This window comes from Dendrobates tinctorius, unplaced genomic scaffold, assembly GCF_039654945.1.
Source record: "Dendrobates tinctorius isolate UK_male_01 unplaced genomic scaffold, ASM3965494v1 ptg000178l, whole genome shotgun sequence".
In the NCBI taxonomy this organism is placed as follows: Eukaryota; Metazoa; Chordata; class Amphibia; order Anura; family Dendrobatidae; genus Dendrobates; species Dendrobates tinctorius.
The window spans coordinates 2097608-2169696 of NW_027361845.1; the positions used below are offsets into that span (position 1 = coordinate 2097608).

Below are 72089 nucleotides of genomic sequence, written 5' to 3' on the forward strand. Positions count from 1 at the left end.
CAGCTCTGCAGGGGAAACTTCAGATGACACTAACCCAGAGCAGGAGGAAAGCGAGGGAGTTGTGTCCGTCTTCCCGGAGGAAAATAAAAAATACCTTTTTTTTCTTGGGAGGATACGGACGCTCTATTGTCCGCCTTCAGAAATACCATGGGAGTGGGGGATACCTGTCAACCCCCTTCCTCAGTGCAGGATAAAATGTTCGGCAGGTTAAGACGTCGTATAGACAAAGTATTCCCGGTCAATAAGCATATTAAAGCCATGATTTTAGAGGATTTGGAAGATGTGGAGAAAAAACTTACTATCCCAAGAAGTTTTAGATCACATCTCCCATTTGAAAGTGAGGACATAAAACTCTGGGAAGAAACCCCAAAAGTAGATGTCCCAATAGCAAGGGTAGCAAAGAAAACAGCTATCCCCTTTGAGGACTCCTCGTGCCTGAAAGACCCTATGGACAGGAAGGCAGAGGGTCTTCTAAAAAAAAATCTTGGGAGTCCTCGGCTGCTATAATTAAAGCAAATATAGCTTCAACCTCAGTGGCTCGGTCCATGGTTAGAGGAATTGGAAGACCATTTAAGAAATAAGACCCCTAGAGAAGAGATCTTGGAATCTATGCCGTTCCTCAAAATGGCGACAACCTTTATGGCGGATGCCTCTGCGGAATCCATTACATTGACCTCTAGGAAAAAAGCCCTGACAAATACGGCAAGGCGAGCGATCTGGCTGAAAACTTGGTCAGCGGACTATAACTCAAAAAAAAAAATCTGTGCTCCATTCCGTTTTCAGGCCTTCGAGTTTTTGGTCCAGTACTGGACGACATGCTGGAGAGGGCATCAGACGACAAAAAAGGTTTCCCAGAAGAGAATCCTAAAATTTTTCCCTTTCGAAAACCTTATTCCCATCAGAAACCTGAGTACAAAGGGAAGGGGAAGTCCGGTAGATACAGCTACCCGAAAGGCGGTAAGGGGAGAAGTACCCTTTTGGGTTCAACGAGTGGCTCTCGAAGATAAGGACGCCAGAAGACTTCAACATTTTCTCCCAGCTTGGTCAGAAGTATCCAGGAATCCGTGGCTACTACAGACTGTAGCGGAAGGCTACAAAATTCAATTCACACAGATACCCCCAAGGAAGATTCCACCTGACAGCTGTCCAGTCTCCACAGGTTACCAAGAGACTGCAATCGGACATAAAGAAATTGATTAGTTCAGGAGTAGCGGTGTCGGTGCAGGAAGCAGAGAAAGGTCTCGGATACTATTCGGGACTCTTCTCAATCAAAAAACCAGGGGGAGATTATCGCACGATAATAAATCTAAAATCTCTAAACAAGTGGGTTGCATACAAAATATTCAAAATGGAATCTAAAATCTACAACCCAGCTTATCAGACAGAATGATAATGTGCACGCTAGACTTAGCGAATGATCACGTGCCTAGTCATCCCCACAGTCAGCGATACCTAAGGCTTGCGGTGATGGAAGGGAAGGAAGTTCAACACTGCCAGTTCAGATGCCTCCCCTTTGGTCTTTCCTCGGCGCAACACATATTTTCCACGCTGATGGCAGTAGCGATGGCCTTTCTCAGAGAACAGGGAATAATGATTGTCCAGCATCTGGACGACTTCCTTTTGATGGCGGAATCCCCCCAACAACTGAAAGCCAGTTTAACATCGACCATCTTGATATTAAAAAACCTAGGTTGGATAATAAACTGGGAAAAGTTGGACCTAGTACCAGGGAAACAAAAGGTCTTCCTAGGAATCCTCCTGGACTCTGAGAGGCAGATGTCCTTCCTTCTGAGAAAAAAGCAGGAAGAACAGAGACAAAGTCTTAACCTTCAAAAGGAAATATCAGGGGACCATCGAGAGGTTATGAGAATACTGGGACTGATGACCGCTTCTTTTCCAGGAGTCCGGTGGTGTCAATTCTACTCAAGGCAATTGCAACATCAAATCTTGTCAACTTGGAACAGGAGGACGGACGGGCTAGACAAGAAGTTAAGACTTTCGGTATCAACAAAAAAGTCTTTAACCTGGTGGACATCCACAAACTTGAAGAAGGGAGTTATGTGGAGACAGTCTCCATTCATACTAATCACCACAGATGCAAGCGGCAGAGGTTGGGGGGCACAGGTGCAGGCTCAATACAGGGCACTTGGAGTTCAGATCCGCCTGGATCATCCAACCTTCGAGAAACGAAACAAAGCGGACCAAGTCCAAAAAACAATCACATCCGCATTTTATCAGACAATGCCACTACAGTGGCCTTTCTCAAGCATCAATGAGGTCCAAGACACCATCTTCTACAATCAGTCGCACAAAAGGTTTTCCTTTGGGCAGAAAAGATGGTGCTTTCAGAAACCACAATACACTTAAAAGGGCCCCAGAATATAGTGGTGGATTTCCTCAGCCGGGAGACAATTCATCAGTCAAGAGTGGGAGCTGAACTGGGAAGAATACGATCGGATAATAAGCCGGTGGGGTAGCCCAAGTATAGATCTGTTCGCCACTAGGAAAAGGGCGAAGGCGAAAAAATTTTTTTTCCCTCAATCAGGGAGACAAGGCCACTGGGAGTGGATGCCCTATCTCAAAAGTGGGACATGGACCTGGCATATAGAATCATAGAATCGTAGAGTTGGAAGGGACCTCCTGGGCCATCTGGTCCAACCCCCTGCTCAAAGCAGGATTCGCTAAATCATCCCAGTCAGATGTCTGTCCAGCCTCTGTTTGAAGACTTCCATTGAAGGAGAACTCACCACTTCTTGTGGCAGCCTGTTCCACTCATTGATCACTCTGTTAAAAAGTTTTTTCTTATATCTAATCTGTGTCTCCTCCCATTCAGTTCCATCCCATTGCTTCTAGTCTTTCCTTGTGCAAATGAGAATAAAGTTGATCCTTCTTGTTACGCTGCGGACGCAGGTGACGAGAGTGGACCCACTGGGCCGTGACGCCGAGCCCTCCCCGAGCGAGCGCACCAAGTGGACCGACCCCTATACAGGGACCGTTAGGGAACAGACTCGGGAAGTTCTAGCGCCACGGCAGCCAGGACCAGGGGTCGGCTCAGGAGGGTGAACAGATGATGAGGAACAGAGGAAGATCCGGAGAGGAACCAGGATGACCAGGGTCCAGAGGCTGAGGGAGAAGGACAAGCACGGAGGAGGATGGCGGGGGTCCAGGAAGAGGCAAACTGAAAAGGGAAGGAGACCCAGGGGTTAGCAGGAGGCACAGACCGGAGACTCAGAGGAACACTGGGGACACAGGCGGAAGACACAGGGGTTAGCAGGAGGCACAAGACACAAGGGGTTAACTAGCGCACAGCTTGCAAGGGACTAGCAGCAGGGAGCGCGGCCTAGACAACCGAGAGGTAACTCAATAGTCAGGCGCCTCCACTAAGGGAGGGCGGCCTGAAATACCTGGTGGTGGCCTCTGATAGGTCGGGAGGCCGGTCCAGGTCAGGTCACGCCAGGCAGGTGGCTGACGGCAGAGGCGTGCGGCTTATCCCTTCGGCGCGTGCGCAGAGGCGCAGTGCGCGCGGCCGAGGGAAGTGGAGGAGAGTGTCGGGACGCTGGCCGCCGGAAAGCGAGGGGAGCGGAGGCGCGCTTCCAGGATGCGTCAGAGGAGTGAGTCGGGCCAGAAGCAGGAGCGGTGAGTATGGCAGCGGGAACGGCGAAACGGAGAGCGGTGCTAACAGTACCCCCTCTCTTACACTCCCCTCCACTGCGTCTGGCTAAAAACCTCTTAAGAATGCGTGGGGCATTGAGATTCTCCTGCGGCTCCCAAGATCTCTCCTCGGGACCAAAACCTTTCCAGTCGACCAAAAAAAAGGTTTTACCCCTAACTTTTTTCGAGGCCAGAATGTCTTTTACTTCAAAGACGTCATCAGACGTGACAGGAAGAGGAGAAAGGTTCGGGGCCGGGTGAAACCGATTCAGGACAACCGGTTTAAGGAGAGAGACGTGGAAGGAGTTGGGAACCCAAAGCGACGCAGGCAACTCCAGTTTGTAAGATACGTTGTTAAGACGTTTGAGAATCTTGAAAGGCCCAATGTAGCACGGTCCCAGCTTGTAAGAAGGGAGCTTTAGCCTAATGTACTTGGCCGACAGTCAAACTTGTTGACCTGGGAGGTAGGTTGGAGCATCCAAGCGTCTTTTGTCAGCGTGCCTCTTCATGCGCTCCCCAGACTTCCGGAGGGCCTCCTTAGTTTCGGACCAGATCCTAGAGAACTCTTGGGTCAGGGAATCGGCTGCAGGCACACCGGAGGAACCGGACAAAGGTAGAGGGACACCAGTGTGCATGCCAAAGACCACGAAAAATGGAGACTTGGCTGATGACTCGCTGGGATGGTTTTTGTAGAATTCTGCCCAGGGAAGTAGATGGACCCAGTTGTCTTGATGAGCGTTAGAGAACTGCTGTAAGTAAGACGCTAGTACCTGATTAACGCGTTCAACCTGACCATGGGACTGGGGATGGTACGCAGATGAAAAGTCCAGTCTTATCTCCAGAAGTTTACACAAGGTCCTCCAAAATCGAGAGGTGAACTGTACACCTCGATCGGAAACAATATGCTGTGGAAAGCCGTGGATGCGGAAGATGTGCTGGATAAAAATCTTCGCCAACTCTGGAGCGGAGGGCAGCGCAGGTAGAGGAACAAAATGGGCCATCTTGGAGAAGCGGTCGACCGCTACCAGGATAGTCGTAGATCCGGAAGATTTAGGCAGATCCGTGATGAAATCCAAACCTATATGTTGCCATGGAACCGAGGGAATCGGGAGAGGAAGCAGAAGGCCGGCGGGTGGTCGCCTAGGAATCTTGACCTTGGCGCAAGAGGGACAGGAGGCCGTGAAGTCTGTCACATCCTGGCGGAGTGAGGGCCACCAATAAAAACGAGTGATGAGCTCAAATGTCTTCTTGACTCCGACATGTCCGGAAATTTTAGAGGAATGTCCCCAATGCAGTACCCTTTTTCTTCCTGAGTCAGGGACGTAGGTCTTGCCGGGAGGAGGAGTAATCAGTCTCACCGGGGCCACGGGGATGATCTTAGCGGGATCGATAATGTGAGTTGGTTCCTCCATCAGATCAGGGGACTGCAGAGACCGGGACAATGCGTCCGCCTTGATGTTCTTTGGCCCGGGACGGAAACGCAATTCAAAATCGAACCGACCAAAGAAGAGGGACCATCTGGCCTGCCGAGGGTTAAGTCTCTGGGCTGACTGGAGATATGCAAGGTTTTTGTGGTCGGTAAAGATGGTAAACGGATGGACCGACCCTTCAAGAAGGTAACGCCACTCCTCCAGTGCCAACTTTATGGCCAACAGCTCGCGATCCCCGATGGCGTAGTTACACTCAGCCGGCGAGAAGGCCTTTGAAAAGAACCCGCAGGTAATCAGTCGGCCGGACGAGGACCTCTGTGAGAGCACTGCACCTGCTCCGATGGAAGAGGCGTCTACCTCCAGGATGAATGGCTTATTAGCCTCGGGTCGTTGTAGGACAGGCGCAGTCGCGAAGGCTTGCTTCAGGCAGGAAAAGGCCTCTTCAGCCTCCGGGGGCCAGGACGAGGAGTTGACGCTCTTGCGAGTGAGGCTGGAGATGGGTTTGATGATGGACGAAAAATGTGGCACAAATTGAAGGTAATAGTTGGCGAAGCCGAGGAACCTTTGAATCGCCTTGACCCCCACTGGGCGGGGCCATTGAAGAATAGCCGACAGTTTCTCAGGATCCATCTTCAGCCCAGAATCTGAAACGATGTAGCCCAAGAAAGGCAAGGAAGACTGCTCACAGAGACACTTCTCAAGCTTCGCGTAGAGGCGATTCTCCCGCAGACGTTGTAGGACCAGACGAACACTCCTCCTATGGGACGCCAGATCCAGGGAAAAAATAAGGATGTCGTCCAGATACACCACCACGCAGGAGTATAACAAGTCTTGGAAGATATCATTGACGAACTCCTGAAAGACCGCGGGAGCGTTGCAGAGACCGAAGGGCATAACCAGGTATTCGTAATGCCCGTCCCGGGTGTTAAAGGTGGTCTTCCATTCGTCACCAGGGCGAATGCGGATGAGGTTGTAAGCCCCACGTAGATCCAACTTCGAGAAGATGCGGGCTCCCCGCAACCGGTCAAAGAGTTCAGGAATGAGAGGCAACGGATACTTGTTCTTCACAGTAATGTCGTTCAGGCCCCGGAAATCAATACAAGGATGGAGAGAACCGTCCTTCTTCTTTACAAAGAAAAACCCGGCTCCGGCCGGGGAGGAAGATTTCCGTATGAACCCTCGAGCTAAATTCTCACGAATATACTCGGACATGGCCGTAGTCTCTGCAGGGGACAAGGGATAAATTCGCCCTCGGGGCGGAGTGGTCCCGGGTCGCAGGTCAATAGGGCAGTCATACGGGCGATGCGGGGGAAGAACCTCTGCCTCCTTCTTATCAAATACGTCAGAGAATGCCCAGTATGCGGCTGGTAGAGCCTCGGGACCCGAGGAGGCTGGTGGGGGTTTGGCCGGGCGGATAGACCCCAGGCACTTCTCTTGGCAGGGATGCCCCCAGCGGAGGACCTCACCGGAACGCCAATCCAAGACAGGTTCATGTGTCCTAAGCCAAGGAAGACCTAGCAGCACAGCATGGGAAAGGTTGGGAAGGACGTAGAAAGCGATCCGCTCCTGTGCAAGGCCCCAATTTGCAGACACACCTCCTCCGTTACCAGGAACACAGATTCTCGTAGGGGTCTTCCATCTACTGAGGCGATGACACGTGGAGTCTTCAGGGAGATCACGGGAATCTGATACTTCTTCAGCTCCTTCAACCTAATGAAGTTCCCTGCCGCGCCCGAGTCCTCATAGGCCACCTCTGAACCACGTCTCTGACCCAAAACCAACTGAACCGAAAGGGTAAGGGGGTGAGAGGAGTGAGACACACCTAGATCGGCCTCTCTTACCTGCTCTAGGTGGAGGAGTTTCCCGGTCTCTCAGGACAGGAGCGTAGGAAGTGAGATGCGCTGCCGCAATACAGGCACAAACCCTCCATCAGTCTCTCCTTACGGCGCTGTTCTGCCAACTTGACCTGATCCACCTGCATTGGCTCTGGCGCCGGACTGGAGGATGCCCCAGGGGGACGTGGGCTGGACGGCCTGTGAAAAGAAGCAGATGGTCTAAGTGGTCTCCTATCCCTAGCAGTCTCCCTAGCGCGTTCCTGGAACCGAAGGTCGATGCGTGTGGCCAACGAAATTAAATCCTCCAAGGAGGTTGGGGTGTCTCGCCCTGCCAGCTCATCTTTAATTTTGCCAGAGAGACCACGCCAGAAGGCCCCAACCAAAGCCTCGTTATTCCACCCCACCTCAGAGGCCAAGGTATGGAACCGGATGGCGTATTGTCCGACCGTAAGAGTGCCCTGGGTGAGGCAAAAAAGAGACTCCGTGGTGGAAGCCAACCGTCCGGTCTCGTCAAAGACCCTACGGAAAGTGTCAGTGAAGGTCTGGAGACTGGAGACTACGGGATCGTCCCGCTCCCACAGGGGATTTACCCAGGAGCGTGCCTCTCCCTCCAAATGGGAGACAATGAAGGCAACTTTGGCCCGGTCGGTGGGGTACTGTTGGGGCAAGAGTTCGAAGTGCAACCTGCACTGATTCAAGAAGCCTCTGCACAACTTGGGGTCGCCGCCATACCGAGGCGGTCTACCAAGCCTGGGAAGCGGAGAGGGTCCGGGATCAGAACTGCGGGACGAATCGCGTCCGGCAGCCGACTGAAGGGAAAGCAGCCGATAAGCGACCGAAGCCATGTACGAAAGAATATGGGATTGGGTGTCCCGTTATTGAACCAGCTCCTGCTGGAGGCTGGCCAGTTGGGAGGCGTTACCAGGGTCAGCGGCCTGCAAGGCCGACAAGCGGGAATCCATGGTCTTCATGAAAGACATAATACGGGTCTGGTTCTCCCTTAGGAACACCAACTCCTTTTGGGCAGCGGCCCCGGCGGGGTCCATGGCCTGACTATACTGTTACGCTGCGGACGCAGGTGACGAGAGTGGACCCACTGGGCCGTGACGCCGAGCCCTCCCCGAGCGAGCGCACCAAGTGGACCGACCCCTCTACAGGGACCATTAGGGAACAGACTCGGGAAGTTCTAGCGCCACGGCAGCCAGGACCAGGGGTCGGCTCAGGAGGGTGAACAGATGATGAGGAACAGAGGAAGATCCGGAGAGGAACCAGGATGACCAGGGTCCAGAGGCTGAGGGAGAAGGACGGAGGAGGATGGCGGGGGTCCAGGAAGAGGCAAACTGAAAAGGGAAGGAGACCCAGGGGTTAGCAGGAGGCACGGACCGGAGAGTCAGAGGAACACTGGGGACACAGGCGGAAGACACAGGGGTTAGCAGGAGGCACAAGACACAAGGGGTTAACTAGCGCGCAGCTTGCAAGGGACTAGCAGCAGGGAGCGCGGCCTAGACAACCGAGAGGTAACTCAATAGTCAGGCGCCTCCACTAAGGGAGGGCGGCCTGAAATACCTGGTGGTGGCCTCTGATAGGTCGGGAGGCCGGTCCGGGTCAGGTCACGCCAGACAGGTGGCTGACGGCAGAGGCGTGCGGCTTATCCCTCCGGCGCGTGCGCAGAGGCACAGTGCGCGCGGCTGAGGGAAGTGGAGGAGAGCGTTGGGACGCCGGACGCCGGAAAGCAAGGGGAGCGGAGGCGCGCGTCCAGGACGCGTCAGAGGAGCGAGTCGGTCCTGAAGCGGGAACGGTGAGTATGGCAGCGGGAGCGGCGAAACGGGGAGCGGTGCTAACACTTCTACAATGTGACAGCCCTTTAGATATTTGTAGACAGCTATTAAGTCTCCTCTCAGTCTTCTCTTTTGCAAGATAAACATTCCCAAATCCTGCAACCTTTCCTCATAAGACAGGGTTTGCAGACCGGTCACCATTCTGGTCGCTCTTTTCTGAACTTGCTCCAGTTTGTTGATGGCTTTTCCTCTAAACCCAGCAGTTCTGAGGAAGATACCAGAAGATCAGGCCACAGTCATCATCATACTACCATTTTGACCCAAAAGGAGCTGGTTTCCCCTCCTCAAGAGGATGCCATAGACGACCCTATCCTCCTCACGGAAAGACACGATCTATTGTCTCAGGGACCAGTATACCATCCCAGAGTGAAACTCCTACAACTGTCTGCCTGGATCCTGAGCGGATTCTGAGGGCGAGAGGTCTCTCAGATGCAGTCATAACAACTATTCGGAGTAGTAGGAAACCAGTGACTTCGGCCATATATACAAAAATTTGGAAGAGATTTTGTTCCCAATATCCCAAAGCAATGCTTCCGAATCCTGACATTCCCAGAATCTTAGAATTTCTACAAGCAGGCTTTGAAAAGGGCCTAAGGCCTAGGACTCTTAAAGTGCAGATCTCGGCTTTGAGTGTCTTCACGGACTGTTCACTGGCATCCCATCCTTGGATTGAATGATTTATAAAAGCCACAGGCAGATAAAGGCCCACTGTTAGAGCCTATGTTCCACCATGGGATCTGAACATTGTCCTGAACGGCCTATGTAAACCGCCTGCTGAACTGTTTGAAACCACAGACAAAATCTTTCTCCCTTAAGACGACATTCCTAGTGGCCATAACTACAGCCAGACGGATTGGGGAGATACAGGCGTTCTCCATAAAAAGTCCATACCTGAAAATTCTAGAGGACTGCATTATTCTTAGATTGGACCCAGCTTTTCTTTCAAAGGTAGTGACCCCTTTTCACATGAATCGGGAAGTAGTTTTGCCTTTTTGTCAAAATCATAAAAATGACTGAGCGGTCCTTTCACTCCCTAGACTTCAGAAGGATAGTCCTCCGGTACTTGGAGGCCACAAAAGACTGACAATTAGATTCTAATCTGTTCGTGCAATTTTGGGGAAGAATAAGGGAAAAAAGGTGTCAAAAGCTACATTGGCGCGATGGGTCAGATCAGTAATAAGCCTGACCTGTGCATCTGAAGGCAAGTATTCCCCGGTGAGTGTTAGAGCCCACTCCACAAGAGCGGTAGCTACATCGTGGGAAGAGCAAGCAGGGGCTTCAATAGATCAGATCTGCAAGGCCGAAACCTGGACAAATCTGAGGACCTTTTGCAGACACTATAAATTGGATGTGTTAGCAGGCCAAAAGCTGGCCTTCGGGAGTAAGATCCTCCAGGCAGTAGTCCCACCCTAAATGTATTCTCTGGCATTCTCCTGATGGTGCTGTCAGGAGGGACGTCCTGGAAAGTAGGCATTACACCTACCGGTAATAGGTTTTCCAGGAGTCCATCATGACAGCACCAATTACATTCCCTCCATTAAAAATTCCTGTCTGATATGTGATAACGTATGTAGAAGGAATGTGAAATAAAATCAAGTTACATCCATCCTGGTGTGATACTTGGAAAATCACTGAGAGGGTGGTGGAGAAGGGGACTTTTAACCTCTTGTGTGTTAATGTCCCTATCAAGGATAAGAAGGAGAACCTCCTGATGGTGCTGTCATGATGGACTCCTGGAGAACCTATTACCGGTAGGTCTAATGCCTACTTTATTCTATAAACTACTGACATGTCTCCGAATTTCCAAGCAATACATTTTGTATTTATTTTCAGAAAATGAGAAATGGTCAATAACAAAAAAATGCAGAGTGCTTGGAGACCTCAAATAATGCTAAGAAAACAAGGTCATAATCATTTAGAAACAACAATACTAATGTTTTAACTCAGGAAGAGTTCAGAAATCAATGTTTTGTGGAATAACCATGATTGTTAATCACAGCTTTCATGCGTCTTGACTGGTGGAAAGCAGCCATCACACTGCTTTTAGGTGACCTTATGCCGTTCCTGGTACAAAAATGTAAGCAGTTCTTCGTTTGATGGCTTGTTACTATCCATCTTCCTCTTGATTACATTTCAGAGGTTTTCAATAGAGTTCATTTCTGGAAATTGGGCTGGCCATGACAGGGATTTGATTGACCGAGCTGTGTGGCATGGTGCATTGTCCTGCTGGAAAAACCAGTCCTCATAGTTGGGGAACATTGCCTGAGCAGAAGGAATCAACTGTTTTTCCAGGATAACCTTGTATGCGACTTGATTCATACGTCGTTCGCAAAGATTAACCTGCCCAATTCCAGCCTTGCTGAAGCATCCCCAGATCATCACCGATCCTCCACCAAATTTCACAGTGGGTACAAGACACTGTGGCTTGTACGCCTCTCCAGGTCTCTGTCTAACCATTAGATGACCAGGTGTTGGGCAAAGCTGAAAATTACACTCATCAGAGAAGACTACCTTACTCCAGTCCTCTATGGTCCAATCCTTATGGTTTTTAGCAAACTTCAGCCTGGCTCTCCTTCGCTTCTCATTGATGAAAGGCTTTTTTCTACCTTTACATGAGTTGAGCCCTGCCTCTAGGAGCCTGTTACGAACTGGTCTTGCTGTGCACTTCACCCCAGCTGCCATTCCTTTTGTAGGTCACTTGATGTCATCCTGCGGTTGCTGAGTGACATTCGAATAAGATGACAGTCATCCCAGTCAGTGAAGAGTCGTTTTCTCTCTCTGCCGGTCTGTAGCTTTGTCCCCAATGTCTGCAGCTTGACCTTGTTGTAATGGACTACCGTGTTAGAAATTTTAAGGATGGAGGCAACATGACGCTCACTGTATCCCTCTGCTAGTGAAGCCAGAATTGAGCCCTTCTTTTCCTCACTCAAGACTTTTCTTTTCAACTCCTTTGGCATGGTTAAAAGTTATTTTTTCATTCCTATTACTTTTGGGATATTACTAGCACTTAGAATCATAGAATGGTAGAGTTGGAAGGGACCTCCTGGTCCAACCCCCTGCTCAAAGCAGGATTTGTTTTGCCATCCAGCTTGTCCTATTGTAAGAGGATTGTGAACTCCACAGCAGGGTTTTATACTTTCCTTCGTTATATAAGATTTGGTTCAGGTGATCACCTAATCAGAAGCACAGTAAGTAGAATGAGGTGTCCTCTGGTTGGAATTCAGCTGACACTGGGATGGAATGGCTGTCAGACACGGAGACAAGATGATCTTTTAAAACTGTGCAGTGGTCTCTTATTTTTTGCCACAGCTGTATGTAGACATCAAGATAGAAATGTTTTTGTTTTTTTTAAAAATCCAAAATAAATTGAATAACATATCATTTTTCGCACAATTTTTGCTGTTTTTTTTTAAGACACGAAAAAAATGAAATCTGCAGCTACAGTGTAAATCAGCATAAGAAAAATATAATTAACGTAAGGATCCGACTATTACTAAGGTGTCAGCTGTTAATAACGGCATTGGTGACAATGCCCCGTACAGACCCCGCTCCCCCCCCCTACAGACCGCTCTCCCCCCCCGTACAGACCCCGCTCCCCCCCCCTACAGACCGCTCTCCCCCCCCCCCTACAGACCCCGCTCCCCCCCCCCACAGACCCCGCTCCCCCCCCCCCACAGACCCCGCTCCCCCCCCCCTACAGACCGCTCTCCCCTACAGACCGCTCTCCCCCCCCCGTACAGACCCCGCTCCCCCCCCCCTACAGACCGCTCTCCCCCCCCCTACAGACCCCGCTCCCCCCCCCCACAGACCCCGCTCCCCCCCCCCTACAGACCGCTCTCCCCTACAGACCGCTCTCCCCCCCCGTACAGACCCCGCTCCCCCCCCTACAGACCGCTCTCCCCCCCCCGTACAGACCCCGCTCCCCCCCCCCTACAGACCGCTCTCCCCCCCCCACAGACCCCGCTCCCCCCCCCCACAGACCCCGCTCCCCTACAGACCGCTCTCCCCCCCCCCGTACAGACCCCGCTCCCCCCCCCCTACAGACCGCTCTCCCCCCCCGTACAGACCACTCTCCCCCCCCCTACAGACCCCGCTCCCCCCCCCGTACAGACCCCGCTCCCCCCCCCCCCACGGACCCCGCTCCCCCCCCCCACAGACCCCGATCCCCCCCGTACAGACCCCGTACTGACCCCGCTCCCCCCCCCCCCGTACTGACCCCGCTCCCCCCCCCCGTACTGACCCCGCTCCCCCCCCCCCCCGTACTGACCCCGCTCCCCCCCCCGTACAGACCCCGCTCCTCCCCGTACTGACCCCGCTCCCCCCCGTACAGACCCCGCTCCCCCCGTACAGACCCCGCTCCCCCCCCCCCCCCGTACTGACCCCGCTCCCCCCCCCCGTACAGACCCCGCTCCCCCCCCCCCGTACAGACCCCGCTCCCCCCCCCCGTACAGACCCCGCTCCCCCCCCCCGTACAGACCCCGCTCCTCCCCGTACTGACCCCGCTCCCCCCCGTACAGACCCCGCTCCCCCCCGTACAGACCCCGCTCCCCCCCCGTACAGACCCCGCTCCCCCCCGTACAGACCCCGCTCCCCCCCGTACAGACCCCGCTCCCCCCCCGTACAGACCCCGCTCCCCCCCCGTACAGACCCCGCTCCCCCCCCGTACAGACCCCGCTCCCCCCCCGTACAGACCCCGCTCCCCCCCCGTACAGACCCCGCTCCTCCCCCGTACAGACCCCGCTCCTCCCCCGTACAGACCCCGCTCCTCCCCCGTACAGACCCCGCTCCTCCCCGTACAGACCCCGCTCCCCCCCGTACAGACCCCGCTCCCCCCCGTACAGACCCCGCTCCTCCCCGTACAGACCCCGCTCCTCCCCGCTCCTGGCTGTGTGACTCCCTCCCACCATCACTCCGCGGATCCGCCCTTTACTCCTGTCACATGCGGCTGCAGGCAAGAAGTGCGGACCGCGAACTACAACTCCCACAATGCACTGCAGCACAGCAGGCACGTGAGTAGCCAATGCGCCGCCGACGCTGACAACTTTCCCCGAGTCCCGGACCTCAGCCTGGCAGGTAACAGCACAGTGTCGGCAACACCCGGTATGTCCCCAGCCCCATGTGTAGCGCTGTTACATAGTGTCGCCCCCTGCTGGCAGCTCAGGAGCCAGAACAGCTGGGTGCCCCATAGTGCATGGTGACTGACGGCTCCTCCGCGCTCACTGACCGGTGACTGACGGCTCCTCCGCGCTCACTGACCGGTGACTGACGGCTCCTCCGCGCTCACTGACCGGTGACTGACGGCTCCTCCGCGCTCACTGACCGGTGACTGACGGCTCCTCCGCGCTCACTGACCGGTGACTGACGGCTCCTCCGCGCTCACTGACCGGTGACTGACGGCTCCTCCGCGCTCGCTGACCGGTGACTGACGGCTCCTCCGCGCTCGCTGACCGGTGACTGACGGCTCCTCCGCGCTCGCTGACCGGTGACTGACGGCTCCTCCGCGCTCGCTGACCGGTGACTGACGGCTCCTCCGCGCTCGCTGACCGGTGACTGACGGCTCCTCCGCGCTCGCTGACCGGTGACTGACGGCTCCTCCGCGCTCGCTGACCGGTGACTGACGGCTCCTCCGCGCTCGCTGACCGGTGACTGACGGCTCCTCCGCGCTCGCTGACCGGTGACTGACGGCTCCTCCGCGCTCGCTGACCGGTGACTGACGGCTCCTCCGCGCTCGCTGACCGGTGACTGACGGCTCCTCCGCGCTCGCTGACCGGTGACTGACGGCTCCTCCGCGCTCCCTGGCCGGTGACTGACGGCTCCTCCGCGCTCGCTGACCGGTGACTGACGGCTCCTCCGCGCTCGCTGACCGGTGACTGACGGCTCCTCCGCGCTCGCTGACCGGTGACTGACGGCTCCTCCGCGCTCGCTGACCGGTGACTGACGGCTCCTCCGCGCTCCCTGGCCGGTGACTGGCGGCTCCTCCGCGCTCGCTGGCCGGTGACTGACGGCTCCTCCGCGCTCGCTGGCCGGTGACTGGCGGCTCCTCCGCGCTCGCTGGCCGGTGACTGGCGGCTCCTCCGCGCTCGCTGGCCGGTGACTGGCGGCTCCTCCGCGCTCGCTGGCCGGTGACTGGCGGCTCCTCCGCGCTCGCTGGCCGGTGACTGACGGCTCCTCCGCGCTCGCTGGCCGGTGACTGACGGCTCCTCCGCGCTCGCTGGCCGGTGACTGGCGGCTCCTCCGCGCTCGCTGACCGGTGACTGGCGGCTCCTCCGCGCTCGCTGACCGGTGACTGGCGGCTCCTCCGCGCTCGCTGACCGGTGACTGGCGGCTCCTCCGCGCTCGCTGACCGGTCACTGACGACTCTTTATACTTCACTGTAACAAACCAGGAACATTTCATTCACTGACAGGAAGCAGAGATCTTGGCAGCAGTGAAATCCGTCAGCAGAAGTTTCCTGATCTACTGGTGAAGTCAATGCCAGGAATCCCGGGGACAAGGGAGAATAATGGAGGAATCTGCTGAGTGAGCAAAACGCCGGAGCAAGGGACGGACACTGTAAGTACAAGTATACAGCACATACACTGCTGACCCTGTGTTATACCCCGGAGCTGCGCTCACTGTATATACGCTGCTGACCCTGTGTTATACCCCGGAGCTGCACTCACTGTACATACACTGCTGACCCTGTATTATACACCGGAGCTGCGCTCACTGTACGTATACTGCTGACCCTGTGTTATACCCCAGTGTGATGGTGTGATATGTTATGTGGATATCATTTTTTTTGTATATACCTATTTGTAACAATTCCAGTTATTTTCATAGTGTTTTTCTTATTACGTTGTAAGCCTACAGCCTCACTGTATCTGTCTCTTGATGACCCCCTGTAGTGCATTAATCCCTAAGGCCCTTTGCTCTCCTCTGGGAGGCCTGGAAACCGCCCCAACTGGTTTGACTACCCCTGGACAAGGAAGGGGGTGGGGGAGAACAGCAGCTGGACAAGTCAGTTCAGGTCTGGACAGGATCGTTCAGAGAGAGAAGGACCCATTTTTATCCTCTGGTGCTAGAGTGTTTTGGAATCTCGTTTCCCTGGACATTTTATCCTGATACTGGACTGCATTCTTATTCTGGACTATCTTATCCTTTGTGTGGTGGACTGAATATGGACCTTTTCGTATTTTTGTCTGAATAAAGGTCTTGGAATTGTTCACTCTTCGCTTGCTCTGTTGATTGTGTGATACCAGAGAAGGACCCTGTGACAACTGATGGCAGCAGTGGGATCAACAGAGCGTCACCCTATGGAGAACCACCCACAGAGTGAGTACAGAAATTGGACTGTATGCAGTTTACAGGAGAGAGCCAGAGACCAGGGCCTGGACTACCAGGGACTGACTAATGAGGGCTTAATCGATCTACTGGTGGGCGCTAGCGCGGCCACCTCCTCCCAGATGTCTGAAGGACGAGCACTGGAGACAGGGATCCCCATCCAGAAAAGCCAGTGGTTGGTGTGGTATGAAGAAGTGATGGCGGTTCTGGGCCCCGGCGTCTCTCAGGAGTACAAGGAGGAGGCTGCCCGCCGGGCACATCAGAGACAGGAAGCAATGGAGCTTGAAAAAGGGAGTAACGCAATGTGGAGTGTAACCCCAACAATCCGGGAGCCTGTACGGATCACCCGGACAGAGTTTAAGCTATTTGATGAGGCCTCTGGAGATGTGGAGGGGTTCTTCAAAGACTTTGAGCAGCAGTGTGCTGTGATGGAGGTGCCGCACTCTAGCTGGATGCGTTTGTTAGTGGGGCTCCTGAACGGAAGCATGGCGGAGGCTTACCGAACCATTGATGCACTGCGGAATCGGGATTATAACATTGTAAAGTGGACTATCCTGGATTACCATGCTATCACCCCAGACTCATATAGGGCCAAGTTCCGAGACCTCACATGCACCACGGGGGGATCGTTTAAGATGTATGCACATAAGATGTCCCAGGCATGTGTCGGAGATGGCTGGAAGCAGAAAACGCCTTTACTGTGGAAGATGTTATACAGGCGTTCCTTATAGAACAATTTCTTGCCAAGTGCCCTGCAGAGGTACGGGAATGGGTCCGGGAGCGCACGCCGTGTACTGTGGATAGAGCTGCAGCCCTGGCCGATGAAGCCCTTACTATCCGGCCGCAATGGAGGAGGCTTCTGGACAATGAACCACGGCCTGCTCCCACGCCCCGTCCCCTCCAATTATATCTGCCCTTCCACCTAGTCGCAAGCCGATGACAATCACGCCTCACAATCCTAGGCCCCAACAGTTCCGAGTCCGACCACGACCTGGGGGTATCACAGAGAGGAGGTGTTATGGGTGTGGGCAACCTGGACATTTGCAGTCTGGCTGACCCTCCAAGATTCGGAGGGAGCCCCACGCAGCCCCACCTCGTCCAGTGCATCTTGTACACTCCACCCCACCTGAGGAAGAGCTACCACCACCCCCACCAGAGTGGACCACCGACCACGGCACCATAGATACCCCTCCTGGATTGTACGGACTCCGGCCTCTGTCCTTTAGCTACTTAGAGCAACGGCAACGCCACCTGCAGGATGTCTTTATTGATGGATACTGTTGGGAGTTCATTTTCCCCTTCAATACTGAGACCCGAGGAACTCCCTCTTCTGGTAAAGAAAGGTAGTGAGCCTGATTATCAAACACCTGAGGCTGATGATGATGACTGGCTGAGTGGAGTTACTGACTGGATATAAGGCTGCCGACGCCCTTCTGCCCTGCGGGTGATTTCTCTGTGGGATCCTTGGAGACCAGTCTGAATTCCTGCTCCTCTAAAGCTAAGTTTGCTGCTCGGCTTTTTGCATTTGCGCTTTGACTTTGTTTGCTTTGTTTTTCTGGATTTCTGCCATTCCCTGCTGGGGTGTGCTGAATTCCTTTAGCTCTGTCTTCTGTAAATACCTGAGTGCTGATTTAGTTTTTGAAGCCTAGCTGCTTCAGGGTCTTTTTCATATCAGCTTGTTGGCTTATGTCTTTGATAGGGTTTTGGCAGATTGCAGACATCAGCCTTCCTGTCCTTTCCTATCTAGGTAGTTTTGGCCCCATCTTTGCTCAGTCTATCTTTCTGTCTGTGTTAGTGTTTTCATCTTGCTTCACCGTCGTTATATGTTGGGGGCTGCCTATGGCTTTGGGGTCTGCTCTGGGGCAGTTTAGATTTCCCCTTTCTTTCTTTAGGCCTATTTAATTCTCCGGCTGTGTTCGAGGGGTCTAGGGCATCGTAGGAACCCCCCACGGCTACTGCTAGTTGTGTTGATAGGTTCAGGGATCTGCAATCTGATAGTTGCCAACTTCTCTGGTTTTCTGGACTTGGCTTGTATTTCTGTTTTTGCCTCCTACGGTGACTCAATCATAACAGGATACAAAGTGTCAGGATTTAGAGACACGGGGGCATTCTTGACTATCGCTGACCCCCGTGTGGTTCGACCCGAGGCAATTTACCAGGGTCCGGGAATTCCCATTGACCTGGCGGGGGGTGCCCGCAAATATATACAGCGAGCTTCTGTGCGTTTGGATTATGGTTGTGGAGAAAAACTGTGTTGTATTGGAGTTATGGGAGGACTTCCTGCAGATATCCTCCTTGGGAACGACATTGGGGAGTTACAGTGCCAATTTGTGGGAGCAGTCTCCCGACTACAGGCCCTTCAAGCACTACGTCATCCGGACCCCACCGGGGAGCAACCACCATGACCTGCATCAGAGTCGGTAAGCAATACATTCGCTGCTACTACATTGGGAGAGTCTTGGGACAGAGAGGAGTTTAGGAGAGAAATAGAGGGTGACACTACCTTAGCAGCCCTTAGGCGAAAGGCAGAAACTGGGCACATGGGAGATAATGGGGATGGCTTCACTCGAGAAAACGGACTTTATTATCGTGTAACAAAGGGCAGTGACCAGGGAAACCCTGACGCAACGACCAGGCAACTCATTGTCCCTCAGAAGTACAGGTGTTATGAATGAGTCACCGAAGGAGGAAAAAACAAAAATACAAGCTAATTCCAGAAAACCGGAGAGGTTGGTAGCTATCGGATTGCAGACCCCTGATCCTATTCACCACAACTAACAGTAGCCGTGGGGGGTTCCAACGGTGCCCTAGATCCCTCGTTCACAGCCGGAGAACTAAATAAGCCTAAAGAAAGGGGAAATCTAAACTGCCCCAGAGCAGACCCCAAAGCAATAGACAGCCCCCAACATGTATTGTCGGTGAAAAGCAGATGAAAACACAAACACAGAAAGACAGGTTGAGCAAACGATGGGGCCCAACCAACTAAACAGGAAAGGACAGAAAAGATGCTGGCTGCAATCCGCAAAAAACCCTGCCAAAAATGTCCCAACCGTCTGATAGGGAAAAAGGCCCTGAAGTCGCTAGACTTCAAAATCACTATATCAGCACTCGGGTATATTCTGAAAACAGAGCAAAGAGAAAAACTGATCAGAGACAAAAATGGAGCTCAGCCCTTCCCAACAAAGGCAGGCTGAACACAAAACACTAAGCAAACAGACAAAATCTCATGGAAAAATAAGAGAGCAAAAACTTAGCTTTCAGTAGACAGGACTAACTGGTTGCAAGAGCTCAGAGCAGAAAGGATCACCAGCACCCCTGTAGGGCGTCGGCTGCCTTATATCCACTCAGTGATTCCGGGTGTCCAATCAGGCTACACCTGTTCAGATGACAGGTTCTTCTCAACCCAATCAATTTCACTACCTCTCTTCACCAGCAGAGGGAGTTCATCAGACATCAGCGGTGAAGGGGAAAATGAATTCACAACAGTACCTCCCCCTTGAGGAGGGGTCACCGAACCCTCATCCATGCCACCAGGACGATCAGGATGGGCCCGATGAAAAGCACGAACCAATCTTTCGGCATGAATATCGGATGCAGGGACCCAAGAATTATCCTCCTGGCCATAACCCTTCCATTTAACCAAATACTGGAGTCTCCGTCTAGCCAGGCGAGAATCCAGTATCTTCTCAACCTCATATTCCACATTACCTTTCACCAATACAGGGTCAGGAGGTGTCACCACAGGAACTACTGGCTCAACAAACCTCTTTAACAGAGACTTATGAAACACGTTATGGATCTTAAATGTAACAGGAAGAGCCAATCGAAAAGAGACAGGAATAAGAATCTCCAAAATCTTGTAAGGTCCAATAAATCTAGGTTTAAACTTTGGAGAAGCAACCTTCATAGATATATTCTTTGACAACCAAACCATATCACCCACCTTAAACCGGGGACCAATGGTCCTATGACGGTTGGAAAACCGCTGGGCCTTTTCCTGGGAGAGAGACAACCTATCCACCACTTGGTCCCAGATCTGGTGCATTCTCTCCACCACAGTGTCAACACCTGGGCAGGCAGAAGACTCCACCTGCCCTGAAGAGAATCGAGGATGAAACCCAAAGTTACAAAAAAAAGGTGACATCAAAGTGGCAGAACTAGCTCTATTATTTAAAGCAAATTCGGCCAAGGGCAAAAATGAAACCCAATCATCCTGATCAGCAGAAATAAAACATCTCAAATACGACTCCAAAGTCTGGTTTGTTCTCTCCGTCTGCCCATTGGTGTGAGGGTGAAACGCAGAGGAGAAGGACAACTGAATTCCCAGCTTGGAACAGAAAGTCCTCCAAAATCTAGAAATAAACTGAACTCCTCTGTCAGATACAATGTTCTCAGGAATCCCGTGCAAGCGAACCACCTGTTGCAAAAACAAGGGCACCAACTCTGAGGAAGATGGCAACTTAGGGAGTGGTACAAGATGGACCATCTTAGAGAATCTATCACAAATCACCCAAATAACAGTCATTCTCTGAGGGACAGGCATATCAGAGATAAAATCCATTGAAATATAGGTCCATGGCCTCCTGGGCACCGGCAAAGGCATCAGCAACCCACTAGAACGAGAACAAGGTTTAGACCGGGAGCAAGTCCCACAGGACTGCACAAAACTCCTGACATCACGAGACAAGGCGGGCCACCAAAAAGACCGACTCACCAGATATCTAGTACCAAAAATACCTGGATGACCAGCCAATGCGGAGCAATGAACCTCAGACATTACTCTCTTCCTCCACTGGTCAGGAACATACAATTTTCCAATGGGACAACGCTCAGGTTTGTCCTCCTGAAACTCTTCCAGAGCACGTCTCAAATCGGGCGAGATAGCAGAAAGAACTACCCCTTTGCCTAAGATGGTGGCAGGCTTGGTCACAACAGGAGAATCAGCAAAGAAACTCCTAGAGAGGGCGTCTGCCTTGACATTCTTAGTGCCTGGAAGAAAAGAGACCACAAAATCAAAACGTTTGAAAAACAAGGCCCACCTAGCCTGTCTAGGATTCAAGCGTTTGGCCGACTCCAGGTAAATCAAATTCTTGTGGTCAGTAAGGACCACGACTTGATGTCTAGCTCCCTCCAACCAATGTCTCCACTCCTCAAATGCCCATTTCATGGCTAACAGTTCCCGATTCCCCACATCATAGTTACGTTCAGATGAGGAGAACTTTCGGGAAAAGAAAGCACAGGGATTCAATTTAGATGTTACCGGATCTTTTTGGGACAAAACAGCTCCTGCACCAATCTCAGAAGCGTCCACCTCCACCTGAAACGGGAGTGAGACATCAGGTTGCCACAAAACCGGAGCAGAAGTGAACCTTCGCTTCAGCTCCTGAAAGGAAGAAACAGCCTCCGGAGACCAATTCAGCACATCAGCACCTTTCTTAGTCAAATCAGTCAATGGTTTGGCAATACCAGAAAAATTAGCTATAAATTTACGATAAAAATTAGCAAAACCCAAAAACTTCTGGAGGGCCTTCAAAGAAGTGGGCTGAACCCAATCATAAATGGCCTGTACCTTGGCCGGGTCCATTTCAGTAGTTGACAGAGACAAAATAAATCCCAAAAATGAAATCAAAATATCATCCAGATAGATGATCAAAAATTTATCCACAAAGTCTCGGAAAATATCATTCATGAAGCCACTGGAAGACAGAAGGGGCATTAGTGAGCCCAAAAGGCATCACCAGGTACTCAAAATGTCCCTCCGGAGTATTAAACGCCGTCTTCCATTCATCCCCATGCTTAATGCGAATAAGATTATACGCCCCCCTGAGGTCAAGCTTGGTAAACCAGCAAGCACCTCTAACTCTAGAGAATAGATCCGAAATCAGGGGTAACGGATACTGATATTTAACAGTAATTTTGTTGAGGGAACGATAGTCAATACAAGACCTTAACCCCTTCACCCCCAAGGGTGGTTTGCACGTTCATGACCGGGCCAATTTTTACAATTCTGACCACTGTACCTTTATGAGGTCATAACTCTCGAACGCTTCCATGGATCCCGGTGATTCTGACATTGTTTTCTCGTGACATATTGTACTTCATGTTAGTGGTAAAATTTCATTCAAATAACTTGCGTTTATTTGTGAGAAAAACGGAAATTTGGTGAAAATTTTGAAAATTTCGCAATTTTCCAACTTTGAATTTTTATGCCCTTAAATCACAGAGATACGGCACACAAAAAACTTGATAACTAACATTTCCCACATGTTTACTTTACATCAGCACAATTTTGGAACCAAAATTTTTTTTTGTTAGGAAGTTATAAGGGTTAAAAGTTGACCAGCGATTTCTCATTTTTACAACACCATTTTATTTTTAGGACCACATCACATTTGAAGCCACTTTGAGGGGTCTATATGATAGAAAATACCCAAAAGTGACACCATTCTAAAAACTGCACCCCTTAAGGTGCTCAAAACCACATTCGAGAAGTTTAGTAACCCTTTAGGTGCGTCACAGGAATTTTTTTGAATATTTAAAAAAAAATGAACATCTAACTTTTTTTCATAAAAAAAATACTTCAGGTTCAATTTTTTTTATTTTACCAAGGGTAACAGGAGAAATTGAACTGCAAAAGTTATTGTCCAATTTGTCCTGAGTATGCAGATACCTGATATGTGGGGGGGAACGACTGTTTCGGCGCATGGCAGAGCTCAGAATGGAAGGAGCGCCGTTTGACTTTTTCAATGCAAAATTGGCTGGAATTCAGATTGGACGCCATGTCACGTTTGGAGAGTCCCTGATGTACCTAAACAGTGGAAACCCCCTACAAGTGACCCCATTTTGGAAACTAGACCCCCCAAGGAACTTATCTAGATATGTGGTGAGAACTTTGAACCCACAAGGGCTTTACAGAAGTTTATAACGTACAGCGGTACAATTAAAAAATCATATTTTTTCCACAAAAATTATCTTTTCACCCCAATTTTTATTTTCCCAAGGGTAACAGGACCCTAAAAGTTATTGTGCAATTTGACCTGAGTACGCTGATACCCCACATGTGGGGGTAAACCACTATTTGGGCGCATGGCAGAGCTCGGAAGGGAACAGCGCCATTTGACGTTTTTGGCTGGAATTGAGATCGGACACCATGTCGCGTTTGGAAAACCCCTGATGTACCAAAACAGTGGAAACCCCCCACAAATGACACCATTTTGGAAACTAGACCCCATAAGGAACTTATCTAGATGTGTGGTGAGCACTTTGACCCCCCCAGTGCTTCACAGAAGTTTACAACGCCCGGGCGTGAAAATAAAAAATTCATATTTTTTCCACAAACATGATCTTTTAGTCACCATTTTTTTATTTTCCCAAGGGTACCAGGATAAATTGGACCCCAAAAGTTGTTGTCCAATTTGTCCTGAGTATGCTGATACCCCATATGTGGGAGAAAACTACTGTATGGACACACGTCGGGGCTCGGAAGGGAAGCAGTGACGTTTTGGAATGCAGACTTTGATGGAATGGTCTGCGGGTGTCATGTGCGTTTGGAGAGCCCCTGATGTACCTAAACTATTGAAACTCCCCACAAGTGACCCCATTTTGGACACTAGACCCCCCACGGAACTTATCTAGATGTGTGGTGAGCACTTTGAACCCCCAAGTGCTTCACAGAAGTTTATAACACTCGGACGTGAAAATAAAAAAATCATTTTTTTCCACAAAAATGATATTTTTGCCCTCAATTTTTTATTTTCCTAAGGGTAACAGGAGAAATTGGACCCCAAAAATTGTTTTGCAATTTGTCCTGAGTAGGCTGATACCCTACATGTGGGGGTAAAACACTGTTTGGGCGCATAGCAGAGCTTGGAAGGGAAGGAGCACCATTTGACTTTTTCAACTCAGAATTGGCTGGAATTGAGATCAGACGCCATGTTGCATTTGGAGAGCCCCTGATGTGCCCAAACAGTGGAAACCCCCAATTCTAACTCCAACCCGAACCCCAACACGCCCCTAGCCCTAGCCCTAACCCTAGCCCTAACCCTAGCCCTAACCCTAGCCCTAACCCTAGCCCTAACCCTAGCCCTAACCCTAGCCCTAACCCTAGCCCTAACCCTAGCCCTAACCCTACCCCAACACACCCCTAGCCCTAACCCTAATGGAAAAATGGAAATAAATACATTTTTTTTATTTTATTATTTTTCCCTAACTAAGGGGGTGATAACGGGGGGTTTGATTTACTATTTATGGCGGTTTTTATGTTTGGCAGCTGTCGCACGCTAAAAGACGCTTTTTATTGTAAAAATAGTTTTTGCATCACCACATATTGAGAGCTATAATTTTTCCGTATTTTGACCCACTGAGTCATGTGAGGTCTTATTTTTTGCGGGACGAGTTGACGTTTTTATTGGTACCATTTTCGGGCACGTGAAATTTTTTTATCGCTTTTTATTCCGATTTTTGGGACGCAGAATGAACAAAACCCAGCGTTTCATGAATTTCTTTTGGGGGGGTGCGTTTACACCGTTCCGCGTGCGGTAAAATTGATAAAGCGGTTTTATTCTTCGGGTCAGTACGGTTACAGCGATACCTCATTTAGGTCTTTTTTTATGTTTTTGTCGGTTTTATGCAATGAAAACTATTTTATATAAAAAATAATTATTTTTGCATCGCTTTATTCTGCGAGTTATAACTTTTTTATTTTTTCGCTGATGATGCTGTGTGGCGGCTTGTTTTTTGCGGGACAAGATGACGTTTTCAGCGGTACCATGGATATTTATATGCGTCTTTTTGATCGCGCGTTATTGCACTTTTTGTTTGGCGGTATGATAAATCATTATTTTTTGCTTCGTTTTTTATTTTTTAAGGGGTTCGCTAAAGGGGTTAACTAATGGGACAGTTTTATAGGGCGGGTCGTTACGGACGCGGCGATAACTAATATGTGTACTTTTATTGTTTTTTTTTTTTATTGTTTTCAAAAAATTAATTTATTGGGGAATATTTTTTTTTTTTTTTACTAATTTATTTGGCGATTTTTTTTTTAATTTATTTTTACACTTTTTTTAATTTTTTTTTACTTTATTACATAGTCCCAGGTGGGACATCACTGTCCTGTGACAGATCGCTGATCTGTCACATCACAGATCACTGTGACAGATCAGCAATCTGTCACAGGCAGTGCACAAGGCTTCCTCATGCCTGCGCTTTGCAGGCACTGAGGAAGCCAGCTTCCCCAGGCCCCCGAAGGCCCCCGTCGCCATCTTGGATTCGGGGGCCTGGAGGAAAGGAGCCCCCCGCAGCAGCGCTGCACATTGCGCTGCCGTGGGGGGCTCAGGGAAGCACGGAGGGAGCCCCCTCCCTGCCGATGCTTCCCTTCAACTCCCGGTACACCGCGATCGCGTTTGATCGCGGTGTGCAAGGGGTTAACGTGTCGGGGGCGGTCCGTGACCGCCCCTGACACATTGTGCCGGGTGTCAGCTGTGATAATCAGCTGACACCCGGCCGCGATCAGCGGCGCTCACCACGTGGGCGCCGCTGATCGCGGTAGACGTACTATCCCGTCCCCGGTCATACGGGCCCGGGTACCGTGGACGGGATAGTACGTCTCATGTCAGGAAGGGGTTAATGAACCATCCTTCTTGGCCACAAAAAAAAATCCAGCACCTCAGGGTGAAGAGGATGGTCTAATATGACCCTTCTCCAACGACTCCTTAATATAGGATCGCATAGCCTCGTGCTCGGGTACAGATAAATTGAAAAGTCGACCCTTGGGAAAATTACACCCCGGGCTCAGTTCAATTGCACAGTCATAACTCCTATGAGGAGGCAAAGACGCAGACTCATTCTCACTAAATACATCATAAAAATCAGCCAAATAGTCAGGAACATCATGCGACTGGGGAGAGGTGGAAAACACCGGAGCCTCACTAAGGGCACACCGACAACCCCAACTCACCACAGACACAGATTTCCAATCCAAAACTGGATTATGGATTTGCAACCAGGGAAACCCCAGAACAATGGTATCATGCAAATTATGCAACACCAAAAATCTGCAATTTTCTTAATGGTCTTGGGCGACCCGCATTACCACCTGGGTCAAAAGCTGAGGTTTATTCTTCACCAAAGGAGTAGCATCAATACCCCTCAAAGGCATAGGCGTCCACAGAGGTGTCATAGGAAATCCACAACGTTTAGCAAAATCCAAGTCCATCAGGTTCAGAGCTGCTCCCGAATCCACAAAAGCCTTAGCGGAAAATGTGGACAGGGAGCAGATCAGAGTAATTGCCAGAAGAAACTTAGGTTGAACACCACCCACAGCAAATGTGTGTGCAAAACGTTTCTCTCGTTTAGGGCAGACAGAAATAATATGCGAGGCATCTCCACAAAAAAAACACAGCTTATTACGCCTTCTGAACTCCTGACGTTGCGCTGTAGACAAAACTCTATCACATTGCATAGGTTCAGACATTTGTTCAACAGGTGGCAACACCTCTCGTGCAGTTTTGCGTTCTCGCAAACGCCGATCAACCTGAATGGCTAATGACATAGAATCGTCAAGACCAGAGGGAACAGGAAATCCCACCATAGTATCTTTTACGGTTTCTGACAAACCCTTCCGAAAGAGAGCTGCCAAGGCACCATCATTCCAGGTAGTAAGGACCGCCCACTTTCGGAATTTTTGACAGTACAACTCTGCAGAATCCTGACCCTGGCTCAATGCTAACAGGGCCTTTTCAGCCTGATCAATAGCATTAGGTTCATCGTACAACAGCCCCAAGGCTTCAAAAAATGCGTTCACATTAGTTAGAATAGGATCATCAGGTTTCAAAGAAAACGCCCAATCCTGGGGATCGCCACGCAGCAAGGAGATGACAATTTTAACCTGCTGCGCACAGCTCCCTGATGAGTTAGGCTTCAAGGCAAAAAATAATTTACAGTTATTTCTAAAATTGAAAAATTTTGACCGATCCCCAAAAAACACATCAGGAGTAGGGATCTTTGGCTCAGCAACATGTGAATGAGCAAGATAGGCGGAAATTCCCCGCACTTCAGCAGCGAGCTGCTGCACACGATCAGACAATTGCTTCATCTCCATTGAGAAGAAAAAAATTCCCCCTACGGCCTCAAAGACTTAGAGGAAAAAATATACACACAAAAAAAAAAAAATTCTGACACTTTTTTGTTTTCTTTCCCCCTTTTTTTTAACAATTCTTTCCTGCTATTGAGTACCCTAGAGTCTGCGGTATGGCTGGTGATTCTGTTATGAATGAGTCACCGAAGGAGGAAAAAACAAAAATACAATTTAAGTCCAGAAAACCGGAGAGGTTGGTAGCTATCAGATTGCAGACCCCTGATCCTATTCACCACAACTAACAGTAGCCGTGGGGGGTTCCTACGGTGCCCTAGACCCCTCGTTCACAGCCGAAGAACTTAATAAGCCTAAAGAAAGAAAGGGGAAATCTAAACTGCCCCAGAGCAGACCCCAAAGCAATAGACAGCCCCCAACATGTATTGTCGGTGAAAAGCAGATGAAAACACAGAAAGACAGGTTGAGCAAACGATGGGGCCCAACTAACTAAATAGGAAAGGACAGAAAAGATGCTGGCTGCAATCCGCAAAAAACCCTACCAAAAATGTCCCAACCGTCTGATAGGGAAAAAGGCCCTGAAGTCGCTAGACTTCAAAATCACTATATCAGCACTCAGGTATATTCTGAAAACAGAGCAAAGAGAAAAACTGATCAGAGACAAAAATGGAGCTCAGCCCGTCCCAACAAAGGCAGGCTGAACACAAAACACTAAGCAAACAGACAAAATCTCATGGAAAAATAAGAGAGCAAAAACTTAGCTTTCAGTAGACAGGACTAACTGGTTGCAAGAGCTCAGAGCAGAAAGGATCACCAGCACCCCTGTAGGGCGTCGGCTGCCTTATATCCACTCAGTGATTCCGGGTGTCCAATCAGGCTACACCTGTTCAGATGACAGGTTCTTCTCAACCCAATCAATTTCACTACCTCTTCACCAGCAGAGGGAGTTCATCAGACATCAACGGTGAAGGGGAAAATGAACTCACAACACACAGGGCACAGCTACTTCAACTGGCCCATGACATCCCCTTGGCTGGGCATCAAGGGAGAAAAAGGACTGAAGAGACTCACCCAAAGTTTTTACTGGCCGGGCGTCTCGCAGTCGGTAGCCCATTATTGCCGCACCTGCGATGTGTGCTAGCGAATGCGGCATCCAGGAGCTCGACATAAGGTACCCCTGCAATCCCTGCCCATAATTGAGGAACCATTTCAACGTGTAGCCGTCGACATCATAGGTCCTCTGGCCCACCCCAGCAGGTCGGGGAAAAATTATATCCTGACCGTGGTGGACTATGCCACTAGGTATCCTGAAGCTGTGGCCCTGTCCCGTATTACAGCAGTAAAGGTAGCCGAGGCCCTTGTTACCATCTTTACCCGGTAGGGTTTCCTAGTGAAATATTGTCGCATCAAGGCACTCAGTTCATGTCAGATCTGGTCCAGTCCCTATGGCATACCTGTGGTGTTCGAGCCATTTGCACCACCCCATACCACCCGCAGACCAACGGACTATGTGAACGCTTTAATGGAACCCTAAAAAATATGCTGAGGGCTTTTGTTGACATTGAAAAAGACTGGGAAAAGTACCTGCCACATCTCCTCTTCGCCTATCGGGAGGTTCCCCAAGAGTCCACAGGGTTCTCTCCCTTCGAACTACTGTTTAGCCGGAAGGTCCGTGGGCCTCTCACTCTTCTGAAAGAACATTTGGAAGGAGCCATCTCAGATACTGGAATGCCCATCGTTCCCTATGTTCTAGAGCTCAGAGACCGTCTCGCCCAGCTAGCTACCTTCGCTAAAGAACATCAGCGAATGGCCCAGTCCAGACAAAAAACCTGGTATGACCGTAATGCCAGGAACCGGGAATTTATGGAAGGACAGCAAGTGCTCATGATTACTGCTTCCTCTGCCAACCAGCTTCAAGCAGTGTGGGAAGGCCCTTATCAGGTTGTCAAAAAAATTAATGACACTGTTATTACCCTGGACTCTAGTGGTCGACGACAGAAAACCGTCCACATTAACATGCTGAAAGACTACCACGACCGATCTCTGCCTATTCTAGCTGTCTGCCACCCCCCTAGTGATACCGCCGACGACGAGTATCTCCCAGATCTCCTCCAGGTTGCCCAAGCGGGAGGATCACTGGAACAAGTGCCCCTGGGCTCCCATTTATCGGATATACAAAAGGACGATATTGTCGCCGTACTAAGGCCGAGGGCTGCTGCTTTCGCCTCAAAGCCGGGGAAGACTACTCTCACCAGTCACCATGTGGAAACCCCCGGACAATGCCCCATCCAGCAGGCTGCCTACCGGGTTCCAGAGGCTGTTCAAGGCATGATAAAGAACGAACTGGAGGAGATGAAACGACTGGGAGTTATTCAGCCATCTCACAGTTCTTGGGCCTCTCCTGTCGTCCTGGTCCCCAAGAAGGATGGTACAACACGATTCTGCGTTGATTACAGACGACTAAATGATGCCACCAAGAGTGATGCTTATCCCATGCCCAGGATTGATGATCTATTGGATCGTCTGGCCAGTGCCCAATTTGTGAGCACGTTAGACTTGAGCAGGGGGTACTGGCAGATACCTCTAACGGAGGACGCTCGGGAGCGCTCGGCCTTCATTACTCCATTTGGGCTTTATGAGTTCCTGGGAATGCCCTTTGGGATGAAAACTGCCCCCACTTTCCAGAGACTGGTGGATCGACTGTTACAACAATGTCAGGACTTTGCCTGTGCTTACTTAGACGGCATCGCCATTTTTAGCATAACCTGGGAGGAACATCTTAAACACTTGGGCATAGTGCTGGACTGTATCCTTACTGCAGGGTTCATCATTCGCCCTGATAAGTGCCAAATAGGGATGCAGAGGTGCAGTACCTCGGGCATAGAGTAGGGGGTGGGACACTAAGGCCTGAGCCTGCCAAGGTGGAAGCCATTAGCAACTGGTGTAGACCCCAGACTAAAAAGCAGGTACTTGCATTTTTAGGAACTGCTGGTTACTATCGCAAATTTGTTTCTAACTTCAGCACCTTGGCCAAGCCCCTAACCGACCTGACCCGCAAGAACATGCGTAGGAATGTGACGTAGACGACGGCATGCGAGGATGCCTTTTCAGCGTTAAAGACTGCCCTCGTCACTGCTCCTGTCTTGGCTGCCCCGGATTATAAACGCAGGTTCCTCGTGCAGACAGATGCATCCACCTTTGGGATTGGGGCAGTACTTAGCCAAGTGAACGCCGCCAGAGAAGAACATCCTGTTGCTTTTGCCAGTCGGAAACTACTGGATCGGGAAGTTGCCTATGCCACTATTGAAAAGGAGTGCCTTGCCATCGTATGGGCGCTAAAAAAATTGCAGCCCTACTTGTATGGCAGAGACTTTACAATTGTTACAGACCACAACCCCCTCGCATGGCTGAATCGCGTATCAGGGGACAATGGAAGATTGCTGCGGTGGAGCTTGTCCTTACAACCCTACAGCTTCTCCATCCAATACAAGCTGGGAAGCCAACACCAGAACGCCGATGGACTGTCTCGACAAGAAGAACCATAGGCTCCCCAGGCCGACCTACCCCTGCCACTGTACAAGGAATTATAAATAACTGAGCAATGTGGACTAAAGTGAGCAGGCCAGAGGTCTGTGTAGACCTCATAGCGTGCTCACTTATTATGGGGGGGGAGAGGTTGTGATGGTGTGATATGTTATGTGGATATCATTTTTGTGTATTCCTATTTTTAACAATTCCAGTTATTTTCATAGTGTTTATCTTATTACATTGTAAGTCTACAGCCTCACTGTATCTGGCTCTTGATGACCCCCTGTAGTGCATTAATCCCTAAGGCCCTTTATTTTCCCCTGGGAGGCCTGGAAACCGCCCCAACTGGTTTGACTACCCCTGGACAAGGAAGGGGGTGGGGGAGAACAGCAGCTGGACAAGTCAGTTCCGGTCTGGACAGGATCGTGCACAGATAGCACTTCAGAGAGAGAAGGACCCATTTTATCCTCTGGTGCTATAGTTTTGGAATCTCGTTCCCTGGACATTTTATCCTGATACTGGACTGCATTCTTATTCTGGACTATCTTATCCTTTGTGTGGTGGAATGAATATGGACCTTTTTTGCCTGAATAAAGGTCTTGGAATTGTTCACTCTTCGCTTGCTCTGTTGATTGTGTGATACCAGAGAAGGACTCCGTGACACCCAGAGCTGGGCTCACTGTACATACGCTGCTGTCCCTGTGTTATACCCCGGAGCTGCGCTCACTACATATACTGCTGACCCTGTGTTATACTCCAGAGCTGCACTCACTGTACATACGCTGCTGACCCTGTGTTATACCCCAGAGCTGCGCTCACTGTACATATACTGCTGACCCTGTGTTATACCCCAAAGCTGCACTCACTGTACATATACTGCTGACCCTGTATTATACACCGGAGCTGCACTCACTGTACATACACTGCTGACCCTGTATTATACACCGGAGCTGCACTTACTGTACATACACTTCTTACCCTGTATTATACACCGGAGCTGCGCTCACTGTACATACACTGCTTACCCTGTATTATACACCGGAGCTGCGCTCACTGTACAAATACTGCTGACCCTGTGTTATACCCCAGAGCTGCACTCACTGTGCATACACTGCTGACCCTGTATAATACACCGGAGCTGCGCTCACTGTACATACACTGCTGACCCTGTATTATACACCGGAGCTGCGCTCACTGTACATACACTGCTTACCCTGTATTATACACCGGAGCTGCGCTCACTGTACATACACTGCTGACCCTGTATTATACCCTGCAGCTGCACTCACTGTACATATACTGCTTACCCTGTATTATACCCTGGAGCTGCGCTCACTGTAGATACACTGCTGCCCCTGTATTATACACCGAGCTGCGCTCACTGTACATACGCTACTCACCCTGTGTTATACCCCGGAGCTGCACTCACTGTATATACACTGCTTACCCTGTATTATACACCGGAGCTGCGCTCACTGTACATACACTGCTGACCCTGTATATAAACCCCATAGCTGCACTCACTGTACATACACTGCTGACCCTGTATTATACCCTGCAGCTACGCTCACTGTATATACACTGCTGACCATGTATTATACCCCAGAGCAGCGCTCACTGTACATACACTGCTGACCCTGTATTATACAACCAAAGCAAAAAAAGCCCCTTATCACAAGCCAAAAAGGTCATAATAAGGCTATTAATGACAAGAATAGATATCAAATGACTGGTGGGTGGGGGAAAGATACCACACAATGGAAAGGATTTAATTCAATAGTATCAAAGTTTATTACACATATGTAATCAAGACATACAAAGTGCATAAGATGAGGTAGATGAAGTATGCCAACTAAAAAATAATGGCATAATCACTAGATGACAGGTATGTGCTACTGACCCTGTATTATACCCCAGAGCTGCACTCACTATTCTGCTGGTGCAGTCACTGTGTACATACATTACATTACTGATCCTGAGTTACATCCTGTATTATACTCCAGAGCTGCACTCACTATTCTTCTGGTGCAGTCACTGTGTACATACATTACTTTACTGATCCTGAGTTACATCCTGTATTATACCCCAGAGCTGCACTCACTATTCTGCTGGTGCAGTCACTGTGTACATACATTACATTACTGATCCTGAGTTACATCCTGTATTATACTCCAGAGCTGCACTCACTATTCTTCTGGTGCAGTCACTGTGTACATACATTACTGATCCTGAGTTACATCCTGTATTATACTCCAGAGCTGCACTCACTATTCTGCTGGTGCAGTCACTGTGTACATTCATTACATTACTGATCCTGAGTTGCCTCCTGTATTATACTCCAGAGCTGCACTCACTATTCTTCTGGTGCAGTCACTGTGTACATACATTACTGATCCTGAGTTACATCCTGTATTATACCCCAGAGCTGCACTCACTATTCTGCTGGTGCAGTCACTGTGTACATACATTACTGATCCTGAGTTACCTCCTGTATTATACTCCAGAGCTGCACTCACTATTCTGCTGGTGCAGTCACTGTGTACATTCATTACATTACTGATCCTGAGTTACCTCCTGTATTATACTCCAGAGCTGCACTCACTATTCTTCTGGTGCAGTCACTGTGTACATACATTACTGATCCTGAGTTACCTCCTGTATTATACTCCAGAGCTGCACTCACTGTTCTTCTGGTGCAGTCACTGTGTACAGACATTACTGATCCTGAGTTACATCCTGTATTATACCCCAGAGCTGCACTCACTATTCTGCTGGTGCAGTCACTGTGTAAATACATTACATTACTGATCCTGAGTTACCTCCTGTATTATACTCCAGAGCTGCACTCACTATTCTGCTGGTGCAGTCATTGTGTACAGACATTACTGATCCTGGGTTACATCCTGTATTATACCCCAGAGCTGCACTCACTATTCTGCTGGTGCAGTCACTGTGTAAATACATTACATTACTGATCCTGAGTTACATCCTGTATTATACCCCAGAGCTGCACTCGCTATTCTGCTGATGCAGTCACTGTATACATACATTACATTACTGATCCTGAGTTACCTCCTGTATTATACTCCAGAGCTGCACTCACTATTCTGCTGGTGCAGTTATTGTGTACATACATTACTGATCCTGAGTTACATCCTGTATTATACCCCAGAGCTGCACTCACTATTCTGCTGGTGCAGTCATTGTGTACATACATTACTGATCCTGAGTTACATCCTGTATTATACCCCAGAGCTGCACTCACTATTCTGCTGGTGCAGTCACTGTGTACATACATTACATTACTGATCCTGAGTTACATCCTGTATTATACTCCAGAGCTGCACTCACTATTCTGCTGGTGCAATCACTATGTACATACATTCCATTACTGATCCTGAGTTACATCCCGTATTATACTCCAGAGCTGCACCCACTATTCTTCTGGTGCAGTCACTGTGTACATACATTACATTACTGATCCTGAGTTACATCCTGTATTATACTCCAGAGCTGCACTCACTATTCTGCTGGTGCAGTCACTGTGTACATACATTACATTACTGATCCTGAGTTACATCCTGTATTATACTCCAGAGCTGCACTCACTATTCTGCTGGTGCAGTCACTGTGTACATACATTACATTACTGATCCTGAGTTACATCCTGTATTATACCCCAGAGCTGCACTCACTATTCTGCTGGTGCAGTCACTGTGTACATACATTACATTACTGATCCTGAGTTACCTCCTGTATTATACCCCAGAGCTGCACTCACTATTCTGCTGGTGCAGTCACTGTGTACATACATTACATTACTGATCCTGAGTTACCTCCTGTATTATAATCCAGAGCTGCACTCACTATTCTGCTGGTGCAGTCACTGTGTACATACATTACTGATCCTGAGTTACATCCTGTATTATACTCCAGAGCTGCACTCGCTATTCTGCTGGTGCAGTCACTGTGTACATACATTACTGATCCTGAGTTACCTCCTGTATTATACTCCAGAGCTGCACTCACTATTCTGCAGACACATCCTCCATATAAATCGTTAGAAACTCTGCAAAGTGTGGAAAGAAATGACGTTTTACAGACTGAAAAAGACGCTTTGAAGTTTCTCATCTGTCAGGAACAATCGATCATCGGGTGCGGAGAGTTCTTACACCTCGTTCCCTTTTCTGGTCCTGTAAAATGCAGCTTTTTCTGCAGAGTAAAATGCGCACAAAATCTTGGCCAGAACCCAGCGTGTGAACAGTCCCTTATACTTGGTGATGTCGCTGACGTCTGCTGCTGTAATAATCGGTGATACTTGGCGTCACTGGTGCAGATTTTGCGCTGTGATTCCGGCTTGTTTTCCGATGTTTTGAACGAAGTCCGGAGCTCAGCGGAGCAGGGCGAGTGTGCGCCTCCGGAGGGGCAGGATAACATGTTCGGCGGTTGCCGTCAGCGCTTTAAAAATGTTCCAAATTCATTAGCCGGATCGCGCCTCTGAATAATTTGGGCGAATCTTACGGTACTTTACTTTTATTATTAAATCTGGTGAACAAAACGCCGCTCTCCACGTATCAGTCACAGTGTGCTGTGCAACAAAGGAGACACAAGGGTGTAGGAAATCATTAGCAGAAGGGCAAAGATCTCAACGTTCTGCAGACGTAAGACACCGCTCTGAGCAAGGCGGTCTGTCACCACAGGCACAAAGTTCGTCGCCTCCTGAGTCACTAATAGTGGCGCCTAAACATCGTAAGTATGTACCGTACAGTCTCTTCCTGAACTTGTGTGTACAGCTGGGAGGGGGAAAACTATGTGTATAACCGCGCAACACTGGACTGCTGATAGTGTCATCAAAGTCTCCACATAGGAGGCAGTATTATAGTAGTTATATTCTTGTACATAGGGGGCAGTATTATAGTAGTTATATTCTTGTACATAGGGGCAGTATTATAGTAGTTATATTCTTGTACATAGGGGGCAGTATTATAGTAGTTATATTCTTGTACATAGGGGACAGTATTATAGTAGTTATATTCTTATACATAGGGGGCAGTATTATAGTAGTTATATTCTTGTACATAGGGGCAGTATTATAGTAGTTACTGTATATTCTTGTACATAGGGGGCAGTATTATAGTAGTTATTTTCTTGTACATAGAGGGCAGTATTATAATAGTTATATTCTTGTACATAGGAGCAGTATTATAGTAGTTATATTCTTGTACATAGAGGACAGTATTATAGTAGTTATAGTCTTGTACATAGGGGCAGTATTATAGTAGTTATATTCTTGTACATAGGGGCAGTATTATAGTAGTTATATTCGTGTACATAGGGGACAGTATTATAGTAGTTATATTCTTGTACATAGGGGACAGTATTATAGTAGTTATATTCTTGTACATAGTGGCAGTATTATAGTAGTTATATTCTTGTACATAGGGACAGTATTATAGTAGTTATATTCTTGTACATAGGGGGCAGTATTATAGTAGTTATATTCGTGTACATAGGGGACAGTATTATAGTAGTTATATTCTTGTACATAGGGGACAGTATTATAGTAGTTATATTCTTGTACATAGGGGCAGTATTATAGTAGTTATATTCTTGTACATAGGGACAGTATTATAGTAGTTATATTCTTGTACATAGGGGGCAGTATTATAGTAGTTATATTCTTGTACATAGGGGACAGTATTATAGTTGTTATATTCTTGTACATAGGAGCAGTATTATAGTAGTTATATTCTTGTACATAGGGGGCAGTATTATAGTAGTTATATTCTTGTACATAGGGGACAGTATTATAGTAGTTATATTCTTGTACATAGGGGACAGTATTATAGTTGTTATATTCTTGTACATAGGAGCAGTATTATAGTAGTTATATTCTTGTACATAGGGGGCAGTATTATAGTAGTTATATTCTTGTACATAGGGGGCAGTATTATAGTAGTTATATTCTTATACATAGGGGGCAGTATTATAGTAGTTATATTCTTGTACATAGGAGCAGTATTATAGTAGTTACTGTATATTCTTGTACATAGGGGGCAGTATTATAGTAGTTATTTTCTTGTACATAGAGGGCAGTATTATAATAGTTATATTCTTGTACATAGGAGCAGTATTATAGTAGTTATATTCTTGTACATAGGGGACAGTATTATAGTAGTTATATTCTTGTACATAGGGGGCAGTATTATAGTAGTTATTTTCTTGTACATAGGAGCAGTATTATAGTAGTTATAGTCTTGTACATAGGGGCAGTATTATAGTAGTTATATTCGTGTACATAGGGGACAGTATTATAGTAGTTATATTCTTGTACATAGGGGACAGTATTATAGTAGTTATATTCTTGTACATAGGGGCAGTATTATAGTAGTTATATTCTTGTACATAGGGACAGTATTATAGTAGTTATATTCTTGTACATAGGGGGCAGTATTATAGTTGTTATATTCTTGTACATAGGGGACAGTATTATAGTTGTTATATTCTTGTACATAGGAGCAGTATTATAGTAGTTATATTATTGTACATAGGGGGCAGTATTATAGTAGTTATATTCTTGTACATAGGGGACAGTATTATAGTAGTTATATTCTTGTACATAGGGGACAGTATTATAGTTGTTATATTCTTGTACATAGGAGCAGTATTATAGTAGTTATATTCTTGTACATAGGGGGAAGTATTATAGTAGTTATATTCTTGTACATAGGGGGCAGTATTATAGTAGTTATATTCTTGTACATAGGGGGCAGTATTATAGTAGTTATATTCTTGTACATAGGGGCAGTATTATAGTTGTTATATTCTTGTACATAGGAGCAGTATTATAGTAGTTATATTCTTGTACATAGGGGGCAGTATTAGTAGTTATATTCTTGTACATAGGGGAAGTATTATAGTAGTTATATTCGTGTACATAGGAGCAGTGTTATAGTAGTTATATTCTTGTACATAGGGGACAGTATTATTGTAGTTATATTCTTGTACATAGGAGACAGTATTATAGTAGTTATATTCTTGTACATAGGGGGCAGTATTATAGTAGTTATATTCTTGCACATAGGAGCAGTATTATAGTAGTTATATTCTTTTACATAGGAGCAGTATTATAGTAGTTATATTCTTGTACATAGGGGGCAGTATTATAATAGTTATATTCTTGTACATAGGAGCATAGAATCATAGAATCGTAGAGTTGGAAGGGTCCTCCTGGGCCATCTGGTCCAACCCCCTGCTCAAAGCAGGATTCGCTAAATCATCCCAGTCAGATGTCTGTCCAGCCTCTGTTTGAAGACTTCCATTGAAGGAGAACTCACCACTTCTCGTGGCAGCTTGTTCCACTCATTGATCACTCTAAGGCTAAGTGCACACGTAATGGAACTCTCGCGGAAATTACCGCAAGAATTCCGGAATTCCAGTCCGCGGGAAAATCGCATTTTAAATTCCCGCGATTTTCCCGCGGAAAAACTAGCATTTTGCAAGCGTAATTAGCTTGCAAAATGCTAGCGTTTTCCAAGCGATCTGGAGCATCGCTTGGAGAACTGATTGACAGGTTGGTCACACTTGTCAAACACAGTGTTTGACAGTGTGACCAACTTTTTACTACTGAGGCCGCCTATGCGGCATCAATAGTAAAAGATAGGATGTAAAAAAAAATAAAAAATGGTGTTATTCTTACCCTCCGATGTCCCGCGCATCCGTTCCCAGTAATCCTTTGCGAAAATGCTCGCGATGACGTCAGTTCTCGCGGGATCGCGACGTCTCGCGGTAATTCGCGATGACGTCGCGCGAATGACCGCGAGACTTCGCGATCCCGCGAGAACGGACGTCATCGCGAGCATTTTCGCAAAGGACTACTGGGAACGAGAGCATGAAGAGAAGCGGGAAGGCTGCGCGGGACGTCGTAGGGTGAGAATAGCAATATTTTTTATTTTAAATTCTTTTTTTTTACAGGGATATGGTACCCAAAGCCCGGAGGACAGTCTCCTCTCCTCCGGACCGTGGGTACCATCCGCAATTGTTCTGCTTACTTTCCGCATGGTGTGCACAGCCACATGCGGGAAGTAAGCGGAACAATGCATTCCTATGGGTGCGGGATCGCCGCGATTCCGCAAATTAATGAGCATGCTGCGTTTTTTACCGCGAAGCGATTCCGCCGCGGTAAAAACCGCAGCATTAGCACAGCATTGCGGAATCCCATAGGAATGCATGGGATGCTTATTTTTCGCGTTTTCGCGGCAAAATCGCGCGGTTAAAACCGCCGCGGAAACGCGAAAAAACGCTACGTGTGAACTCAGCCTAACTGTCAAAAAGTTTTTCTAATATCTAATCTGTGTCTCCTCCCATTCAGTTTCATCCCATTGCTTCTAGTCTTTCCTTGTGCAAATGAGAATAAAGTTGATCCTTCTACAATGTGACAGCCCTTTAGATATTTGTAGACAGCTATTAAGTCTCCTCTCAGTCTTCTCTTTTGCAAACTAAACATTCCCAAATCCTGCAACCTTTCCTCATAAGACAGGGTTTGCAGACCGGTCACCATTCTGGTCGCTCTTTTCTGAATTTGCTCCAGTTTGTTGATGTCTTTTTTAAAATGTGGTGCCCAAAACTGGACACACTATTCCAGATGAGGTCTGACCAAAGAGGAGTAGAGGGAAATAATGACTTCACGTGATCTAGACTGTATGCTTCTGTTAATACATCCTAGAATTGCATTTGCCTTTTTTGCTGCTGCATCACACTGTTGACTCATATTCAGTCTGTGATCTATTAGTATACCCAAGTCTTTTTCACATGTGCTGTTGCTTAGCCCTATTCCTCCCATTCTGTGTATGCTTTTTTCATTTTTATTGCCCAGATGTAGTACTTTGCATTTTTCCCTGTTAAAAACCATTCTGTTAGTTGCTGCCCACAACGCCAGTTTATTTATATCTTTTTGAATACTCTCTCTTCTCTAGTATTAGCTATCCCTCCTAGCTTTGTGTCATCAGCAAATTTAATCAGTTTACCCTCAATTCCTTCATCTAAATCGTTGATAAAGATGTTGAACAATACAGGGCCCAGGACAGAGCCCTGTAGTACCCCACTTGAGACATTCTTCCAACTGGATGTGCAGCCATTTACGACCACTCTTTGGGTCCGATCACTAAGCCAGTTATGAATCCACCTAACAGTTGCCTTGTCCATTCCATACTTAGTAATTTTTTCAATAAGGATTGTATGAGATACTTTGTCAAATGCTTTGCTGAAGTCAAGAAATACTATATCTACAGCATTTCCTTGATCCACCCAATCAGTGATTCTGTCATAGAAGGAAATTAAGTTAGTCTGAACATGACTTATTAGTTACAAACCCATGCTGACTCTGTTTAATCACTTCATTCTTATCCAGGTGCTGACATACATGTTGTTTAATAATTTGTTCAAAGATCTTTCCTGGTATAGAAGTCAGACTCACCGGCATATAGTTGCCTGGCTCCACCTTCTTCCCCTTTTTGAAGATAGGAACAACATTTGCTCTTCTCCAGTCTTCTGGGACTTGTCCTGTTCTCCAATAATTTTCAAAGATTATGGAGAGGGGTTCAAAAATTTCTTCTATCTCCTTCAGTACTCTGGGGTGTAATTCATCTGGACCTGGAGACTTGAATTAATTTAGGCTAGCTAAGTGTTTCCTCACTATCTTTCTGTTTATAGCTATCCTGGATTCTTCTATTCCCTTAATAGGACAGTGAAGAACAGTTGATGTTACATTTCCTTTCTGAGAGAAAACAGATGCAAAAGGGAATCTAAAAGTTCGGCCTTCTCAACATCCTGTCTTACCATTTCATCATTTTCATCCTGTAAAAATCCTATAGCATCTTTGACTTTTCTTTTACTTTTGACATATCCCCAAAATCCTTTATTATTGCTTTTGACATCTCTTGCAAGCCTCAATTCATTTTCAGCTTTAGATAATCTGATTTGTGCCCTGCAGGTTCTGCAGACAGCATTATATTCTTCTTTAGATATGCCTCCCTCTTTCCATTTTATAAACATTTTTTCTTCCTTTTTAGCATGTGCTTAAGTTCTGTGTTCATCCATCCTGGCTTCCTTAATTGCTTCCTATTCTCCCCTCTTTTTGGAATTGTTAACAATTGTGCTTTGAGAATTTCATTTTTCAAGATTTCCCATCCTTCCTGGACATTTTTGTCTTTAAGGATATCCAGCCATTGGATCCCTCCAATTCTCTTTCTGAATCCCTTAAAATCTGCCTTTCTGAAATCTAACCTTGACGTCTGAGTCTTCACAGGTCTTCCTCCTCTAGTTATCCAAAATTCTAAAATAGCATGGTCGCTACCTCCTAGGGTCCCAGCCACTTTTACCTCCTCAACCATTTCCTCCCTGTTATTATAAGGATTAGATCCAAGGTAGCAGTTCCCCTTGTTTTCTCCCCTACCCTTTGGAAGATAAAGTTGTCAGCAAGAAAGGATAAGAATTTCCTTGACCTGTTAGTTTTGTCTGAGAGAGATTCCCAACAGTGTTATAGTAGTTATATTCCTGTACATAGGGGCAGTATTATAGTAGTTATATAATCTTGTACATAGGGGCAGTATTATAGTAGTTCTATTCTTGTACATAGGGGCAGTATTATAGTAGTTATATAATCTTGTACATAGGGGCAGTATTATAGTAGTTCTATTCTTGTACATAGGGGCAGTATTATAGTAGTTATATTCTTGCACATAGGAGCAGTATTATAGTAGTTATATTCTTGTACATAGTGGCAGTATTATAGTAGTTATATTCTTGTATATAGGGGCAGTATTATAGTAGTTATATTCTTGTACATAGGGGCAGTATTATAGTAGTTATATTCTTGTACATAGGAGCAGTATTATAGTAGTTATATTCTTGTACATAGGGGGCAGTATGATAGTAGTTATATTCTTGTACATAGGAGCAGTATTATAGTAGTTATATTCTTGTACATAGGGGCAGTATTAGAGTAGTTATATTCTTGCACATAGGAGCAGTATTATAGTAGTTATATTCTTGTACATAGGAGGCAGTATTATAGTAGTTATATTCTTGTACATAGGAGCAGTATTATAGTAGTTATATTCTTGTACATAGGGGGCAGTATTATAGTAGTTATATTCTTGTACATAGGGGCAGTATTATAGTAGTTATATTCTTGTACATAGGGGCAGTATTATAGTAGTTATATTCTTGTACATAGGGGGCAGTATTATAGTAGTTATATTCTTGTACATAGGGGACAGTATTATAGTAGTTATATTCTTGTACATATGGGCAGTATTATAGTAGTTATATTCTTGTACATAGGAGACAGTATTATAGTAGTTATATTCTTGTACATAGGGGCAGTATTATAGTAGTTATATTCTTGTACATAGGGGCAGTATTATAGTAGTTATATTCTTGTACATAGGGGGCAGTATTATAGTAGTTATATTCTTGTACATAGGGGCAGTATTATAGTAGTTATATTCTTGTACATAGGGGGCAGTATTATAGTAGTTATATTCTTGTATATAGGGGCAGTATTATAGTAGTTATATTCTTGTACATAGGGGCAGTATTATAGTAGTTATATTCTTGTATATAGGGGTAGTATTATAGTAGTTATATTCTTGTACATAGGGGGTAGTATTATAGTAGTTATATTCTTGTACATAGGGGGCAGTATTATAGTAGTTATATTCTTGTACATAGGGGCAGTATTATAGTAGTTATATTCTTGTACATAGGAGCAGTATTATAGTAGTTATATTCTTGTACATAGGGGCAGTATTATAGTAGTTATATTCGTGTACATAGTGGGCAGTATTATAGTAGTTATATTCTTGTACATAGGAGCAGTATTATAGTAGTTATATTCTTGTACATAGGGGGCAGTATTATAGTAGATATATTCTTGTACATAGGGGGCAGTATTATAGTAGTTATATTCTTGTACATAGGGGCAGTATTATAGTAGTTATATTCTTGTACATAGGGGGCAGTATTATAGTAGTTATATTCTTGTACATAGGGACAGTATTATATTAGTTATATTCTTGTACGTAGAGGCAGTATTATAGTAATTATATTCTTGTACATAGGGGGCAGTATTATAGTAGTTATATTCTTGTACGTAGAGGCAGTATTATAGTAATTATATTCTTGTACATAGGGGGCAGTATTATAGTAGTTATATTCTTGTACATAGGGGCAGTATTATAGTAGTGATATTTCTGTTCTTATGAGGCAGTAATATAGGGGTCACTTATTCAGCTATCTTTGTTTTTACAGCATTGTATGCCACTATGGCATCCAGCAGGCTACGTGTGGCAGTGATTGGGGCTGGATCTGCTGGACTTTGCAGTGCTCGTCATATTCTTTCAAGACCATTAACTTTTGAGCCCCCAGTGGTGTTCGAGACGACAGGTCAAGTGGGGGGAACTTGGGTTTACATAGAAGACCCAGGGAATGACGTCCATACACATTCCAGTATGTACAGAGATTTGAAGTAAGTGGCATTCAATAATAATATCACACAGTTCACCTTCCATCACCTTCTTCCACCTCTAGGTCCTCTGGTAATTTATGGGATGTTCTGCTGTTCTGTATTCGTACGGATTGTTTTATATCTTTGATTTACAATGGTTCTAATCACTTTAACATGCAATCTAACCTGGATTTACTCTCTATATATAATATAATTTATTTTTTCTTTGCTCGGTCAGTGGTCGCATGTTAAAATCGGACCTTTATTAGGATATTTTATTTTTTTACATCGGGCTTTAGGCTAACATTGTATTTTTTTCCTTAAAGAGATTGTTTAGAGAAGGACTTTTATTTTTTTATTTTTTTTGTTAATAAAAAAAAAGGAAAATATGAAAAATAAACCGTAATAACCTTTACTAATTTCTCACAACTTCCATTGTGATGGTTCACTGATCCGCCATGGTCTCTACTTCCTGTTGTCATCTTGACAGACAGTAAATAGCGGGAAATGGCTCAGCCAATCACTGCTCGTCGAGTGGTCCCGCCCCAGCCTGCTATTGGCTAATAGAGCGCTATTTCCTGTGTGTTAAAGCAAGATCAGGAGGAAGAGACCATCGATGAGCCCGCTAATTATCGTCTGATGTTTATAATAGAGAAGTGAATATATTCTCGATCCCTCACTATCCTAGGACCAATCTTCCTAAAGAGATAATGGAATTTCCCGATTTTCCCTTTGATCCCTCCCTGCCTTCCTTCATCCATCACTCAGAAGTGCTGAAATATCTGGAGGAATACACAGATAAATTCTCTATTCGACCACATATCAAGGTGAGATCATGCCGGGCCGGGAACAGGACCTCCATTGGAGGTGTGGACTTGTAGACATAGCATGGTTTGAGGGTACTTTGACCATATTGAGACTTACAAGCAAGGCATCATGGGAGGCAATATGCGAATTGCTCACCTCCGGAAGGAAGAACATTTTCTAATTTCCGCAATCTGGGCACCCTTTTTTTTGTTTTCTCATCATTAATACAGAGATGGGTCTGATGTCTTCATGAGGGTGCTGTGATGTCCCATGTCTATTGGGGTACCACGGGGGGGGCGTCCTTCAATATATACTCCTAGAACTAATAATCTAAATCCTTTTATGACCGGTCCACATCATATAAACTTTCCCCCGTCCTCTTGCACTTTGCAGTTTAACACTCGGGTGGTGTCCGTCTCCCCTGTAATTGGAGGCCACGAGCCGGTTTCCTGGTGGGTGATTGCGAAAACTCGAGGAGAAGAAGAGGTGGAAAAATTTGACGCCATCATGGTGTGTGTGGGGTGAGTACTCGCTCCCATCCTCACAGTCCATAAAGATCTTTCGTACTATTCCTAAATGTGATACTTAGAAAACTTTTCCCACAAAAAAAATATGTTCCCCTACCGATCCCGAGCTCTCGGATCAGGTCTGGAAGAAAAGTTTTTGTACAGGTGTAACCTCCTGAGCATTTGTACCAGAGAAGAAGCGTGATGGATCACGAGGCTGCTGGCAGTAGGGATTGGCAGAAGATGTCGGTGGGTAGCAGGTGCCCATGGGGGATGCAGACCCCGAAAATCACTTCATTGAGGTGATAACCTTTTGCACCAAGTTCTTTTGACAGGAAATGTGTGTTCGTAGTGACTGTTTTTGCTGGGGTTTTTTTTTGGGGGGGGGAGCAGAAAAATTCAAAACTTTGAGGTTCTGCTCAGTTTTTTTTTCTCTGAAAATTCTGTCAAAAGACTCATTGGGCATGTTCACATTCAGTTATTTTTAGGAATTTTTGGAGCAGAAATCTGGCAGAAACTCTCTAAATCCTCCTCAAAAAGACTGTGTGCTCACTCCCCACTATTACAGAGCGTACTGTGTTCACACTGAGGCTTTTTGCTGAGCTGTTTGAGCAGAATTTTGCCAAAATTAGCTATTTTTGATCAGAGATTTGGAGAGTTTCTGCTTCAAAAACTTAGAAAAAAAAAATTACTCAGTGCGAATATTGTGTTTTTTTTTTTTTGTTTTTTTTAAGTAGTAACCACTTCAGGAAATTTTCCTTTTTGGGGGGTTATGTGCACACAAGGTCAAAATAATACTTTTTCGACAGATAACTGAGCAGAACCTTCACATTTTGACAGTTTGACATTTTTAAGAAGGATTTGGAAAGTTTCCTCCAAGCTCAAAAAACCCTTTGTGAACATAGTCACTGACCGGAAACTCAAAGATTTGGAGTAAGACTTGGAGAGTTCCTGCTCCAAAACCTCTGTGTGCACATACCCTGGAAATCCAGCCGGTTGTCCTCGGATAGCGCTGTTGTCCAGGGGGTGACTAGCGTTCAGCAGTAGATGTTCTTCCATGTCTGCTCCTCTTGACCTCCTCATTATTTTCTTGATGACCTTTCTCCAATCCTTGCGAATTCTCTCTGATTACTTCGGTCGCCTTGTGTGACGTTGTGTCCCATTCCCTGCAGACATTATTCTCATCCCTACATCCCTGAGATTGAAGGACTAAAGGACTTTCAAGGTGAGAAATGGAGAAAGAGAACAAAAGGAACGATCCTCCATGAGAGTTTTCCTCGGTAGTGACGATCCCGATCCTTGACCCGGTTGAATGTATGGACTCTCCCAGAGGTCCTTAGTTCCTGCTCATGCTACGTTAACCTTTCTAGATAAAAATCATATTAGTGGCGCCATTTTTTTTCCCGACACATGTATTATTTTATCAAGAGGTTTTAAAGACAGACTGCAAACATGGTGTAAAGAAGGGGGGCGTAAAAAAAGTTAGCAATACTAATACAAAATTGAAGGCCATCACCAATCATCTGAAGGTCTTCTTCATTGTTTACCCATGTACAGCGCCGAATATATGGTTGTGGCTGTGCCTGGTACTGCAGCTACTTGTCCCACCTGGCTCTTCTGTCTTTGTTTTGGGCCACCGGCTATTTCCATCCGGTACTTCCGTTGACACCGTCGCTTGTGTATTGCACCCAACAACAACGACGTGTGTCGCACCCCACATTTAGGCAAATCTGAACTCTTAAAACTGGATGAGATTTTGATTCACTGATTTCTAATTTTTTATGTTTTTTTTTTTGATTTTCCAAAGGCAGAATTCTTTGCAAAAACACTTGAGAAAACTAATAAAGTTCTGCCTACATACAGCCACCACTAGAGGGAGCTCACTGCATACGCTTTATCCAGTATGCACTCAGCTCCTTAGCGCCCTCTAGTTGTAGATGCTGGTAGCCAGAATGTTATAATTATACGTTGTGCAGGGGATTTGGAACTCTTTATCGGAAAAATGAAGCTCCGAATACTAAAGTTGTATATAATAAAAAGGATAACAATTACACTGGTCAACAGCATTTTTGGTGCCAAAGATATTTCATCGAATTTAGGGTATTTTTGGGGTGCTGATTCTGAATATGTCATCAGTTTTGCCAGATTGGCTCAAGTTTTTGAGATTTTTGGTATCTTATTTATAGCACTTGTTGGTAAATGCGACGCATCATCTCATTAATTTCTTTGGATTAGTACTTGAACTGAGCAGTTCTCAATATAGTTTTGTGTTAATTAGTGTTCTAAAAGTTTGTTCATAGCTTGATTTTTGCACTAACTTTATGTTGTTGTCTGTTTTCCAGTGAAAAGCATGAACTCATCATGAAGAAGTTGTCTTAACGATCCAGACTCATTCTGTTACATTTGTGGTGAATATACACTGCCAAAACATAGAAGAAACATAACAGACTTCGTAAAAAAAGTGTATTTTGCCTATTTTGGGGTTATGCTTGGGGACCAAGACAAGTTTTGGGCACCACACATAGTGTGCAAAGCATGTATCGAATTATTACGAAAATGGAGCAAAGGACAAAGAAAAAGCTTCAAATTTGGTGTTCCAATGGTGTGGAGAGAGCCAAAAAATCATCATGATGACTGTTATTTATGGTAAACACAGGTACAGGCACATCTTCACAATGAGGGACAGGCCTTCTTGCAGATTCCATGTTACTCCCATTTTCGTTTCTTATGCTTATTGAATCCTTGCACTTGCACTGCACAGAAATAACAGTCATCATGATGATTTTTTGGCTCTCTCCACACCATTGGAACACCAAATTTGAAGCTTTTTCTTTGTCCTTTGCTCCATTTTCGTAATAATTCGATACATGCTTTGCACACTATGTGTGGTGCCCAAAACTTGTCTTGGTCCCCAAGCATAACCCCAAAATAGGCAAAATACACTTTTTTTACGAAGTGTGTTATGTTTCTTCTATGTTTTGGCAGTGTATATTCACCACAAATGTAACAGAATGAGTCTGGATCGTTAAGACAACTTCTTCATGATGAGTTCATGCTTTTCACTGGAAAACAGACAACAACATAAAGTTAGTGCAAAAATCAAGCTATGAACAAACTTTTAGAACACTAATTAACACAAAACTATATTGAGAACTGCTCAGTTCAAGTACTAATCCAAAGAAATTAATGAGATGATGCGTCGCATTTACCAACAAGTGCTATAAATAAGATACCAAAAATCTCAAAAACTTGAGCCAATCTGGCAAAACTGATGACATATTCAGAATCAGCACCCCAAAAATACCCCAAATTCATTAAAATATTTTGGACACCAGAAAAAAAAATTTTTTTCGTTGACCTGTGTTATATTTACATTATAAAGTAAAAATGAAGTTATATTGAGTGGATCTTTTTTTCTATTGGTTTTGTAGGACAAGTGTTACACAGCCATTTCTACCGCTATCCGGAGGTCTTCTCTTCACGTTCAGTAGTCCTTTTGGGCTGCGGACCTTCAGGTGTAGACATAGCCATGGAACTGTCTCCTCATGCCGAGCGGGTCATTTTGTGCCATCGCAGTCCTCCCCTAATGTGGACCCCACCAGGAAATGTCTCAATGGCGCCTCCAGTGGTCAGTGCTGCTCCTAACACCCTAGTATGTGAGGATGGAAGGAAGATTCAGGCAGATACTTTGATTTTCTGTACTGGTTACAAATACAATTACCCATTCTTTGCGTCTGGGGCAGAACATGGTGATGTACTGGACTGGGGATTTTTGGAGGGTGAAGATATAGAAAGCCCAGATTTAGGGAAGGGTCACCTACCGCCCCTATATAATCAACTTATCCATGCCCGATACCCCACCCTGGGCTTCATTGGGGCTTGTAAAATTGTGGTGCCATTCCCGCTCGTTCACTGCCAGGCCCAGTTTTTCCTGTTAGTGCTGGAGGGTAAACACCCATTGCCTCCTCCAGAGCTGATGCTTTCCGAGTGCCGCCAAGAGCTAATAAAGCACCGAGCTTCGGGATTACCGCTCAAGTATCTTTACCGCCTTGGGCTGAACCAGTGGAAATATAACCAGTGGCTGGCGGACACCGCAGGCTTCGAGCCACTGGCCCCAGTGTTGAGAAAGTTGTATGAAGTGACTCGAGATTTCAGAGGATCCAACCCTATCATTTATCGAAGGCTCAACTTCAAAATCCTGAACAGAGAAGAGTTTGAGATGTATATGGATGAGACGAAAGAGTCCGAGGTGTAGACTCAACACGAAATGACCTCTCCATATAGGCCAGTATGGCAACTACGGGACCCCAGAGGAAGAAGCCTGGCTCCAGTTGGCCCCTGACCCTTCTCATTTGTGCATAACCCTATACAAGACAATATACAGTACCTTGCGAAATTATTCAGCCCCCTGGAACTTTTCAACCTTTTCCCACATATCATGCTTCAAACATAAAGATACCAAATGTAAATTTTTGGTGAAGAATCAACAACAAGTGGGACACAATTGTGAAGTTGAATGAAATTTATTGGTTATTTTAAATTTTTGTGGAAATTCAAAAACTGAAAAGTGGGGCGTGCAATATTATTCGGCCCCTTTAACTTAATACTTTGTTGCGCCACATTTTTCTGCGATTACAGCTGCAGTCGCTTGGGGTATGTCTCTATCAGTTTTGTACATCGAGAGACTGAAATTCTCGCCCATTCTTCCTTGGCAAACAGCTCGAGCTCAGTGAGGTTTGATGGAGATCGTTTGTGAACAGCAGTTTTCAGCTCTTTCCACAGATTCTCGATTGGATTCAGGTCTGGACTGTGACTTGGCCTTTCTAACACCTGGATACGTTTATTTGTGAACCATTCCATTGTAGATTTAGCTTTATGTTTAGGATCATTGTCTTGTTGGAAGACAAATCTCCGTCCCAGTCTCAGGTCTTTTGCAGACTCCAACAGGTTTTCTTCAAGAATGGTCCTGTATTTGGCTTCATCCATCTTCCCATCAATTTTAACCATATTCCATGTCCCTGCTGAAGAAAACCAGTCCCAAACCATGATGCTGCCACCACCATGTTTGACAGTGGGGATGGTGTGTTCAGGGTGATGAGCTGTGTTGCCTTTACGCCAAACATATCGTTTGGCATTGTTGCCAAAAAGTTCGATTTTGGTTTCATCTGACCAGAGCACCTTCTTCCACATGTTTGGTGTGTCTCCCAGGTGGCTTGTTGCAAACATTAAACAACACTTTTTATGGATATCTTTGAGAAATGGCTTTCTTCTTGCCACTCTTCCATAAAGGCCAGATTTGTGCAGTGCACGATTGATTGTTGTCCTATGAACAGACTGTCCCACCTCAGCTGTAGATCTCTGCAGTTCATCCAGAGTGATCATGGGCCTCTTGGCTGCATCTCTGATCAGTCTTCTCCTTGTTTGAGATGAAAGTTTAGAGGGACGGCCGTGTCTTGGTAGATTTGCAGTGGTATGATACTCCTTCCATTTCAATATGATCGCTTGCACAGTGCTCCTTGGGATGTTTAAAGTTTTGGAAATCATTTTGTATCCAAATCCGGCTTTATACTTCTCCACGACAGTATCACGGACCTGCCTGTTGTGTTCCTTGGTCTTCATGATGCTCTCTGTGCATCAAACAGAACCCTGAGACTACCACAGAGCAGGTGCATTTATACGGAGACTTGATTACACACAGGTGGATTATATTTATCATCATTAGTCATTTACGACAACATTGGATCATTCAGAGATCCACAATGAACTTCTGGAGTGAGTTTGCTGCACTGAAAGTAAAGGGGCCAAATAATATTGCATGCCCCACTTTTCAGTTTTTGAATTTCCACAAAAAATTAAAATAACCAATAAATTTCAATCAACTTCACAATTGTGTCCCACTTGTTTTTGATTCTTCACCAATAATTTAGATTTGGTATCTTTATGTTTGAAGCATGATATGTGGGAAAAGATTGAAAAGTTCCAGGGGGCCGAATACTTTCGCAAGGCACTGTATCTTCATAGAAAACATGCCTGTCCTATGGATGGTAAGAAGGTCGTAGGGTACAGTTGTGCTCAAAAGTTTACATACCCCGGCAGAATTTTTTGTTTTCTTGGCCTTTTTTCAGAGAATATGAATAACACCAAAACTTTTTCTCCACTCATGGTTAGTAGTTGGGTGAAGCCATTTATTGTCAAACTACTGTGTTTTCTCTTATTAAATCATAATGAGAATCCAAAATATCCATATGACCCTGATCAAAAAGTTCACAAACCCTGGTGATTTTGGCCTGATAACATGCACGGAAATTGACACAAATGAGTGTGAATGGCTACTTAATGTAACATCTTCACCTGTGACCTGTTTGCTTGTAATCAGTTTGTTTGCATAAAAGCTGAGTGAGTTTCTGGGATCCAGACAGACTCTTGCATCTTTCATCCAGCCACTGATGTTTCTGGATTGTGAGTCATGGGGAAAGCAAAAGAATTGTCATTGGATCTACGGGAAAAGGTAGTTGAACTGTATAAAACAGAAAAGGGATACAAAAAGATATCTAAGGAATGGATAATGCCAGTCGGCAGCGTTCAAATTGTGATTAACAAATGGAAAATCAGGGGGTCTGTAAAAACAAAACCACGGTCAGGTAGACCAATAAAAATTTCATTCACAACTGCCAGGAAAATTGTTCGGGATGCAAAGAAAAACCCACAAATAACATCAGCTGAAATACTGGACACTCTGAAAACTAGCAGTGTGGCTGTTTCAAGATCCACAAGAATGAGGCCCTTGAAGAAATATGGGCTGCATGGTCAAGTTGCCAGAAGAAAGCCATCAGTGCGCAAATGCCACAAAGTATCTCGCCTACAATATGCAAAACAGTACAGAGACAAGCCTCAAAACTTCTGGGACAAGGTAATTTGGAGTGATGAGACTAAAATTGAACATTTTGGCCACAACCATAAACCTTACATTTGGAGAGAGGTTAACAAAGCCTATGATGAAAGGAACACCATTCCTACTGTTAAGCACGGAGGTGGATCACTGATGTTTTGGGGATTTGAGAGCTAAAAAGGCACAGGAAACTTGGTCAAAGTTGAAGGAAAACTGAATTCAGCACTTTATCAGCAAAAACTGGAGGCAAATTTGTAATCATCAGCCCGGAAGCTGCGCATGGGATGTACTTGGACATTCCAACATGACAACGATCCAAAACACAAGACCAAGTCGACCTGTCATTGGCTACAGCAGAACAAAGTGAAGGTTTAGGAGTAACCATCTCAGTCTCCTGACCTCATTATCATTGAGCCACTCTGGGGAGATCTCAAGCGCGCAGTTCATGCTAGACAGCCCAGCAATTTACAGGAACTGGAGGCTTTTTGCCAAGAAGAGTGGGCAGCTTTACCATCTGAGAAAATAAAGAACCTCATCCACAACTACCATAAAAGACTTCACGCTGTCATTGATATTAGAGGGGGCAATACACAGTATTAAGAAATGGGGTATGTGAACTTTTGATCAGGATCATTTGGATGTTTTGGGTGGTCATTATGATTTAAAAAGAGAAAACACAGTAGTCTGACAATAAATGGATTCACCCAACCACTAACCATGAGAGGAGAAAACGTTTTGGTGTTATCATTCATATTCTCTGAAAAAAGGCCAAGAAAGCAAAAATTCTGCCGGGGTATGTAAACTTCTGAGCACAACTGTAGGTACAGCCATTAGGAACGGAAATGTAAAGGGGCAATCGTTCCGACAACCCTCAAAGGAACGAACACAAGTTTGACTGCCATCTGGTGCCACTAGAGGGAGCTCAATGGATAAAAATGTATACAGCTCCTAATAGTGAGGTACACCGTGTTCTGCAATAATGAGGTGCACCATATTCTGTAATAGTGGGATACACCACGTTCTGTAACAGTGATGTACACTGTTGTAATGACCAGGCAGAACGTTCCCTGCTATCCACCGCCACACGGTATCCGCAGCCGAAGGAATTATGACACACACTGGTCTCAGGGATAACAGTTGCTTTTACTTCAGCAGGAACGGGAATTATAACTTGGAACAAATAATGAACAGTCTCTCATGGGTAATTACAGTTCACACTTAGATGCTGAGATGTGATTGGAGTCTGGAGCTTTAAGAGCACTGGACAGTGTCTTTTGGCATTTTACAGAAGGAGGTAGACGCAGCAATTAGAGGTTACAGACCTGTACTTGGGGTTATCTCCACAGTGTGTCACGGCTCGTGCACAAGTACTTATAGGTGAATGTAGAAACTGTGGTGAATCCTGTCAGAAATACTTTACATGTGGGGTGAATCCTGTCAGCAATAGAATGATGTCTGTACAGGTTAGAGGGAACTCAGGCTTTTAGGCCTGCAGGAGATCTTGAGGTAAAAACCTCTTCCACGTGTGTTCTGCTCTCCCTGAAGGCATCCCTCAGACTATAGAACATTCTAGACTTGCCTGGAAAAACAGCTCCTCCTATTGACCATGTGACTAGGAGCTGGCCAATGGGAGACCGAATTCACATCTCGGATCCTTACAAAACAATAATTCAGTCATTGTACACTTTCACCATTAGATGGCGACAGAACACAGCAAATGACCAATGCATTGCATCTAAAATGAAGGTGACTAGAAATGGAGAATTACAGCTCACAAATAATGTAGAGGGCCAGTTAGAGAGTGAGCAGTAGTATACAGAAACTACTCACAATTCAGTATTACTTAAAGGGACAGACACACTGTGGACAGGGTCACTACACTGTGTTCTGTAACAGTGGGGTACTCTGTTCAGTAATAGTGGGGTACACCATATTCTGTAATAGGGTACACTGTGTTCTGTAATAGTGAGGTACACCGTGTTCTGTAATAGTGGGGCACACCATATTTTGTAATAGTGGGGTACAGGATGTTATGTTGTCACCCTTGCACCTCCTGAATAATACATGTCTCTTATTGTATCACACTGTTTCCTGTATTTGTCTGGTGCAGAACATGGTGATGTCCTGGACTGGGGATTTTTGGAGGGTGAAGATATAGAAAGCCTAGATCTAGGAAGGGTCACCTACCGCCACTATATAATCAACTTTTCCATGCCCAATATCCTACCCTGGCCTTTATTGGGGACTGTAAAAATAACCTAGCAGGGACTCTGGGAAATAGTAAGGTTGGCCTAGGAGGAACACTGGGAATAGTAAGGCTGGCCTAGTAGGGACACAGGGAATAGTAAGGCTGGCCTAGTAGGGACACGGGGAAGAGTAAGGCTGGCCAGCAGGGACACGGGGAATAGTAAGGCTGGCATAGTAGGACACAGGGAATAGTAAGGCTGGCCTAATAAAGACACTGGGAATAGTAAGGCTGGCCAGCAGCGACACAGGGAATAGTAAGGCTGGCCTAGTAGGGACACGGGGAATATATTGTAAGGCTGGCCTAGTAGGGACACAGGGATGGTAAGGCTGGCCTATGAGGGACACGGGGAATGGTAAGGCTGGCCTATGAGGGACACGGGGAATGGTAAGGCTGGCCTATGAGGGACACGGGGAATGGTAAGGCTGGCCTATGAGGGACACGGGGAATGGTAAGGCTGGCCTATGAGGGACACTGGGAATGGTAAGGCTGGCCTATGAGGGACACGGGGAATGGTAAGGCTAGCCTATGAGGGACACGGGGAATAGTAAGACTGGCCTAGCAGGGACAGGGTCAGACTGGCCTGGCAGGGTACTGGGGAAATTCCCGGTGGGCCCTTGGCTGTGGGAAGGAGAGGAGGAGAAAAAAAAAGTGCGTTTTTTAGGGGCACGGGCGTTTTAACAGCGCAGGCCGCATATGTGCAGGGGAGCGCGTATGCAGCATTCATTACCTGAATCGCGCACGTCCCGATCGATACTGGCAAGTGTGCGCTCGTCCTCACCGGTGTATGACGTCAGTGTCATGCGCCGCATGTGACGGGCGCACACATTCACTGCCGGCCTCTGCTATGTCGGCGGCCATTTTAGAATGAGTGCGCCGGACCTGAAGGACACCGCCGGGAGCGCAGGCAGGTAAGAGGAATCTTTTTTTTTTTTTTTTTTTTTTGTCTTCTCTCTCTCATCCGGGGGGGGGCCTGGTTGGATACACATATGGGGGGAAGGCCAGGATGGATGCGCATACGGGGGGGAAGCCAGGATGGATGCGCATACGGGGGGAAGGCCAGGATGGCTGCGCATACGGGGGGGAAGCCCAGGATGGATGCGCATAAGGGGGGGAAGGCCAGGATGGATGCGCTTACGGGGGGAAGGCCAGGATGGATGCGCCTACGGGGGGAAGGCCAGGATGGATGCGCATATGGGGGGAGGCCAGGATGGATGCGCATACGGGGGGGGAAGGCCAGGATGGATGCGCATACGGGGGGGAAGGCCAGGATGGATGCACATACGGGGGGGCCTGGATGGATACACATATGGGGGGCCTGGGTGGATGCGCATACGGGGGGGAAGGCCAGGATGGATGCGCATACGGTGGGAAAGGCCAGGATGGATGCGCATACGGTGGGAAAGGCCAGGATGGATGCGCATACGGTGGGAAAGGCCAGGATGGATGCGCATACGGTGGGAAAGGCCAGGATGGATGCGCATACGGTGGGAAAGGCCAGGATGGATGCGCATATGGGGGGGAAGGCCAGGATGGATGCGCATACGGTGGGAAAGGCCAGGATGGATGCGCATACGGTGGGAAAGGCCAGGATGGATGCGCATATGGGGGGGAAGGCCAGGATGGATGCGCATACGGGGGGGAAGGCCAGGATGGATGCGCATACGGTGGGAAAGGCCAGGATGGATGCGCATATGGGGGGGAAGGCCAGGATGGATGCGCATACGGGGGGGAAGGCCAGGATGGATGCACATACGGGGGGGCCTGGATGGATACACATGGGGGGCCTGGATGGATACACATGGGGGGCCTGGGTGGATACACATACGGGGAGGAAGGCCAGGAAGAATGCGCATACAGGGGGGAAGGCCAGGATGGATGCGCATACGGGGGGGAAGGCCAGGATGGATGCGCATACGGGGGGGAAGGCCAGGATGGATGCGCATACGGGGGGGAAGGCCAGGATGGATGCGCATACGGTGGGAAAGGCCAGGATGGATACGCATATGGGGGGAGGCCAGGATGGATGCGCATACGGGGGAAAGGCCAGGATGGATGCGCATATGGGGGGGAGGCCAGGATGGATGCGCATACGGGGGGGGAAGGCCAGGATGGATGCACATACGGGGGGACCTGGATGGATACACATACGGGGGGAAGGCCAGGATGGATGCACATATGGGGGGAAGGCCAGGATGGATGCACATATGGGGGGAAGGCCAGGATGGATGCACATATGGGGGGAAGGCCAGGATGGATGCGCATAGGGGTTGGAAGGCCAGGATGGATGCGCATATGGGGGGAAGGCCAGGATGGATGCGCATACGGGGGGGCCTCGGTGGATACGCATACGAGGGGAAGGCCAGGATGGGTGCGCATACGAGGGGAAGGCCAGGATGGATGCGCATACGAGGGGAAGGCCAGGATGGATACGCATGCGGGGGGGAATGCCAGGATGGATGCGCATACGGGGGCGAAGGCCAGGATGGATGCGCATACTGTGGGGCCTGGGTGGATACACATATGGGGGAAGGCCAGGATGGATGCGCATACGAGGGGAGCGCCAGGATGGATGCACATATTAGGGGGAAGGCCAGGATGGATGCACATATGGGGGAGGCCAGGATGGGTGCGCATACCGGGGGGGAAGGCCAGGATGGATTTGCATATGGGGGGAAGGCCAGGATGGGTGCGCATACGGGGGAAGGCCAGGATGGGTGCGCATGCCGGGGGGGAAGGCCAGGATGGATGCGCATATGGGGGGAAGGCCAGGATGGGTGCGCATACGGGGGAAGGCCAGGATGGGTGCGCATGCCGGGGGGGAAGGCCAGGATGGATGCGCATACGGGGGGAAGGCCAGGATGGATGTGCATACGGGGGGAAGGCCAGGATGGATGCGCATACGGGGGGAAGGCCAGGATGGATGCGCATATGGGGGGGGAAGGCCAGGATGGATGTGCATACGGGGGGGCCAGGATGGATGCACATACGAGGGGCCAGGATGGATGCGCATACAGGGGGGCCAGGATGGATATGCATATGGGGGGCCAGGATAGTTGCACATACGGGGGGAAGGCCAGGATGGATGCACCTTTTGCGAGAAGGCCAGGATGGATGCACATACGGAGGGACCAGAATGGATAGACATTGGTGGCAGGATGGATAGACTTGGGGGGGGCCAGGATGCAGATATTGGGGGGCAGGATGGATATATGGGGGTGGCAGGACAACGGACCAGGATGGATATATGGGGTAGCCAGGGTGCATATGTATGGGGGCCAGGATGGATTTATGGGGGAGGGGGCAGGGCAGGAGACCAGGATGCATATACAACTCTGGCAAAAATTAAGAGACCACTGCAAAATCTTCAGTTTCTCTGATTTTTCTCTTTATAGGTATATTTTTTAGTATATTGTAAATTGCTCTTTTATTCTATAAACTACTGATAACATGTCTCCGAATTTCCAAGCACTAAATTTTGTATTTATTTTCAGAAAATGAGAAATGGTCAAAACACAAAAATGCAGAGTGCTTGCAGACCGCAAATAATGCTAAGAAAGCAAGTTCATAATCATTTAGAAACAACAATACCAATGTTTTAACTCAGGAAGAGTTCAGAAATCAATATTTTGTGGAATAACCATGATTGTTAATCCCAGCTTTCATGCGTCTTGGCTGCTTTCCACCAGTCTGTCACACTGCCTTTGGGTGACCTTATGCCAGTCCTGGTACAAAAATGTAAGCAGTTCTTCGTTTGATGGCTTGTGACTATCCATCTTCCTCTTGATTACATTCCAGAGGTTTTCAATGGGGTTCAGGTCTGGAGATTGGGCTGTCCATGACAGGGATTTGATATGGTGGTCCTTCATCCCACATTGATTGACCTAGCTGTGTGGCATGGCGCATTGTCCTGCTGGAAAACCCAGTCCTCAGAGTTGGGGAACATTGCCTGAGCAGAAGGAATCAACTGTTTTTCTAGGATAACCTTGTATGCGGCTTGATTCATACGTTCCTCTGAAAGATTAACCTGCCCAATTCCAGCCTTGCTGTAGCATCCCCAGATCATCACCGATCCTCCACCAAATTTCACAGTGGGTGTAAGACACTGTGCCTTGTACGCCTCTCCAGGTCTCTAACCATTAGACGACCAGGTGTTGGGCAAAGTTGAAAATTAGACTCATCAGAGAAGATTACCTTACTCCAGTCCTATATGGTCCAATCCTTATGGTCTTTGGCAAACCAGCCTTGCTCTCCTTTGCTTCTCATTGATGAAAGGCTTTTTTCTACCTTTACGTGACTTGAGCCCTACGTCTAGAAGCCTGTTACGAACTGTTCTTGCCATGCACTTCACCCCAGCTGCCATTTGCCATTCCTATTGTAGGTCACTTGATGTCATCCTGCGGTTACTGAGTGACATTTGAATAAGATGACGGTCATCCCTGTCAGTGAAGTCGTTTTTACCCTCTGCTGGTCTGTAACTTTGTTGTCCCCAATGTCTGCTCCTTGACCTTGTTGTAATGGACTACAGTCTTAGAAATGATAAGGATGGAGGAAACATGATGCTAACTGTATCTCTCTGCTAGTAAAGCCAGAATTGAGTCCTTCTTTTCTTCACTCAAGACTTTTCTTTTCAACTCCTTTGGCATGGTTAAAAGTTATTTTTTCATTCCTATTACTTTTGGGATATTACTAGCACTAGTTTTGCCATCCAGCTTGTCCTATTTCAAGAGGATTGTGAACTCCACAGCAGGGTTTTTTCTACTTTCCTTCATTAAATAAGATTTGGTTCAGGTGATCACTTAATCAGAAGCACATTGAGTAGAATGAGGTGTCCTCTGGTTGGAATTCAGCTGACACTGGAATGGAATGGCTGCCAGACATGTAGAGAAGCTGATTTTTATCAAACTGTGCAGTGGTCTCTTAATTTTTGCCAGAGCTGTATATATGGCTGGCCAGGATGCGTATATTGGGCAGCTATGATGGATATATGGGGGGGCAGGATGCATATACATGGGGGGCCAGTATGGATTTATGGGAGGCAGGACAAGGGACCAAGATGAAATATATGTGGCAGCTATTATGGATATATTGGGGGGGGCAGGATGAATATATGGGGGTAGGGTGGATATATGGAGGGAGGGCAGGATGGATATATATGAGAGGGCCAGAATGCTTATATGAGGGGGCCAGGATGGATATATGGGGGAGGTTTAGAACAAGGTACCAGAATAGATATGAGGAGCCAGGATGCATATATATGGTACAGCCAGGATGCATATACTGTATATATGGGTGGCCACGATGGATTTATGGGGGAGGGGGGCAGGACAGGGGGCCAGGTTGCATATATATGGGGAGCAGGATGGATATATGGGGAGGGGCTAGGGTGGATATATATAGGGGGTAAGTTGCATATATGTGGAGCCAGGATGGCTATATGGGGGGGCAGGACAAGGTACCAGGAAGGATATATGGGGGTCTAGGAGAGATATATGGTGACGCATCAAGATCTCGGGAGATGAGATTTCAGACAGATCAAACTCTCCAATTAATGTCTCCGGGTTGGTAAGAAAAACTCAGACAGCACTTGTATGCCTGCCGTCTGAGTGCATCCCAGTACTGTCAGATTGTAACATCTGCTTAATAAAAGGAGTTTGAAAAAGCTTCTTGGGTGCAAAAATGAAAACTTATGAAGGTGATATGGTAAAAACTGACTCATTGGCCAAACACTCTTGAAAATTTCATCCAAAACTCTGATGAAAATCAGACTGCATCTTGTGTACAAAAAATGCAAACTAACCTCTGAGTAAGCCCTTGCTGAAGCAAAACTGCTAAGACATGTACTGTCACCTGAAACCATTCAAGAGGATAAAGCGGACCTGTCACTTAGTCAGAAGTGGCCAGTTCTTGTTCACATTTCATTTCCGCTGCTCCTCTGAGTATTCAGTTTTGTTTTTTTCCCCCATATTTTAAATCCTCCATATAGTTCCAGATATATGGGCCTTTCTGATTAGAGCTCATTTCTACAGTCTATGAGGGCGGTGCTCTCGGGGTATAAATGCAAAGCAGCTTAAGACCCGCCCACTAGGGTCCTGTGAGCCACACCTTGTTGGTAAAGACATTGAAAGATGAAAGTTAGCACTAAATAAAAAGGCCCTTATCTCTGGACAGTATGGTGGATTTTAAGAAAGAAAAAAATTTAATACTCAGGGAATTAACGGGAATAAAAAAAAGAGCAAAAACGGTCCAGTGTTGCCTTTGTGACAAAAGTGTTGTATGCAAAGATCTGTGCCAACTATCAACTCTGCCTGTTCCTTCCCAACTTCTTCCGTAAAGAAAAAAAAGTAAAAAGACAAAAAACTGTACGTCTTCTGTTCCTCTGAAAGTAAATGCCCACTTAGAATAAAGTCTGTGGAACCTGCTAACAATCTAATGTATAGGACCCTCCCCCTACACAAATCCGGATGTTGGAAATTCTAGTATATGCTTGGGGGGCACCATGTCGGAGGCTATAGGGGGCGCACCGTGCCGGAGGCTATAGAGGGCGCACCATGTCGGAGGCTATATGGGGTGCACCGTGCCGGAGGCTATAGAGGGCGCACCATGTCGGAGGCTATATGGGGCGCACCATGTCGGAGGCTATATGGGGTGCACCGTGCCGGGGGCTATAGGGGGCGCACCGTGTCGGAGGCTATATGGGGTGCACCATGTCGGAGGCTATATGGGGTGCACCATGCCGCGGGCTATAGGGGGCGCACCGTGTCGGAGGCTATAGAGGGCGCACCGTGTCGGAGGCTATAGGGGGCGCACTGTGCCGGAGGCTATAGAGGGCACACCGTGCCGGGGGCTATAGGGGGCACACCATGTCGGGGGCTATAGAGGACACACCGTGTCAGGGGTTATAGGGGGCGCACCATGCCGGAGGCTATAAGGGGGCGAACCATGCCGGAGGCTATAGGGGGCGCACCGTGTCGGGGTCTAGAGGCCGACACAGATATTCTGCTGTAAGTTCTTCTGTAGTGACAGCTTATACTTCTCCATTGTGCTGAGTAGAGCATAAAACATCAGTCCAGGAGGCAAAAGAAGCAGATTTATCTGATGAGATATACTGTATTACAAAGTTGCTTATTTCCATATGTATTGTTGATTTATGAAATAAAAGTTAATAATTAAATGACTGTTTCTTTTTAATTTTGTAATATTGATGCTGGGGATTCGGAGCTTTGTATCTGAGCAGTGCGGCTCTTACTGATATGTAGTTATTACATTCAGTACCGAACATCAAACCTGAAAATCACATTTGATATTGTCTTTAGGTTAGTCACTTGTGATGAGCAAGCGTGCTGGGATAAGGTGTTATCCATCATGCTCGGGGGGCTAACCGAGTGTCTTCAGCGCACTAGAATAATATGTGCGAGTCCCCGCGGCTGCATGTCTTGCGGCCGTTCAGTAGCCTGTTTGACAGGTGATGTGGTGACTCGAACATATTCGAGCACGCCGAAGACACTCGGTTAGCACCCGAGCATGCTCAGATAACAACTAATCCGAACATGTTTGCTCATGACTATTAGTTATGGGACTTCTGAGAGCCGTGTACCCACCAAATCTGAATAGCCACCACTGAGCCTATACTGGCCTGAGTATGGCCACTAATGTTATTACTGTTAGGGCATTTATTAATGGTCAAAAAAAGAAAAGAGAAGCCAGCGTTGCCAAGGTCTGAACGCATAACATAAAGTGCATTTGCACATAACATCTAACTGTATTCAAAATGAGATATTTAGCAAAAAAATTGATCAATTCAATTGAGCCACCCCGCCGCGCCAAGGCAATCTCATGTGGGGGGTCCTACTCTACGTTTTTAATAAACACTGTGCCATTACGGCCTCCTAGATACATTAAAAGCAAGACCACTTTAAATGCAATCCGTACCTGAGCATTTCTGGATCGCTCCCATGATGCCAGAAAAGGCAAGTGCGGATGAAGGCCAACCAGGTCTGAATACAGACGTGTCAGGTTTAGCCTCCACACACTGCCTGACCAGCAAGCATAGATGAAGGGCAATGCAGGTTCAGATACAGGTGCACAATTAAATAAAGCTTGGGGCAGGGTGGGGCTGCTGTGTATGTGTGCACAGCAGCCTAGATCCATCACAGTGAACACAGAAAAAATGGCGAACACAACCCAGCGCGCACGGCAACAGTGGTGGTCAGCCACATACCAATGTACAAAAAAAGAAAAGAGAAGCCAGCGTTGCCAAGGTCAGAACGCATAACATAAAGTGCATTTGCACATAACATCTAACTGTATTCAAAATGAGATATTTAGCAAAAAAATTGATCAATTCAATTGAGCCACCCCGCCGCGCCAAGGCAATCTCATGTGGGGGGTCCTACTCTACGTTTTTAATAAACACTGTGCCAGCCTCCGTTTATGCAAATAAAATGAAAAAAAAACACAATGTGATTTTCTGGATTTTTTTTTTCTCAGTTCGTCTCCCATAGTTGAGGTCTACCTATGATGTAAATTACAGACGCCTCTCATCTTTTTAAGTGGTGGAACTTGCACTATTGCTGACTGACTAAATACTTTTTTGCCCCACTGTATTTATACTGTGATAATTTTTATAATATCATATTAACGTGGCAGGAAAAACAATGCCATTATTACCTATTGCATTATTTCTACCCATTTTTAATACTCGTGTATAAGCCGCGATTTTCAGCACATTTTTTTGTCCTGAAAACACCCCCCTTGGTTATACATGAGTCTTACATCAATACTCACCCTCCGTCGCTGGATCTCCATCCCTGCATATCCGTTGTCAGGCGCCGGCAGCTTCTTCCTGTGCAGAGCGGTCACGTGGTACTGCTCATTAAGGTAATGAATATGCACATGGCTCCACTCCCATAGGCATGGAGCACATATTCATTACCTTAATGAGTGGTACCACGTGACCGCTCTGCACAGGAAGAAGCTGCCGGCGCCTGACAACGGAGATGCAGGGAGGACGTGCAGCGACCACGCCGGGAGAAGGCGAGTATGACGGGGGAGCCAAGCCATGCATACAAGGGGGAGGACGGGGGAGCCAAGCCATGCATACAAGGGGGAGGACGGGGGAGCCATGCATACCAAGACAGGGATGAGGGGGCAATACATACCCGGCTTAGTCAATAAGGTTACCCAGTTTTCCATGGCAAAATTAGGTGCCCCGGCTTATACTCGGGTTGGCTTATACTCGAGTATATACGGTAATAATTATTGTAATAATGTATAAATGTACCAAAAGACCAGGTCCAGACCTAAGGACACCAGCCTGGGGAAGCTTTTAATGTGATTTGCAGCTGCATGTATACCAACTTTAAGCTCAATTTGTGTTTTTTCTTTGTATTTTTGCATTCTGTGCAAGTCGGAGTGTGGCCTCACCCTCTTGAGGGGTAAATCACATGCCCTTAGGTTGGGACCTGGTCCTTTTGTCTGCCCTTATTCACACACTGAGGTCAACTTTGACGCATGGTAAGGTTTTAATATTAGACAGTGTAGGACCGTCCCGGTCAGGGTCACCTTGGCGATGGTGAGTCGGCTTTCATGCTTTTTTTTTTTTTTTTAATCAAAAATCGTATTGCTAAGAACTCTGCGTTATTTAAATGCACTTTTGCTGTTTACTTGTTTAGTTATAGCAGGGTTTTTGTTTATTTTGCTTCTTGTAAGTTTTTTTCAATGTTTTATGGCCAAAGTAAACAAGCGTTTATATGCTGCATGAATACCAACTTTAATTAAGCTCAATTTTTGTGTTTTTTTTCAATGTATGTAATAATTGTAGTAATATAAATATTTATAATTAATGTATATACTATATTATGTAATAATGTATATAATGTATTATGTAAATTAATAAATAATAATAATGTATACCATATAATTTCAAGTTCGAATGTGTGTTCTCTGATAGGCTGGCGGCCATAGTTAAAATGACTGCTGGCCTATTAGTAGCCGGTAGCTAACATCAGTGAGCCCGTTGCAATCAGCATATGGCAGTGACAACATACCCTGCCTGCCCCGTGCTCGCTGGTGTCATCTGCCAGCCTCTGATAGGTCGGCGGCCATTTTAATGACCGCACAGGATATGATGCAGCAAGAGGACGCCGAGCAGCCTGGGAGGTACTGTAAGAAGAATATATATATTTTCTCTTGCATTCACTGTGGGCGCAGGATAGTGGACATGGGGGCCCAGGACAGAGTTACATAGGGGCACAGGATGGGAGAACATAGGACCAGGACAGAGAAATATAGGGGCCCAGGATGGGGAAACATAGAGGCCCAGGATGATGAACATAGGTGCCCAGGATGGAGGAACATAGGTGCCCAGGACCGAGGAACATATGGTCCCAGGACAGAGAAATATAGGGGCCCGGGATGAAGGAACATACTGTCCCAGGACAGAGAAATATAGGGGCCCAGGATGAAGGAACATACTGTCCCAGGACAGAGAAATATAGGCCAAGGATGGGAGAACATAGGGGCCCAGGATGGAGGAACATATGGTCCCAGGACAGAGAAATATAGGGGCCCAGGATGGAGGAACATAGGTGCTCAGGATGGAGGAACATAGGGGCCAGGACAGAGAAATATAGGGGCCCAGGATGGAGGAACATATGGTCCCAGGACAGTCAAATATAGGGGCCCAGGATGGGGGAACATAGAGGCCCAGGACGAGGAACATAGGTGCCCAGGATGGAGGAACATATGTCCCCAGGATAGAGAAATATAGGGGCACAGAATGGGAGAACATAGAGGCCCATGACGATGAACATAGGTGCCCAGGATGGAGGAACATATGGTCCCAGGATAGAGAAATATAGGGACCCAGAATGGGAGAGCATAGAGGCCCAGGACAAAAAATAAATGATTTCACCAGGCTACACCAGAAATGTACGATAAGATTTTTTTTAATTTTAAACATAAATTGAATATTATATGACAGGCTTTAAAAATACTCAATATTTCACAAACCATTAAATAAAAAAATACAAATTAAATATTATAAAAGTGAAAGGGGTGTGGAAACACTAAAATCAAAGTCACGATGTGCTGCTGGAAAGTGCCAGTTAGTGGAATATTCTTCAGGCTTGGGGGCCCATTACTCTGACTTGTCTGTCGGGGGGATGGCGGAGCTATTCTTGCAGACTTCAGGGTGCTGGGACACCTTACATGCTGCAAGCAGCTTCCCTACAGTGCCCCCTGCTTCCTGGGATGGGGATAATTTAGTCTGGTGTCTTGCCCTTCGGTTTTGAAACCAGACCTGTAAAAAAATATATATATTAATAAAAGTCTTTTTTCTTCAGAGATTTGCAGAATTAGTTAAATTAACATGGACGAAAAGTTCTTCGGCTTTCAAAGACTTCAGTGAATATAATTGTATGCAGACTAAACAATGGTCCATGAGATCAATACCCTCGACCCTCCCAGACTGAAACTTTGGAGCAAACTACTAGAGACAGCTATGCAGCGCTTGTTTAGGCGAGATGTAATTATATCCACTGCTCAAATGAGACCAGGACTAATTGTATTCAGGTACACAGCATCTGAGTGTATTAATTCACTTGACAGTAAGCCGAGATCTTAAAAATATCAAACAATGTAAACATAAAGAATCCAAGAAAATTGTGGAACCTTTTAAACTTTTTCTTTAACTTAAATGGAAATCCCTTTAAGCACGGTATTGCCGTATTATAAGAGAAGGCTGTAATACCTGACATGGACTATGCCCGAGTGGCACTAGTTATGGAGAAAAAGGTCCAAAAGTTGTGTCTATAGCATTTCAACTCCTTCAGAGTGTATGGTACTGACCTGCAATACCAGACATAGCGCCATACCAGTCCACAGGTTATCTATAGAAAGAGGCAATTAAAAGTAATTTGGGGATATAATTACCTGAATCCTGGGCTCGGGGATTCCGGTGACCTGGGCAAAGCAGCATCTGCTCACGTAATCGGGGTATGGATTGAAATCGAACTGCTTCTGTAGGAAGATGGTTTGCTGCTTGGTGTAAAGAGTCCTTTTCCTACACTTCTGACCCGATGTTGAGGGGGTTTGATCTTCTTTCAGTTCTTTTGATCGCTTCAACATTTCCATTTCATCTTCGGGCAATGTTCCTGAAAAAGAGAACGAGTAGAAGACGTTAATGAAGGGCAAGGAACGTAATGACCGGGCAGAAGTCCCAACTTATTGGAGAAGACAATTGTGGTCAGAATTACAAGTAAAGCTGACTATTTTGGCAGTGGACCACTCTTGGTGTGGAAGGTTTGTCAAGGCACAAGATCAATGAAGACAATCACAGAAATAATAAAAAACGTTATTAAGAAGCCTGATGACCTCAACTAAAGCCAGGGCATTTGGGGGAACACTGGTTGTGTGGTTTCTTCGAAAACCAAACTAATTTGACAGCACTTATGAAACCCATACACATTAGAGCAAAATCATCTGAAGTAAAAAAAAAAGTTGGCAAGACCAACCAACGCTTGAGAAAAGAAGGTTAGGTGTGTTGAATTTCAACATGCCCAAGTCTTCTGTTCTCAGAAGAGATAAGTTGCCTAAAAAACTGCATAGAACATAGAATCATAGAATCGTAGAGTTGGAAGGGACCTCCTGGGCCATCTGGTCCAACCCCCTGCTCAAAGCAGGATTCGCTAAATCATCCCAGTTAGATGTCTGTCCAGCCTCTGTTTGAAGACTTCCATTGAAGGAGAACTCACCACTTCTCGTGGCAGCCTGTTCCACTCATTGATCACTCTAACTGTCAAAAAGTTTTTTCTAATATCTAATCTGTGTCTCCTCCCATTCAGCTTCATCCCATTGCTTCTAGTCTTTCCTTGTGCAAATGAGAATAAAGTTGATCCTTCTACAATGTGACAGCCCTTTAGATATTTGTAGACAGCTATTAAGTCTCCTCTCAGTCTTCTCTTTTGCAAACTAAACATTCCCAAATCCTGCAACCTTTCCTCATAAGACAGGGTTTGCAGACCGGTCACCATTCTGGTCGCTCTTTTCTGAACTTGCTCCAGTTTGTTGATGTCTTTTTTCAAATGTGGTGCCCAAAATTGGACACAATATTCCAGATGAGGTCTGACCAAAGAGGAGTAGAGGGAAATAATTACTTCACGTGATCTAGACTGTATGCTTCTGTTAATACATCCTAGAATTGCATTTGCCTTTTTTGCTGCTGCATCACACTGTTGACTCATATTCAGTCTGTGATCTATTAGTATACCCAAGTCTTTTTCACATGTGCTGTCACTTAGCCCTATTCCTCCCATTCTATATATGCTTTTTTCATTTTTATTGCCCAGATGTAGTACTTTGCATTTCTCCCTGTTAAAAACCATTCTGTTAGTTGCTGCCCACTTCTCCAGTTTATTTAAATCTTTTTGAATCCTCTCTCTCTCTTCTCTAGTATTAGCTATCCCTCCTAGCTTTGTGTCATCAGCAAATTTAATCAGTTTACCCTCAATTCCTTCATCTAAATCGTTGATAAAGATGTTGAACAATACAGGGCCCAGGACAGAGCCCTGTGGTACCCCACTTGAGACATTCTTCCAACTGGATGTGCAGCCATTTACGACCACTCTTTGGGTCCGATCACTAAGCCAGTTATGAATCCACCTAACAGTTGCCTTGTCCATTCCATACTTAGTCATTTTTTCAATAAGGATTGTATGAGAGACTTTGTCAAATGCTTTGCTGAAGTCAAGATATACTATATCTACAGCATTTCCTTGATCCACCCAATCAGTAATACCATCATAGAAGGAAATTAAATTAGTCTGACATGACTTATTAGTTACAAACCCATGCTGACTCTGTTTAATCACTTCATTCTTATCCAGGTATTGACATACATGTTGTTTAATAATTTGTTCAAAGATCTTTCCTGGTATAGAAGTCAGACTCACCGGCCTATAGTTGCCTGGGTCCACCTTCACCGACGTGAATGTCTATAGATGGCCGGGAGGAATAGTTGTCAGAAAAGAGTTTGGTTGATATTTTTTAAAAGTGTGGGCACATTCAATCTTAACCACTATCTTGATATATATGATGAACATGCTACAACTACCAGAACTTCTAGCCAATGTTGGTGACAATTATATATATGAGACACGAAAAAAGCTGAAATGGTAAAAAATACACTTACTTTTAAATCCATTTGTTGGTTGCTTGGTCGGCTGCTCATCCTGACAAGTGGTGGATGATGTAGACTGGTCTTTCCTGAGGTTGAAACGGTTGGTTATTGGAGGTTCATGTGGAATCCCGAGGATGGAATAAAGCTCAACCAGGGTGTCCTTAAGTTGTCTTGAACTGTTAAGAGGCTTCTGGACTTCCATGTTTAAAGGAATTTGAGGAAGTGTATCCGAGACATTCACGTTCTTGTCATTCAGTGGAAGGTATAGATCTGGGTAGTCTTCCTGTAGAGACAGAGCATTGCTGATGACTTGATCCAGCTCTGAGTCCTCCTCCATGTGTGCTCCTCTGTGGCCTCTCTGATCAGAATTGAGGTTCTCCTGGACTCTCCATTCCTTTTATAATCACATGACATTTGGAGAAGGCAAAAATTTATCTTGCTATACAAAGAAAATAACTTTGATGTGACTTAAAAGAGGTGATAACACCTTAAGGCCTTGATCCTACCTGGACATGTCTACAAGGTTCACACTAGAGTATTTAGTCCAAATGGGCTGTACAATAAATATGAATAAGAAGGTGTTAAAGGAATCACTAAAAATGTACTTCAAATGAAACAAATCATCACTTCAAAGCCACCTCAAAGAAAACAAATTAATTAATATGCTAAAATGTCACTTTGATACTTACCTTATCTTTAAACTGGAAGTTTCAGTGAAAAAAAGTTATACCATATAAAAATAAGTTAAAATAAAGATAAAATGAAAAAAGGAAAATTCAAAAATCTGAATATAACAAAATAAAAGAAAATTGTAAAGAACCAAAAACTTACAAAATGAAAGTGTAAAAAATATAAAATAAGAAATAACAATGTTAAAAAAGTACAATTAAAAGAAATAAAATAAAAGGAGAATTAAAAAATCTAAATAAAGCAAAGCAAAAATAAAATTAAAATAACCAAAAGAATAACAAAATGAAAATTTATAAATCTTAAAAAATTAATAAAAAGGGGAAAAAGTAAAATAAAAATTCAAAAACCTAAATATAACAAAACAAAAGATTAAAAAAATAAGCAACAAGAAAAAAATGTGAAAATAGAAATAAAAGGTAAAGAAAATAACAAAATGACCAGGTAAATTCAAAAATGTAAATCTAACAAAAAAAGTAAAAAAACAACCAAAATGATATCAAAATGTAAATGTAAAAAATCTTAAATAAAATAACAAAATAAGAACATACAAATAAAAAGTAATAAGAAAAAGTAAAATAAAAATTCAAAAATCTAAATATAACCAAGCAAAAATCAAAACAATCAAAAATGCTAAATAAAAAATAGAATAAAAAGTAATTAAAATAACACAATGACCCAGATAACTAAAAAATCTAAATATAACAAAATAAAAACAACCAAAAGAATATCAAAATGAAAATATAAAAATCTTCAGTAAAAAAAATAAAATAAAAACAAAGTAATAAAAAAATGTAAAAGGAAAATTCAAGAATCTAAATATAACAAAAGTAAAAATAAATAAAAACAACCGAAATTTTACAAAAGAAAAAAAATGCCAAAATCTGAAATAGAAGAATAACAATATACTAATTAAAAATGTAGAAAAAGCAAAAAATGTAAAAATAAGAAAAATCAGAAAAAGTTAGTTAAATATAAAACTCTTCTTTTGTTTCGTTTTCTACTAAGCCTGAAAGAGAGAACATCACTTTGTGTGGGTTAACCCCTTAATGTCCAATGACAGACACAGTCCGTCATCAGACATTTCCCCTGCTCATCGCCCATATGTAGCAGAGCCGATCGGGTTGCGCAAGCTTCTAGCCTCCTATGGAGGCTATTGAAGCATGCCAAAAGTAAAAAAAAAAAAAAATTAAAAAAACCTAAAAGTTCAAATCACCCCCCTTTCGCCCCAATCAAAATAAAACAGTAAAAAAAAATCCCACATACACATATTAGGTATCGCCGTGTTCAGAATCGCCCGATCTATCAATAAAAAAAAGCATTAACCCGATCGCTAAACGGCATAGCGAGAAAAAAATTAAAAACGCCAGAATTACGTTTTTTTGGTCACCAAGACATTGCATTAAAATGCAATAACGGGCGATCAAAAGAACGTATCTGCATAAAAGTGGTATCATTAAAAACGTCAGTCCGGCACAGAAAAAATAAGCCCTCACCTGACCCCAGATCATGAAAAATGGAGATGCTACAGGTCTCGGAAAATTGCGCTAATTTTTTTTTTTTTTTTTTAGCAAACTTTGGAATTTTTTTTCACCACTTAGATAAAAGAGGACATAGACATGTTTGGTGTCTATGAACTCGTAATGACCTGGAGAATCATAATGGCAGGTCAGATTTAGCATCTAGTGAACCTAACAAAAAAGCCAAGCAAAAAACAAGTGGGATTGCACTTTTTTTGCAATTTCACCGCACTTGGAATTTTTTTCCCATTTTCGAGTACATGATATGGAAAACCAATGATGTCATTTAAAAGTACAACTCGTTCCACAAAAAATAAGCCCTCACATGGCCATATAAATGGAAAAATAAAAAAGTTATGGCTCTGGAAAGAAGGGGAGGGAAAAATGAAAATGTAAAACCAAAAATACCCCTGGTCATTAAGGGGTTAATCACAATTTGTTATATATAATAACTTATAAAACAAGTAAAAATTCTGAAATGCTATTATAATTTTGTCTTTTAATATGTTATTTTTTTACACTTTTATTCTATGTAGCTTTTGCATGATTTTCTCTATTTCAACTTTATGATGCTCAGTTATTACCTTGGGGTAATGGCTCGGGAAATACCAGAGGCCGCAATGGGCCGAGTGATCCACTCTGGCGGTCATCACAGCCCAATTGTGAGGTGCCAATGGGCTGCTAACGCAGCTGGGGGGTCTCTGTATGGCAGACTTTATGGGAAACCATTATTTTGTCTATATAGGGCAATATACAAGTCAAAAGGTCAAATTCTCAAGGGAGCAAATAAAGTGCAAACTACAAAGTAAAGTTTTGAAAAATAAACTTAAAAGTAGTATTGGGCAGGATATTGCTGCATGTGTATCCTGTGATGTCACATTCTCCTGTATGTGAGCAGTATTAGGTGTGATGCTTTCATGGCTTCATTATTGATGTGCACCATTAATGAATGGCCTTGGATTAGTGTAGAAAGCCTGGCAATGCCACCTGCAGATATCTCCGCTCCTCGCCAGCTGCCCAAACTCCCTCCAGTCTATAGAATACTAATGGTCATTACAGTACATTGAAAGACCACCTAATGAATAATGACTCCCCCAGAAACACAAGTGTGTGACATCAGAGAGAGAGGAGGCCAGGGCAGACACATTATCAGCAGGTGGGACTTTAATAAGCTGACAGAACTTTGTGCTGTCAGAGACATCAAAGCAGGGAGCCCACAGATTAGTCGAATTAGCATACCTCCTATCCACAACCAAAATGTCTGCAGTCACAAAGTAATGGAATATATCTGCTGTCTGTGTAATGTACAATATCTAGCTATCTAGAAAAAATCAAGGCAACACCAGCAAAAAAGGAGTCAGGGCTGCAGAGCCTCCCAGGCATAAACCAATCCTTCAATATTCAGACAAAAAATGAAGGCAGCTCCTAAAATGGAACATTAGAAAAATGTAATAGCTGACCCTTTTGGTCCAATTGGAAAAAGGTCTGGCTTGAGAGGTCCCTAACCCCTTTTACCCCTGAGGGTGATTTGCATGTTAATGGCCAGGCCAATTTTTACAATTCTGACCACTGTTATTTTATGTGCTAATAACGCTGGAACGCTTCCATGGATCCCAGTAATTCTGAGATTGTTTTTTAGTGACATATTGTACTTCATGATAGTGGTAAAATTTATTTGGTATGACTTGCGTTTATTTGTAAAAAAAAAAACAAACGGAAATTTGGCAAAAATGTGGACAATTTTGCAATTTTTAAACTTTGAATTTTCATGCCCTTAAATCACAGAGATCATACAAAATAGTTAATAAATAACATTTCCCACATGTCTACTTTACATTGGCAAATTTTGGAACCAAATTATTTTTTAAGAAGTTATAAGGGTTAAAATTTGACCAGCGGTTTCTCATTTTTCCAACAAAATCTTTTTTTAGGGACCTCATCACATTTGAAGTCATTTTGAGGGGCCTATATGAAAGAAGATACCCAAAAGTGACACCATTCTTAAAAACTGCACCCCTCAAGGTGTGCAAAACCACATTCAAGAAGTTTATTAA

At 45.8% G+C, this 72089-nt stretch overlaps 2 protein-coding genes across 4 annotated transcripts; one reads left to right on the top strand and one right to left on the bottom strand.

The window, feature by feature from the left end:
- The first annotated feature begins 13602 nt into the window (after positions 1-13602).
- LOC141054330 (uncharacterized) lies at positions 13603-48945 on the top strand. 3 transcript variants are annotated; one of them, XM_073551639.1, is made up of 7 exons: positions 13603-13827; positions 15161-15306; positions 43007-43223; positions 43891-44029; positions 44403-44530; positions 45688-45740; positions 47947-48945. In XM_073551639.1, the coding sequence occupies exons 3-7, from the start codon at positions 43021-43023 to the stop codon at positions 48768-48770; spliced, it is 1347 nt and encodes a 448-aa protein (XP_073407740.1). In that variant the 5' UTR covers positions 13603-13827; positions 15161-15306; positions 43007-43020; the 3' UTR covers positions 48771-48945. The 3 variants fall into 3 exon arrangements, with proteins under 3 accessions (XP_073407740.1, XP_073407741.1, XP_073407742.1); XM_073551640.1 differs by having other exon boundaries at positions 13603-13763; XM_073551641.1 differs by having other exon boundaries at positions 13757-13854.
- Positions 48946-64749: 15804 nt separating this feature from the next.
- On the bottom strand, positions 64750-68165 carry LOC141054366 (homeobox protein siamois-like). Its single transcript, XM_073551691.1, has 3 exons — positions 67841-68165; positions 65584-65873; positions 64750-64951 (listed from the first exon to the last, which is right to left on the bottom strand). The coding sequence occupies exons 1-3, from the start codon at positions 68163-68165 to the stop codon at positions 64790-64792; spliced, it is 777 nt and encodes a 258-aa protein (XP_073407792.1). The 3' UTR covers positions 64750-64789.
- Positions 68166-72089: the final 3924 nt, after the last annotated feature.

Bases quoted from the DNA above. Each gene is read 5' to 3' on its own strand.
- LOC141054330 (XM_073551639.1), top strand. From the start codon at position 43,021: ATGGCATCCAGCAGGCTACGTGTGGCAGTGATTGGGGCTGGATCTGCT. The intron at 44,030-44,402 runs GTGAGATCATGC...TGCACTTTGCAG, and splicing joins CTATTCGACCACATATCAAG to TTTAACACTCGGGTGGTGTC. The intron at 44,531-45,687 runs GTGAGTACTCGC...CATTCCCTGCAG, and splicing joins GCCATCATGGTGTGTGTGGG to ACATTATTCTCATCCCTACA.
- LOC141054366 (XM_073551691.1), bottom strand. From the start codon at position 68,165: ATGGAGGAGGACTCAGAGCTGGATCAAGTCATCAGCAATGCTCTGTCT. The intron at 65,874-67,840 runs GTAAGTGTATTT...TTCTCCAATAAG, and splicing joins ACCAACAAATGGATTTAAAA to TTGGGACTTCTGCCCGGTCA. The intron at 64,952-65,583 runs GTAATTATATCC...ATTTTTTTACAG, and splicing joins TCCCCGAGCCCAGGATTCAG to GTCTGGTTTCAAAACCGAAG.